A 72,089-nucleotide genomic window follows, 5' to 3' on the forward strand; every position below is an offset into this window, starting at 1 on the left:
CGATTTGCCCAACTCGTCTGGACTCTACTTAAGTAAGCTTAAAATGCTCACTCTATCTATACATAGATGAAAACCCATTCATAATAAGTACTAGTTCTGTGAGGTGTAGACCTCGCATTTAGCTTAATAGATAATGTAAAAATGAAAAATATTTAGTTCGTTTAAAAGTCGTTATCACAGTGAATTCATCTCTGTCACACTTACGTACGAATTTACAAGTGCGACAGAGAGGCAATTTAACCCGTCGAACGTGGTTCGCTGCAGGCTCTCAGTTGATCGACCAAATACCGCAATGTGACGAAAATCGCATGCAATTTCTTGATCCGTCTAAAGTCTAAATGGGGCTTACGATTTAGACTTTACAACAATACGGTTAAATTACCAACATTTTTATTAGAAATCTTCCCTATATATATAGTCCTCCTCATCGTTTTCGATTCGATTCGAGGTACAATTCATTCAGTCAATCGATCAAATACCGAAATAATCTAAAATCGCATAAGTTCTTGTTCCATCTAAATGGGGCTTAATATCTAACTGTAAGTAGTGCAGTAGTGTGTGAAGATATAGTTTGTCAAAGGACTGTCTCATTTCAAACATAGACAGAGAGAATCATACTATACACTAGTACTAGCACCCAAACGAAAAGGATGATTATAGTTTTCCTGGTTCTTACTGACTGACAAATTGGTTTGACCAACTATACATGGTTGGCTGGCCAGTCTAGATATGACATATGTGGTACTTGACACGGTAGGTACCGGCGCAGCAGTGGCGAAAGTATACATGCGCAAGGCAGACCGAGTCTAGAGATGGGACACATATCGATACTAAGAAAAATCTAACATAAATCTATTAAAAGCAACTGTAACACCCAAATTGTGTTAAAAATATAGCGTTGATATGGGAGAGGAAAATGTGGACTATGTTTGTATGAAGAAGTGGATGTCCCATTTCTTCTTAATAAAAAAAACGACTTTACAAAACAGTTTGAAATGCCATTTAAATGTTAAAAATAGGACTACAAGTAATAAATAAATAAGCTTGAAAATTAATTGTTTCAAACCAAATCACCAAATCTGTGTTGGATTAAAAAAAGCCCCAGTTTTTATACCATGATGGAGTCAAACAAGCGTGCTGACCGCCTAATGTTAAGCAGCCACTGCAGCCTATGGGCGCTTACAATTCTAGTGGAGTGTCTAGTCAAGTCTTATAATGAACTAGTTAAAAAAAATGCAATTAACATTTGATATGTGATCAACCCATCCCTAATTACGTGAAGTGCAACGAAAGGTGAAAGGAGATCAAGGTTACATTACAAGATACTGCGATTTCAAACTGCGTCTTACTTCTAGTGGCGCCAGAAATAATACATTTTATTTTAGGTATATAAATCTTTGTCTTTGTTTATGTTATTGTACCTACATTTACTGTAAACTACGTGTATGTGAGGTGTGCAATATAGAGTATTGTATTGTATTGTATAAAATATTCGGGATTTAGCAGAGTAAATATGCACTAGGTATATTAAAGTTTGTATTACGGGGGATTAGTTAAACACATATTGTCAATGATAGAGAATATAGTGATGATTAGTTTAGAGCGACGATCAGTTTTAGATGCCACGGATAAAGTGACAAAAAGCTCGTGTTTTAAATGTTCTTAACGTTCTGTGACATCACCGATTAGGTGAAAATCTTAATGTTCACGTATCTGTATAAATTATAGTTTTTGATAACTTTAATTCAACCATTATTAAAAATTCCCAGCACTATCGAGTCGATAATTCTATCGACACAGACGTCCCTAGCAGCCTGTCTCTCGTAGTAGCGAATACTGCGGCCCGTGGACCGGACTTGCCCCAGTGGTACTTTTTTTTAATTCTTTTTTTTTAACGATCCGCGCGAGTTCAATACCTTGTACATGGACGCTAAACAACCTGTTTTATATTTAAATAACACAGTGAAAGGTTATGTGAAGTTGAAATGTTTTAATTATAAATCTGGTGAGTTAAGATTTTTAAGAAATTAAGTACGAGTAGGTATATACTAAGGTCATTAATTGAAAATCTTTTCAAATTGGAAAACGAATGAAAATATTAGAGGCTATGTCAAAACACGTGTCACTTTTTCCTTTAACTTTTTTGTTTAATTTAGATCGTCTAAACTCGAAAAGTAGCATTAGACGATTATTTAGGGTTTAGTTTTTGGATATTATGCGGAGGGCCAGACCGCATGCTATTTTGCCACCGTCGTGTGTTAACAAGTAATTGCAGTAAGGAGAAATATGACAACGTTAGGCGTATTTTTTTTTTAAATACGGGCTTCAGTAACACAAATAGCGAGTATGCTAATACTACTGAATTTTAATGATGAGAAAATATTCCCATGTTTTGTTTACCGTTAATTTTTAAAACCAGTTAAAAATCCTCAATACCTATTCATAACATATGTATTTAAACTGACTATTTGGTACCAAGACATCATAATATGTTGTTCTTAAGGCGAATAATATCACTGTGTCGGTTATATATATACCACCACACGTTTTCGTAAGTCAGAGGAAGATTTTTAGGATACCGTGAAATTACTCTTAAAAGGTACAGAATAGGGAACTTTGTATCCACCAAATTATATTGAAATCTGATGAAATAAAGGCTCATTTAACGATTTTTATGGGAACGAAGTCGAGGGCAGGGGCTAGTTATTAATAATGATCTGGGAGAAAACGTATAAAAACTCAAAAGTAAGCGTTTTCCCAGAGATAAGACCTAGCTAGATCGATTTTTCGCCTCGAAAACCCCTTCATAGCAAATACCATCGAAATCGTTAGAGCCGTTTCCGAGATCCCCAAAATATATGTATATAAATAAATAAACAAGAATTGCTCGTTTAAAGGTATACCTAAGATTCCTTGTTGTTGATCAACGAAAACTATCTTAGATAATCGAGGAAATTGTGTCAAGAACAAATGATTGCATTTAGTGTTTGTCTTATTAACCGTGAGAATCTAGGTAGTCTATGCTTAACAGTAATATACACAGTATGAAATTGTAGACAGTGCAAAATGCACATATTTTAATGTCATGGTTTAGTTAGTTCAATAATCAGATTGGCATAAATATAGAGATTTTTTCCGGGTTGTAAAGGGAGCTGTAAAAGTGCATATGAGCCCCCCTTAAATGCGTTATTATTTTGAATTTGGGTATTATATAAGCGTAAAATTTTTGTACCTAATAAATATCTACTCTGCTATATCAAATTCCGTAGTAACCAATCAAATGCTGACATTTCTAGACGCCATTGAAATTGTGCCAACTTTTATTCCCATTCACCAACCACATCCACTCAAAACCACCAATTCAACATGACCTCTGTACCCGTATCGATTTTGCGTAGCCAAGGATCAGTTTAAACTGGTTCTGTGTGGCATGTTCTAGAGGAAATGACAGCAAAATATGCGCAGACGCTTGCTGGCCGTACAGTTCCGGCGCGTACGCAGATTCGGGAAACAATAGTTTTATAAATAAAACAATAATATCGAGTCCTGTAGATGACAAAGTGTGAGTAATCATTATAGTGATGTCATCTCGCTCTCATGTAAATATTTACCCTGTATACTGCTCCACCGTCATTTGTTTTGTCTCCAGTATGTATTTTGAAATAATTGCGCGAAAATACGCTAAATAATTCGACGCAGCGCACACCTTCACAGGTAGTTATTGCTAATGCTGACTGTATAAAAATAAATACCTACATTCATATTTTTTTATGTATACGCATACTTACGTACAGTCAGCAGCAGAAGTTGCTAAGCGGGCTAGGTGTTCAAAATGATCTTGACGAGACTTTATTGTTAATAGAATAAGAGCGTGTCAAGGTAATTTTGAACATCTCGCCCGTTTTGCAACTTCTGCTGCTGACTGTACGTAAGTATGCGTATACATAAAAAAATATGAATGTAGGTATATATTTTTTATTTCGCTACGTGACCGAGGCCCACCTTTGTTTGTCATAAGTCAAAGCTCTAGTGGATATCTTTTTTATATCGCCAAAAAAGGGCTTTGTCGTTTTATTACTTGGCAGCAATTTTTTCAACATTAGGTAAGGTAAACGTACTGGTGCTCGACGCGGTACCAGTACATGTCATCTTGGAACTTAAGTCATTGTCAATAGAGGTGACAGCAGGGTGTCATCTATTGGGCATTAGCATGTCGCGCACTAGTACGTTTACCTTACTTAATATTGAAAAGACATAAAAATATGCGGTGTGTTTTTATACTTAGCCTAGGTAATGAATAGGTATATAGACCACGTAGGTCTGAGCAAGTTTAAAGGGGCCCACTGATTAACAATCCGCCGGATGGTATCGGCCTGTCAGTTAGAACAAAAAGTTGACAGCTTCGAACAACTGACAGGCCGATATCGTCCGGCGGACCGGTAATCAGTGGGCCCCTTTAATATAGGACCAACTTCGAAATTGACCAACAAAAAAATTTGGCTCTATTTGGCTCTCTGAGTCGCCAATAGAAAACATCGACAACTGATCAACCAAAATGTATAAAACAGCAATTTTATTTGTTGGAGTTGATCCCAATGACCCACGAGTACAGTCACCTGCAATAATATGTTTGTCTCCGAAGGCCGCAAAAACATGTGACACGCAAGAGAAGAGTACAAATGGGCGTTTTTTTTTGTTGTCCCCTACACTTTTTTTCAAATTTGGGATTTTTTATGTTATTTCTACTCAGAATCACGAGCTCTTTCTATCCTAATAGGAGAAAAAAAGTGTCCCAAAATTTCCATACATTTTTCGATCTTTCCATTCCGCGACCGCCATACAAAGTCTATGAAAAATGGTGACGTAATGGAAATAAAAACCTTAGGACACTTTTTTTCTCCTATTAGGATAGAAAGAGCTCGTGATTCTGAGTAGAAATAACATAAAAAATCCCCAATTTGAAAAAAAAGTGTAGGGGACAACAAAAAAAAACGCCCAAATAAGATCGTGTCAGATATTTTTGCGGCCTTCGTTGTGTAACATATTATAGCAGGTGACTGTACATATTCACCTCGCAAAAAAATAAAAATCCTAAAATAACCTTTCTTCGCCATCCATCACCAACTTCGCTTACAGTTAACTTCGCTTAAGAGCCAACAGGAGTGGTCATTTCTCCATACAAACGTACTCGACTGTTTCCTCCGTGGGTTTTGAAGCTAGAGCAATGATTTTTTCAACACAGATTAATATTGTCAATATCTGTGTCGGACCGTTTTGCTTTTTTTGATATTTTTGTTTTTTTAGCGCTAGAGCCCTTCAAAAATGGCCAAAATGGCCTAATTGACTATGCCGCAATGAGAGGCGTGCTATTCAAAACTGACATCAATTAGTCAAAAAAGCAAAACGGTCCGACACAGATAATGTCATAATCATTTAGATTTCCAAATTTGGTTACGATTGGTTAAGTTTTGGAGGAGGAAACAGTCGAGTACGAAACCTCGATTTTTGATATTTTTACGCAGGATTTTTCGCCTTGTCCTTATCGCACTAGTTTTAGGAGCCGCTTCCGTTAGCGAGACGGGTATATTTACCTAAAATATTTTAATCTTAGCTCCTGTTGGCTCTTAAGTTAGTTAAGTTATGATTTGATTCTTGTTAAGGCGAACTTATGTACCTACTAAAGATAAATTAGGGTTGGGCAAGTATTTTTGCCAGCCGTTTATTTACAATGAACTACAACATTAATAGCGGGGTTTGCTTATGTAGCAAGAATAATACTCCAATGATCTTTACAATATAACCTAGTTTAATGGACGTAGCTAATTGTTTCCTGACAATTTTACTCTTTTTTTTATAGTTCGGATAGTTTGATATTTATCTAATATAATAATTAGGTATTGACGTTATTAATAATTGAATTTATAATATACTCAGTCTATATCGTAGTCAGCAGTGTAGGTAAATTTCATTATATTTCATTTGTCCTTCCAAAAGTAGTTTAGTTTCCGTGTGTATTGTTTCATGGCACTTGCTCTAGATTAAATTGTGTAAAAATTCAATAAAATAACTACAAAATATATGTAATTTTGTATTCGAATGGAACTATACACAATCAAAAAACAAACAGCCTGGAATTCCTCAGGGCATTGTTTCTCGTATCGTAACCGTAGTTATTGTTACATCATGTCACTTTCGTCGGTGAAAATATGGCCGCCGGCCAAACAGTAAACTTGACCAATGACCTTACGGCGGTCGCTCGGTTATCACACCGATGCTCTGTGTGAGACCGAGACAGCGCTGTATAATATTTGGGGGAGGACATTAAAAAATATATTTAGGGGAAAACCTTACACAGATTGACCCTAGTATAAATATACTCAATTTTACTCTAGTAACTAGAGCATAGCCCGACAAGAAATTGTAAAAATTTAAAAGTGACAACACCATAGTGTCGTCCCTTTCAAATCAATCTAAGAAAACGGGATACAATTTCTAGTTGGACTGTAGATTGAGTTAATAATTCTAAAAATAGGACAGTCATGGTTGGTCATGGGCACTGTCACTAGAGCCTCAAGCAGGCAAACAAATCAATTAGTCCTTCAAAAATCAACAACAACGTCCCTGCCTGCTATACGGCCACATCTCAAAATTTATGATCATTGGAGATTCAATCTTAATTAAAAATAATAAGGTTAAGTTTCCAATAATTATAAGTTTTGAGATGTGGCCGTATAGTTAAGTTTGAATGATGGAACCATTAGTACACTCTGCTAGGAAGATCGTCACAAGTTTCATATACCTACTTTCTAGATGGTTGTATTAATTTAGATGTAATGTAATTCAATTGAAAGTAATGGTCATCAAGATATCCAATTGAAATAATTCTATACTTCATCTTGTAGTCGAGGCGATCTGTGCCTCACTCATACAATAGTTTTTATATTAGTGGTTATTTATTTTATTTTATTTTTACTGTATTTATTTTTATCTTTTAAATCTACTGTATTTTGTATTTTAAAAGTATGTAATGGGTCTATTGCCTGAATAAAGAAACATTCATTATTTCATTCACTACTATATAGTTAATATAATAGTTATGTAATCTCGACACGAGTTAGGTATCGTGTGTCAACTGTTTACAAATATGACCTTTATTAAATTGATATACTTTAAGATGTGTAGGTACGCAAGTCTTTGTTAAATAACAGAATTATATCTAAGCATTGATATGAGTAATATCTGTTTACGTTCACACTTCCTATCTGTATGTCACATGACGATTGCTGTTCACAAAGCCAGTGTGCACGTCGCCTTAAATGGACCAGTGTAAGCGTGACCTCGAGGTGCATTCGAATTTTTTAAATATGATATTAATACGTTTCAGTAATTTCTTTTATATATAAATTTGTGCGAGTGAGTGAGATGCGCTGGGACTACTATCGAATCAGGGTCGTATTTTAAAACTTCGAATTATGTTGAATGATTTTCCATTTTTTTTTATTAAGTCCTACCTAGTTACACGATGCGTATTTATTAAACAAACACTTTATAAAAAATACTCACTAATGTTATAAGTAAAACATTGCCATATAAGTCTCGAATTATTGAAAAATCTTGCAGAACTCAAATTGTTCTGAGAATATTATTATTAAAAAAAACACTTTAAAAACACGCTTAAACCTAATAGGTACTATAAATAAAAATTACCGTGGGACTTAATCAATCTGTGTAAGAATGTCCTATAATATAATATTGATTTATTTATTTGAATTCCCAAGGTCTCAGATTATTAAAAAATACTGTAGAACTAAAAATATTCTGGACAACTGCTCATGATCAATACGAAATATAATCATAACATGCGGCCTTATTCCTCCCTTATCGTGTATTCACTCTATTTAGTATACACTTGTTCAATAAAACCTGAACAAAACAAAGTAGAATGACCTTAATTAATTACATAACTATATTATATACTGCCGGTATAGATACAAGTCTAGTAAAGTGTTTATCATCACATAAATACGCCAATCAAAATTTTAATATTGTCTGGAAATGATCACGTCACATAACACGATATAAAGATGATTTTTAAAAGTACAAGAAGTGACTAAATATGTGAGCAAATACCGGGAAACCTTTAAAGAAAATATACAAGAACAGTACCCCTTTTTAACAAGCTTTTATTAGGTCGACCTGTATGTAACTATGTAATGGAATCTTGCAAGTTAAATTTGATCCACTTTCCGGTTTTTGATTGAGCTGAAACTTTGCATACACATGTAAGTCGGGTGACAATGCAATATTATGGTACCATCGAGCTGATCTGATGATAGAGACAGGAGGTGGCCATAGGAACTCTGTGATGAAACAACGCAACCTAATTGTGTTAGGGGTTTTTAGAATTGTCTCGATCAGTGTTAGTTGTCTGTCGTAAGAAAAGTACAGTCAGCGATAAAAGCTTGTACCAAAAATGAAATTTTTGCCAAAAACTTATTTCATGGTTGTTTAGATGCATTGGGATAAGTATGAAAGTGGGATAATTTTGAAAATCCCTAATATCTACTAAATCAAGCAGCACTTCATTATTATTTATTTGTCATGTCCCACTGCTGGGCAAAGGCGTCCTCCCAATTTCTCCACAAATCTCTGTCTAGTGCTATGTCGGCCACTCCTTTTAAAAAGGAGTCCAGTAGTTCATTCCGCCATCGCCGGCAGGGTCTGCCAGAGCCCCGGTTTGAGTTTTCGGGCTCCCACTCTGACCTGATTTTGCCCCACAACTCACTCGGTATTCATACTTTGGCAAAACCCACGTTACTGCAAAGCAGGGATGTTGCGAATATCCGCATCCGCAACCGAGGAACTTCCGCATTATTTTCAACATCCGCATCCGCATAAAATCGATGCAGAGTTTAATGCGGATGTGGAACAGGTCGGTACAGGAACGTCTTAGCATCGGCGTAAGTGACGACTGCTAGGTAATTTAGTCATTAGCCAAAAAAATCTATTAGAAATGAGCAGTCAAGCGTGAGTGGAACTTAATGTACGGAACCCTAGGAACGCGAGTCCGATTCGCACTTGGCTGGTTTTTTTAAATAAAAATTACTAAAATGTAATATTTGACGTTTTTTATGTAAGTATCTATCTTGACATCCGCATCCGCATCCGCGGATGTGAGCCTTTAAAAATCCGCATCCGCATCCGCGGATGTCAAAAAATCGGCATCCGCCACATCCCTGCTGCAAAGCTTACCCGTAGCTTGCTTTCTGTTGCTACAGTTGAAATTGCGTTGAAACTTTCAAAAATATCCCGCATTCGAGCTTACCCCAATGCACCTCACATAAAAGTAACTATGTTAGCTTGAAATCTTTAAAAATATGTCATCACATTGTACCTACGTAAGATAAGTTAGAGACAAGGCAATTCGAACATGCACTGGTAATACATCAGAATGATATTTGAATATTTTGAATCATATTATTGGAACGAAGTCCCTTAATTAGTTATCGTGCATTTCGCTCGTACGTGTCCGTAGTCCGTACATTTATTGGCGCGAGCGAGACGCAGGACAGTTAAATAACATGATTCAAATATAATTCTGATGTCTACGTTCGAATAGGCCTGTAAGTGTTCATAAGGCGGAAATAACAACCCCGTTTTTATTGTATATTTGATAATATGTCATACTCCTTTGAAATAAGATTGTTAATTTGAAATAGTTAAAGTTTTGGTTGCAGATCAGCTCACATTCACATACAATTTACAACAGAATTGTTCTGAAACAGTCGTTTAATTCTGAGCTTTATATATTTCGTAACAAAGTCTTTTTTGCATTGATTTGTTTTTATTTGCAAAGAACAATAAGTATAAAGTTCTGATTGAATATACGTTTTTTTTACCCGGAATTGTGGTACGTTTTTTGTTAAATGTATTTTTAATCAATAATTCGTTACATCATTTAATTCGATTTATTTGATTGTTATATAAACAACCGGTTATGATTGTTATTGGTTTATTACTTATATAGTTAGTTGATTTGACGTAATTAGTCAAACATTTTTAGTGTTCCGTACAAAATGTTGTCCACGGAGCACTTTTGGGATCACTTCGGTTTTGCTGCTAAAATTTATGCATTACTTACATATTTATATTCACTGCCATTTATAGAAAACAACGGGTTGCACTCCGGGAGTGCCGACAGAAGTGAAAACTCAATGACTAGTCCAAAATGTCTGCAGCACTATGTATAATTGACCCATCCTCCTTTCTATAGAAAAACTTTAGTTCCGAAATTGCTGGCCAGTGAGCTTAAATTTGTACCGTTAATTGTTTAAAATTCGAATAGAAATTGTAAAGTTACCTTGCAGACCTCGCATCTAAATATATTTGGTCATGAATGTCATGATATTTTGAGTTTTATTCACCAGTAGTGATTTCATCACGATGTAGCTTTTTTGAATTATATTGGAGTGATATAAAGTTAGAATGTAACTGTGAGATCCTCGCATTTCAGCCCGTACAAGATTAGAACATTGAGCTTTATTGCTTATTAATATAAAAGTCCAGTTTTAAATAATTCACCTGATTACAGATACGTTATGACTAAAGTTCTTTGGTGAATAAAAACGAAACAGCAGGCTCAGGCATACATTTTCGCCGCGCGGTAGAAAGAGAGGGTTACGCCTTTCGCCTTACGCTGTCTCGAGTTTAACATTTTTTCCCCACCTCAAAAAGTGCACAGCGCCGCTAGAAGTTTTCACTTCAATAATTTGTCCTTTATTTATTGCTTAATATTAATAAGTTTAACCCCTTTTATATGTATGAAAAAAAAAGGTTTCCCTATTTTAGTCACTATTTTGATTTTTTTACGGTAACTATGTTTTCTGCACAACCGAGATTTGAATATATTATGTTTGACATACCTACCGTATGCTCCTTAGAATAGAAACACAGGAAACCGGTTACAAGTATCTTAGATCTTAGGTATTGTATATATGAATGTTTGTTTTAGACCCAGTTATGTTATAGTAATAGGTATGGTCGATATCCCACAGTTTACTAAGTCGATTCACACTTAACTAGTTTTTTTGTTTTTTGTAAATCACGCATTGATAATAAATAAAATGAATATTCAGAAATACGCTGAAATACTAAGAATTAAATTAAAATAATGACTGCCGGAGTGTTCTACAAAAACAAAATAAAAATACTTTAAATGCTGAACTCAAGGACACATATTCATACTAAGTATTCTAGATTTGTAAGTCACGTGAGTATAAATAGGGTATTCGACTACTAGGCAAATCAGATTCTTTTTTCGAACTGTCAAAACGATTTTTATGGAATTTATATGAAACACTAGCATGTGACGTCACAATCAAATTACTTAGGTACTCTTTATAGTTTTATACGGGTTTTAAAATAGAATTTGTGTCTAAAAATAACTGCTTTCTAGGTTTCTCTAGTAATCTTCTGGTGCTTTATTTCATGCATGGTGTAAATGTAAAATAATTAATTTTAAACACAGTCAAATACACTATTAAGAAAAAAAATAGTTTAATGTTAAAGAAGAAAGAGTGAATACTGCATGATCGAGGTGGAAAAAGCGTATGGAACAAATGACGTTAAGTATTTTCTTTAATATTATATTTATAAGCGGTAGTGGCCGAGTGGATATGACGTCCGACTTTCAATCTGGAGGTCGCGGGTTCAAATCCTGGCTCGTACCAATGAGTTTTTCGGAACTTATGTACGAAATATCATTTGATATTTACCACTAGCTTTTCGGTGAAGGAAAACATCTTGAGGAAACCTGCATACATCTGCGAAGAAATTCAAAGGTGTATGTGAAGTCCCCAATCCGCATTGGGCTAGCGTGGGGACTGTAGCCCAAGCCCTTTCGCGCATGAGAGGAGGCCTGTTCCCAGCAGTGGGACGCATATAGGCTCACATTATATATTAGGTTTTATTAAGTTGTCATGCAGCAAAATAATTAGCTCGGCGCCCCTGCATACATTTGTATAAGCAGGGGGTTATTATTAGGGTCGGCAACGCGCATGTGACACCACTGGAGTTGCAGAAGTACAAATGCCGTGACTGCTGTTACAGGTTATTATGCTTGTTTGCCACCGATGTTGTATAAAAGATCTGCTAGGCGAATAGTTCAGCTGACTGTACGTTTAATTGAAACTACTCAAGATACAGTAAAAACTAAAAAAAGTTTCGTTACAAAATAAATGCAATCAGTCCCAGACACGTATCTTACAGTATTATTACCTATCGCATAGGTATATTTATAACTAGTTTGAGACAAAGAAAACCAAGTGTTTTGTTTACTTTTTAGCTGTGCCAGTGTGCGTGACTTGGTCACATTAAATTTATTTTTTAGGAAGGTATTTTTAAATATATCAACTTTGATACCTTTAAAGTAAGAGTTTATGTAATAATAATGACATTATAACACAGTAGGGTTCTACTGTATCATCATAATATTCATAATATGCATTACCTATGTTAATCGTCATTATAATATTTACAATAGGGTTCTACTGTATTTATAATGTCAAGCAGTGTGCTTAATACGATTTTATTATACTGGTCCCTGCAACATGCTTTCATACATTTTCCGTTATACATTACTGGCACTTAAGACCTTTATGCAAATTTCTACCAGTTTGAACATTTTCCAAAAAACTAAACGACAGAAAAATTATATCTACCTAATTACCTGCTCACAGAATTTCACGAGACTCGGTTGAGAATTGCGACGTGCCGAGGAGAACATCCGGACATACCTACGAAAGCATTTTTGCCTCAGCTGAAATGGAGACCTTCGCTAAGGCTCGGTCAAAAAGTCCCAAACAGGTGACTCATTCTCATTATTCCTTGCTTGTAACTTGTAATAGAAGCGGATGTCACTTTTTGACAGCTTTTGTTAGAAAGCGACTTCCACTTGTATTATAAGTTACAAGCTTTTGAGAAAAGGGCCCCTGATTGTAATTGAATGGTCAGACAGCTAGTTTAAACTAGTAGGTTCTATACAAATAATTTAATTTCAATATGTATTTATTTTTTATAGATAAAATGAGAAACGAAGGCGTCTATTTAGATTAAGTACAAATGTTTAAATTAGCACTAAATTTTATTTACACAGACTGTCATTTTTAATTACACAATGATTACACTTAACCACACCAGACGTACGCATCTCGCTATATTATTGCTATCAATGATCTATAGATCATGCAGTCTCCGCTCGATCGCCGCCGCTCGCGCCCGCGCAACTGACACAGACAAGTGTTGATCGAATAGTTGACAGTGTTTGTGTAAAAGAATATTAAAAAGGTTAGCTTATTATTTTTATCTGTGGCTTATTATGTTAATGAAGAAAAGCGACAGGAGGTGGTCAACAGGCTTCAACAGAATTTGATGATTTTAATTATTATACTTTTTTTAAAGCTTTGTTACGTTTTTGAATATGACACATACATTTTAAATTTTTTAAATGAAAGGTAAGTTAAGTGTAAAACGTTTTAGCAAATGGTACACAATGCTTTTTAAATATTATTTTCAACGTTACATTAAGAATAATAAAGACAAATAAAAAAAATCTAATGAAAAATCATTTATTTACAGACAAGATATACAGTGGTATTACTAAAAGAAATTAAAAACTAGCTTAAATCTAAAATTTTAATAGGCCCTTGAGGCATTGTACCAAGGATGCTGGCGACATTTCCTCGCTGTATCGCAATGCTGATACGTTGTGCGAGGTAGCTGCCAGCCAGGGCCGGATCTAGAGTAGAGCGAGTGGAGCGGCCGCTCTAGGCGCCGGATGGCAAGGGGGGCACCAAAATGGCAAATGAGAACTTAAACGAAGGGCGCTAAAACCCGATTTCGCTCTACCCTGATCAAGGGCTTGGGCCGGCACTGCCGCCAGCTCTTCAGATATTAATACCTATCCCTACTAGGTAGTAACTTTAGTAACTTTTCCCAGTGCAATTTAAACCAAAAGCGTAGCAGTATCGGAATCCGCAACATGCCTACAACTACATAGCCCAATTAAAATAGCAAATCCAGACTAATTGCCACTTTTATAAGCGTGACGCGTTGGCGACATAGTTGGTCAAACCAAATTGGCAGTAAATAAGAACAAAAAAAACTATACTCATTTTTATCACTTTTGGGTGCTAGTACTAGTGTAAGACAAAGCTAGTATGATTCTCTCTGTCTATGTTTGAAATGAGACAGTCCTTTGACAAACTATAGCGTATTTTTTAGGTTTTTTTTATAAAAATTGAACCATGTTTTGTAATAATTTATAGGTATACTTGGTCAACCAGATCTTGTCAAAAGGCGGCAAATTTGAAAAATGTAGGCGCGAAGGGATATCGCCCATAGAAAATTTGAATTTTGCGCCTTTTTTTCATGACAAGATTTGGTTGACCAGCTATAAGGTTATATATTTTGTGACAGTTTAACCAAAATAATTATATCCTAATTAAAACTCCGACTCCCTTTTCAAAAATGCACAAACATTCTTTATTTCATACCAAAAGTTAAATTATAATTCCTGTGCTATCCTGTGCCATATATTTTTATTGTGTATTTTGTACAATAAAGAGTTTATACAATATACATACATACATAATTAAAAGTCTTAAAGGCTTCAGCAGGATCTTTAAAAAAAATAATGATCGATTCCCTTTACACATCTTCACCCTCTTTTTACACCCTTACGGGATGATTTTGGTAATAAAAACTATTCTACATCCTTCCCCAGAACTCAATCTGATCTCTATACCATCTTTCATCTACATCGGTTCAGCGGTTATTGATACCACATACAAATTACCACCCCTCTTTTCACCCCCTTAAATAAATAAATAAATAAATCGTTTATTATGGGTTGAGTTCTGGGATAAAAAGTAGCCTATGTCCCTCCCGGACTCAAAACTATCTGTAGACCGGTATACTAAATTTCAACTAAATCGGTTCAGCGGCTTAAGCGTGAAGAGGTAACAGACAAACAGACAGACAGTGAGAGACACTTTCGCATTTATAATATTAGTATGGATTGATCTCTGATCATGATCACCGATCATATCATAGCTGAGTAAGGTCGTCCAATTCATTATCTTTAATGTCAAAAATACATGTCAAAATATACAAGACAAAATAAACTTAAAATTAAAAGTCATGAAACAATAGAATAAAAACCGGACAAGTGCGAGTCGGACTCGCTCACCGAGGGCTCCGTACTTTTTAATTTTGTTGACAGAAATACATCATCTGTGAAAATTTCAACTGTCTAGCTAAATATCACGGTTCTTGAGATACAGCCTGGTGACAGACAGACAGACGGACAGTGGAGTCTAGGGTCCCGTTTTTACCCTTTGGGTACGGAACATCTATTTCGTAACTTAGGACATACTTACGGGTTAATTGCGCTTATATCAAGTACAGAAAAGGAAACTCAATTCGACCACAATAACTTTAGTAAACAACAAACTAGAGTAACTAGTTTAAATCGCACTTATTATTTATAAATTATAACATAAATTTTTGAACTATCATTTTTACGGATATGAATTTTTCAATATTTGACCCAAATATGCTCATAAGCTCATAACCTTTAGCCTAACCTCTAGCCTTTAGCTTTTAACGATATCTGACGAAAAACAATCGACAACAAAATAAAAATAAGTGTTCCGTGAACAAAGTTTTGTACGGAACACTAACAACACAACAACAGATCCCATCTAAAATAAAAAAAGTTATCTTAAAGTCGTATTTCTTTATCACGTGAATGCACTTTGACATGTGATTGATCATGTTATACCGAGTAAGAGGGAGAATTACTTTCACCTCTCACTTTCACGATTATTACAACATTCAATAATAATAATGGATTACTAATAATACTGTAACAACAAACATTATGGTAGATTGTTTAGTCGAAATGTCATAAGTATTAAGATTAAACATAGACACGTGTTGTATTGATACTCGTATAGGGATTTTTAAAACAATCGAATTTGATTAAACAAAGCACATTAGGGTAACATTCCATTTCTGATCGCAGCTGCACTACTGGTACTGAACGCGTCGCTGTTACTGTCAATTTCCATAGTAAAATGAACAGTAGTGCAGCTGCGGTTGGAAAAGGACTGTCACTTTTACTCAAATCACATCAATTTCGGTCCAGTGGTTTTCAGTAAGGTTCAATCGTTCAATTCAAAACTATCTAATACCAATTCTTACGTTACTCCGACTATTAGGTACCTATAGTATATGTCTATTTTTTATTTAAATAAATAAATAAAAACCAACCAAGTGCGAGCTAAGAAACCAAGGCTTCCGTACCATTACGCAAAAACGGCAAAAAAAAAATCACGTATGTTGTATGGGAGCCCGACTTAAATATTTATTTTATTCTGTTTTTAGTATGTGTTGTTATAGCGGCAACAGAAATACATCATCTGTGAAAATTTCAACTGTCTAGCTATCACGGTTCATGATATACAGCCTGGTGACAGACAGACGAACAGTGCAGTCTTAGTAATAGGGTTCCGTTTTTACCCTTTGGGTACGGAACCCTAAAAAAGATAGAAAATATTTGTGTATAATATTTATTTCATTTTTAGACAAACGTGGATTGTGGTATAATTGTTTAGAATTGTGAACTTGTCAATTATGTATTTACAAGTTAATTGTTTTAACCGGACTCCAGTTTAAGAAGTGATGTAATATGCGTGTATTATCATTCCGGTGACGTCATTACGATAATATCAATATTTTGCTTAAAACAATTTGATTCGGACTGTATCAAGTGTCAATACATTATTTCTGGCAATATTTTTGTTTCACCACGAATAACTATCCATATTGCGAATTACCTATTCGCACATGTATCGTACAACGTTTTACAGTACATATGGTCCTTTAAATTTTCGACATAGTTGCGTAATGTGCTAATTATCGCACTAGTGCGGTAAAGTAGCCCCATTTGTACTGTAAAACCATAAATATAATATAACATTTCAGTTCCTAGCAAAGATTTAAGTAAGTAACTCGATCTGAATCGCTACCGTTCCGTGGGCGTTAGGTGATAAAATTATTCACTGTTCTTTATTTTTTATTATAAGTACAATAGGTAGCTTGTAGTAACGAAACGGCCAAGCCACATATTTTGACTAAGGTGTAGAGTTTGTATAGTTAGGGTTGTGTTGTAGGTAGAGTTAGGGCGTTTAGAGTTAGAAGCTTGGCTCTACATGAGATCTGATAACTTTTTGATAGTGCGAGCCATTAAGGTGACAGTCCATTTCCAACCGCAGCTGCACTACTGTCAATTTTACTATGGAAATTGACAGTAACAGCGGCGCGTTCAGTACCAGTAGTGCAGCTGCGGTCAGAAATGGAATGTTACCCTTATGGTCTCGCCTTGGCAACCTTTTATTTAAATAACCCATATGCTTGTTTTCTTAAGGATGCCTTAAGTTAGACCGCGCCGTGTCCGGGCCGGAGCTTCCGGCGCTTCTTTTTCTATGGAAAGCATCACGTGATCTGTCATAGAAAAGTAAGCGCCGGAAGCTCCGGCCCGGGCACGGCCCGGTCGGCCCGGTCTAACGTGAGTCCTTTAGTCAACAATCCATTAAAAATATTAAAATTGATTCATGACGGAATAAAACCTAGACAAAATGACGACGTCATAACACGTCAACATCATAATATGCACAAAGCTGCTCATAAACATTCATTGTTATAAAATGTGTAACAATACACAAAAGGGCACATTCTCGTGTAAAAACTGTGATCTTATAACCTTTATAATATAAGGAAATGAATAAGGGCCAAGAGCAGTAAGAAATAGCAAACAGGAGAACAATAGGTGCGTGCATATAATAACGCTAACGTTTAGGTTAACGTCAATTAATACGTTGACGGAAACTTCCAGAACATTACGTTTTCTAATTATCTTGTAGCCAAATTTTACTGAGAAGCTTGAATTAAATACATATATGTTATAGCTCATTAAAAAGCCTATTATAAGTAAAAAAATTGGAGGTGTTCTCTGTTTCACAAGTTAGAAAAAAAAATTGAAAAATGTTGACACATTAATTTTTATTTTTTTATATGGAGTGTTATCCGGTTTATAGGGATAAATTGCGGGTATTAAATTAACTAAGTGTACTATATGTGCAAATCACGAAGTAATTAGTTGCATTTAAACGGAACTATTCATGAAAATTATTTTTTCTTATTTATTTATTTTGTTCAAAAATAGGACGAGGCGAATGCTGAAATTTAGTATAACACTTACTAATGTCGTGACCCATCATCAGAAAAAAAATCAGGCCGAAAAGCTGTTAAGGCACAAGATGGTCCCTTATCCTGCCACGGCCTTTTAATAATTTGACATGGAAATGATGAAGTGATTTAGCTGTCAAGTAAAGCAATGACCCACATAGACAATGAATTCATTTAAAGGAGATAAGATATGCCAGACAATCTCTGTTTAAGTTGATTGCAAATGATTATGAACCTACCTACATTTTATACAAACAAATAGTTAACTGTTAGCAATGTTAGCATTTAAGTCTGTATTTTTTCAGTACTTAAGATAGTATTTTATTTACGTTAAGCTTATTATATGTCAAAAGATTATTCTGTAAAATATACACAATGAAAAACGGCTTCAATTAATTTACTGTTTTCGGGCGGATTTTTGAAATTTGGGTAATAATAATAAATATGTTGGCACCCTAGGTTAGGTTTTTTTTATAATGTGTTTATAATATTTTTATATTGTTTTTTGTAAGTGTTTTTAGGGTTCCGTAGCCAAATGGCAAAAAACGGAACCCTTATAGATTCGTCATGTCTGTCTGTCTGTCTGTCCGTCTGTCTGTCCGTCCGTATGTCACAGCCACTTTTCTCCGAAACTATTAGAACTATACTGTTGAGACTTGGTAAGTAGATGTATTCTGTGAACCGCATTAAGATTTTCACACAAAAATAGAAAAAAAAAAACAATAAATTTTTGGGGTTCCCCATACTTCGAACTGAAACTCAAAAATTTTTTTTTTCATCAAACCCATACGTGTGGGGTATCTATGGATAGGTCTTCAAAAATGATATTGAGGTTTCTAATATCATTTTTTTCTAAACTGAATAGTTTGCGCGAGAGACACTTCCAAAGTGGTAAACGGTGTGTCCCCCCCCCCTGTAACTTCTAAAATAAGAGAATGATAAAACTAAAAAAAATATATGATGTACATTACCATGTAAACTTCCACCGAAAATTGGTTTGAACGAGATCTAGTAAGTAGTTTTTTTTTATACGTCATAAATCGCCTAAATACGGAACCCTTCATGGGCGAGTCCGACTCGCACTTGGCCGCTTTTTTATATTTTAGTTTTATATCCATATTGTAATAAAACCTAACTTAAGAAGAAAAATAAATAAAGAGAATAAATATGACAACAATTTAACAAACACCTTTATAGTAAAATTGGCCTGATATATAAGGCACTGGTTTGGAGTCAATATACAGCTAAGTGCTAAGACACAGGCACCGGTATCTCTCTTCTAATATCCATTATCACTTGCCCCATCGCACTCAGCCTATTTAATCGCAACTTGATTATAATTAACCATTATAATTATTATTTTTTGCTATATTAGTCATTTTCCTGGATAATAATACCAGGAAGATGACGCCAGGAAGATGACGACTTTTACGATTTCTGTTATGTATACAGATTTTATGAATTTTAATTTTTAACAAGCAGAAACGTCTGCGACCGATGCTATTAAGTTTAGAATAAATTTAAAAGTGGAAAAAATAACTGTCTTGGGTGAGACTTGAACTCACGGTCTCTGGATGACTTATCTATATACGAAAATAAGAACAATGGGAGCTATTAAACGGTAATTCTAATAAAAAAAGGTCGTTATTAATAATAATATTGTATAACACCTAACTTTTAAATCACAAATCTAACTATTAGTTCTAGGTAGTACCTAACTAATTAGTTTAAGACATAAATTGCATATATGTAAATATAGGTATTAAGTAGATGTAAGTAAACATTGCATGCCCATGTGGGTAACTGTTGGGACAATGTTCTTATACAGGGTGTCCCAAGAAGTAGTGATATACTGAAGCTGGGAGGTAGAGGACCTAGAGGGCTATCTGAATCACCCCCATGTATGTTCCGCGATTTTTCGTATTTTCGGAGTTATGATTTTTTTTAATTTTTCACCTATCGCCGAGTACGATGAGATTTTTATTTATGGTGACGTGAATTATTGCGGTAGATGCTTGATTTTTTTTGTGTGCTAAGCTGATAGATAGGCCAATTCAGTATGGTAACATTTACTATCGTTAGATCTTTGAATGGAATTTAAAAAAAAAATTAATGCCAAGAAAGATAAAATTACCCAGTATGTTCACAACTTCAAGGGCGCTTAGAAAAATAAAACATACCATACTGAATTGGCCTATAATCAAAAATCAAGCATCTACCGCAATAATTCACGTCACCATAAATAAAAATCTCATCGTACTCGGCGATAGGTGAAAAATTAAAAAAAATCATAACTCCGAAAATACGAAAAATCGCGGAACATACATGGGGGTGATTCAGATAGCCCTCTAGGTCCTCTACCTCCCAGCTTCAGTATATCACTACTTCTTGGGACACCTTGTATATATCATCATAGTGTCATCTCCTGTACACAGTTTGTCAATAAAGTGTTTCTATTCTATTCTATTCTATTCGTTGTACAAGCCTAAAAACCAATCCAGAAAATGACGTTTTATGAATACGAAAATATATCACGTGAATGGCAATGGCGATCTCTGTGTTGTTAAAAATATATCACGTGAATGGCAATGGCGATCTCTGTGTTGTTAAAAATATATCACGTGAATGGCAATGGCGATCTCTGTGTTGTTAAAAATTGTGTTTGCATGCATTTATCTGTGTTTTTTTTTGCAAATAAATGATTGAATATGAATATGAATGCCACATCTCATAAGCAGCTTAAAACTTTATAGATGCACTTCCACTTATCTTTTTGCATAATCTGCATTAACACAACAAAAATAGTTAATCATAACGTCGCATAAATGACTTTAGTATGTTCGGCGATTTAAATAAAAATAAATAAATATTAATGGACATTTTTACACAAATTGACTAAGCCCCACGGTAAGCTCAAGAAGGCTTGTGTTGTGGATACTCAGGCAACGATAGATTTAATATACAAATACTTAAATACATAGAAAACAACCATGACTCAGAAACAAATATCTGTTGCTCATCACACAAATAAATGCCCCTACTGGGATTCGAACCCAGGACCGCGGCTTCACAGGCAGGGTGACTACCCACTAGGCCTACTGTTAAATACGGTACGGTACGTACGGTATATTGTTAAATATACTTAAACAGGTATTTGAGAAAAGTTATTCAGACTAATCGTGTGACAAACAGGCAATGACCGCCCAGTGTTTAAATAAAGTATAATTTGCAATAAATATTGCATAATTCAATGCGAAATTTAATTATATATCTAATGCAGTGTTTTTCAAACTTTATGGTGTCACGGCCCTTTATGACCACTAAAATTTTTTCGCGACCCCCAAACCAGTTTCTACGTTTTTCTATCTTGTACCTATAACAAATTTGAAACCACAGACCAGTGTTTGGAACGCACCTTTCTATCATTCACTCAGTTACATATGCGTTTTGGAACGCACCTTTCTATCATTCATTCACTACATATACGTTTTGGCTGAATATCCCCATCTAGCAAAAGAAGCCCTTTGATCCCATTTGCTACTTCATATTTATGCGAGCTGACGTTTTCATCAATGGTCGATATCAAAACCAAAAAAAGGAATAGATTGAATTTGGAAAATGATTTAATCGTCTGCGTGTCGCGGCAGGAACCGCGGTTTGACAAATTAGTCAAAATGAATAAGCTCATTCTTCACTGAATACAGTTAAACCTTTATTTTTAAAATACAGTTTACCTAATATCTAATAATGATTTGTTTTATTAATATGTACATTAACGACCTTTAAATTTAAATTTTAAAGGATTGGATTATTTTTAAGTTTAAAAAATGAAATTGTGAAATTGCTTCTCATAAGTTTCTCTCAAAGCTGAACTTCGGGACCCCCTTGGACAAGTGCCGCGACCCCCCTGTGGGTCGCGACCCACACTTTGAAAAACACTGCTCTAATGATATATAGTACTTTAATGGTAGTACTGTGGGTCGCGACCCACACTTTGAAAAACACTGCTCTAATGATATATAGTACTTTAATGGTAGTACTACCCCGCCGTGTTCTTCTTGGTGCAGTAGCGAATGCAAAACGTAGCGTTGGGAGGCCATTGCTTCGCTGTAAAGATTGCGCAAATAGGGACATGATTGCCTTCCATATCGGTCGGACCGAGACTAGGAGAGGCTTGCAGAACAGCGGACGGTTTGGCGCAAACGTGTTGTGGAGGGTCGCAAGTTTTGTGATGAGACCTGTGTTCAGATTCAAATGAACTTCAACATGCGACGTCAAAAGTGACATGTCGAATAAGGCCCCTGGTTCGCCGCACTCGCTGACAAGAGGCAAGAACGACGACATGGCGTCTCAGTGCCGTTTTCCGGAAATCTCTTTTGTCAGTCCTGTGGTAGACCATGTCGGTCTCGCATCGGTCTATTCAGCCACCAAAAAAGGTGTTTCTCCGGCGTTACACCATAAATCGTCTGGAATAGACGCAAAGGCCAATGATGATGAGTAACTGTAGATGCTAAATGTTTTGGAGTGACAGCGAGTGTGACACTGCGCGCAGCCTGAATGCGCGCAATAACGGTACCTTTGCATAATATATATTTTCTGGCGTCTGGCATATCACAGTATTAATTTTACTATGCCTCGCTATATTTTTTACCGTTTTAGTAATAGCACGGCTGTAACAACTACTTAAAAATCGCACTTTGAAAATCCAGCCCATTTAAAAAACGAAATACTTATTTGATTTTTCATGAAATTTATGAAAGTGCAATAACTTGTTTTCTGTATTGCGTGATTGAAAATAGATGTTTTAACGAAACAATTAATGTTTACAATCCAACAAAGGTGACGATTTTTTACAATAAACAAAACCTGTGAACTCATATCATTATGATAAGTTAATTATCTAAAGTACTTACATAGGTAAATCATAGGCTTTAGATAATTTACGATACTGCATTTACTAGTAGGTAAATTAAATTGCAAGGTTTATCTTGTTTTAGATAAGAAAACAATTTGGTCTGATTAATTAACGAACTTCTGAACTATGAATAGATATATGAGTTATTTTAAGACCAACAGTACATAAAATATTAACATAATTTGCAAGATGAACTTATTGTTAACTACTCAGAATAAGTTACTAGAATAAGTTTCATTCATAAAATGATCTTCTCTTTTACAGAATAAGCGATGGCGCCAAAGAGGGAAGACATCACAGAAGATCAAGAAACAACAAAAGAAGACACAACAGACAAAGAAGTAGACACAACAGACAAAGAAGCAGACACAACAGACAAAGAAGCAGACACAACAGACGAAGAAGCAGACACAGAAGACAAAGAAGCAGAGAATCCCGATAAAGATAAAGTTATTAAAGAAGATAATCCTGACAAACAAAAAGAAACACCTGAAACTAATAAAGTACCCGACGCAGATATGGTTGGAAAACTGTCAAATTATTACCAGAATTTAAAGCATGATTCTGCCACAGGACTAGCGCTAGATAGTAATAAAACTGTAACCTTAAAAGAAGAAACTCTCCTGGAGGACTCCAGGACGGTCGTGCGGTTTTCACCAGTATGGAAACAGGTAAATAATCCTTTATATATCACGAATTTAGAAAATTTACTGAATGGGCGAAGATATTGTAACAGCTTTTGGACAAAATGCATGACCAACACATCTCTTCCTCCTCCTGCCGTTAACCTGAATGGCAGACCTTTTTTTCACTACTAGAAACAGTATATAAATTTAAAATCCGGGACAAAAGTGCAAGTGTTATTTAAACGTCATAATTTCATAGAAGTTTAACAGCAAGATTTGGGCTATCAAAATCGCTGCCAACTCTTTTATTTAAATAGCTTGGTCTAACTCTCCTCGCGTTATTACTTTGTTTATTAACGGGAAATCGAAAGTTTGGGTACGTAATAAATATACGAAATATTAACGAATTTTACTTGACACTGATAGTTATTTTTCTTCTCTTTTCTCCTACGCACTACGCGTAGAGGAGATAGTCGACTTAGGCCCGCTTGCACCATTTGACCAATCGCTTAACCCCGGGTTTGTGGGATGTTGCAAGTGGGCCTTAGTAAAAAGGTCTAAAAAAATGGAATAATTTTTTTTGCTGAATATAATTTACACACGATATATGTACATAGTTTTTTGTATTTATCTCCCAATACTGGCCTCCATGTTAAATTTTTTTACCTCAATCGGTCCAGTACTTTCAGAATAAATTAGCTGTAACAGACTGACGTACATACGAGTTACACACGAGTGATCCTACAAGGGTTCAGATTTTTCTTTTAAGGAACAAACCCCTAGAAAAACTAAAACAATCTAAACACTTTTTGTTCTATTCCAGACGATAGCAGCATCAGCCTCGATCCTCATCACGTTCATCTCCGGTCTGACGTCAGGGTATTCCGCCATCTTGTTGCCCCAGCTCAAAGCAGAGAATGGCGCCATCCCTTGGGATCCAACCACACAGTCTTGGATAGGTCAGTATAAAGCAAAGATTCACTGATTGTATTAGGTGTTAGTTTCTTGCCGGTCTCATATTGGGAATATTGGGATACCCTCCTCCAGTTCAGGAGGGATTTAAATCTTCTCGGGCAGCGGTGAAGGGTTATAACCGGTGTAGTTATTATTTGACGCTCATAAGCGCATTGTAAAACATATATGGCTACTTGGAAAATAAATAAATTTTATCTTTATCTTAGGTGTGTAAAGTCTTAGGAAAATTCGTGTTTCGAATTTGACGGATGGCGCTGTACCGCTTATTTAGAGAATTGTCAAGATTTTTATAAACGACATCGGCTTTCATAACTATCATGTGCCTTTTACCAGGAAGTCATTCTTCATTTGTTTACCGCAAAGATAACTGACATGATCTTATCATTTGTATGGACGAAGTGTGTGTCCTACGTAGTAATAATTTAGTTTTAGTACCTAATAATTGAATGAGATCGAATGAAGTGATGTTCTCAAATATATTTGAGATACCTTTATCGTTCGTTATATCGTTGAGATACCTTTACCTGTCGTGCTGCTGTATACCATTTGCGTACAACGCAGGACGCAAACCCTTACAAATTAATACAAGACCTAGACGTCCTTTTTTAGTGCATCAGCCTTTTCAAGTCTTCAGTTAGCGTCATTGACATTGAAATGCCAAGGCCGTTGCTATTAAGTATGTCTGGAAAATCCACTTTGATGTATAGTTCTTCTTTTTAGTCTAGAAACTTATTTTAACACTTAGTCAAGCTTTTATGGAAACATATATCTGTGTAAGCATGTCCTATAATATTTATTTTTATTTTATTTTATATATCTACAATTTAATGTTAACGATTTCTTTGACACCTTTGGCCTTCAACTAGATAAAGTTCAATTATACTACTTTTAAATAGCTATTGAATATTTTGCATTTTAGCTGCGTTTGCTGACATACATAAATTTTACATACTCGCAGTTAATGTAGAATCTACTATTCGCCGCAAGTGTAACAAATATAAAAACCTTTTTTCCATGGTGTCTTACTGTATTAAAATCAAATGTTTCGAAGTTGCTTTAAAACTGCAAATTCAGAGAATTAAAGATAGAGATAGAGATCTTTATTTTGCATCCAATTAGTAATGCAAGCCTGATTAGAATCGTAATGCCTTTCACTTTAAAGTATGTTTTAGTGCGGTTTAGTGGGTGCATGTTAAGTAGTATGTTTCAAAGATTTTTTTCCTCTTCCAGCTGCAATGGCTGCGCTCCCAATGGCGCCTGGCTGTCTGATCTCCGGTTGGATGATGGAGAAATTCGGTCGCCGCACCTCTCAGTACATCATCTGCGCCCCTCTCCTCCTCGGCTGGATTCTCATCGCCTCGGCCACCAACCTCCCTCTTCTCCTAGCCGGGAGATTCCTCACTGGCATCTGCGTCGGACTCTGCGGCCCACTCAGCCCAGTTTACATTGGGGAAACCACAGAACCTAAATACAGAGGCTTCTTTTTAGCTGGTGTCTCACTAGCTATAGCTGTAGGACTCATAGCGGCACATGTCTTAGGAACTTTTCTGACTTGGCAATGGACAGCTAACATCTGTTGCCTCTTCCCTATCCTGGCAGTTCTACTTCTAACTTTAATCCCTGAGAGTCCTACGTGGCTGATCTCAAAGGGGAGAATAGAAGAAGGTGTGAAGGCCTATGGTTGGCTGAGAGGTCATAGTGAAGAAGCCAATGCTGAGCTTAGAGGTATTTTAGATAAGCAAAAAGCGGCTGATTCAGAGCCTGCTCTGGATTGGAAAGAGAAGCTAATAGCGCTTAAAAGTCCGGAGCTGTTAAAACCGTTGTTTATAATGGTATTCTTTTTCATAGTCTGTCAATTGTCAGGGGTCAACGCTGTTGCGTTCTATTCTATAGATATAATGGAGAAGGCAGTTGGTACTGGCATGGATCACTACGTGGCCATGCTGGTGATAGACATAGTTAGAGTAATCATGTCTGTGTTCGCCTGCGTGGCTTGCCGCCGCTTCGGCAGACGACCCTTATGCTTCATCAGCGGTATACTCACCGCTTTGTCAATGATTGGGCTCTCTATGTACTTATTTGCGACTGAAGGTACACAGATCAAAATGTCTTGGATACCTTTGTCCTGTCTCATGATATATATCTGTGCGATATCTATTGGTCTGGTGCCTTTACCATGGATTATGTGTGGGGAGGTATTCCCTACTAAGGTCCGAGGTTTGGGCTCTGGTATTAGCTCTGCGACAACTTTCGCCGCTTTCTTCGCGGTGGTAAAGACCGCTCCAGGTATGATGCAGCATTTAGGAGAAGTTATTACCTTCCTTAGCTATGGTGGTGTAGCATTAGTTGGCACTGGAGTCCTCTATTTTATTCTCCCAGAAACGAAAGGGAAGAGCTTGCAAGAAATTGAAGAAGAGTTCAAATATGGCAAGAAGAGTGTTCACAAAATATGAACCAAGTAATTGTAATAAAAGATAAAGACTCTTTATAATACTTTTACGCTAAAAGCGACAGTGTTTATCTGTGATACTTAAGTAGTCAATATTAAAATTATATTTTTAATTGTGTTTTTGTTTTTTTTCCCTACTCAGACACTGGATGAAAATAATTAATTAAGGTCTGTAACCATGTTTTTCATTATTTATTTATTTTTAATTATTACTCTTTCTGCAAGGAAAACCTAGTTTTTAATACATTTTAAATAAAACCACTGGGCAGAAGGCTCCAACAATTAGGGCGCCTCCCCTAGAACTAAGCTTAGGTGAGTATTTTCTTTAAAATATAGATTTTTAATCCTTCTTTACTTTTGTGTAGGTACTTGTATAATGTCCCTTATGCCTTATATTTTGCGGTAACTAGACTGTCAGGAGCAATTTTTGAGAGATTTCATAATTATTCTACAACACTTCTACAAACAATGTCTTTGAGTTCACGCATAGGTACAGTTTACTAAGTAGTTCTGCTCTTAAGAGTGATCTTATGTAAAGGGGAATAAATACAATGCAATTTTGTTATAAAATTTATTAACAAAATAATATGGCTAATAAGTAACGTCAATGGCACATTAGTGAGTATTAAATCTACAGTTTAAACATAAATGCAGTTCGGTATGACCTGTCCAAAGCTCAACCGAATGAAGCTGGTAAAATAAAATATTACTTAATTAAAACAGTGAATATAGGCCTCGCATTATTACAATCGTATTAAAAAAAGGATGAGTATTTACAAAAGGCGCTGACATTTTCATGTCTATACGAGACATCTTGTTGTGTGCTTTTTCTTACTTTATGATACCTATACGAGTTAATGCGAGGCACAACCGATATTACGATCAACGGAATTAAACACGAGTCTGGCATAAAGTTACTGGATGTATACAAAAAGGTGCCTGCGACTTTTTAATAGCAAATACACCAGTCTTCTTGATAGTGTTTTGTTATTTTTGAGTTCGACAATAGCGGAGTTTAATTAGTTGTATGTGTGTAGTGTTTTGTATTGTATTTACAATTAGTGCAGTTACGTTTTAGTTGTTACTTTTACGTGTGTGCTGTCCCAGCCCAGATCTTCATAAGCTGCAATAATAAATGCTTTTAGTAAATAAAATACTAATTAATGAAACAGATGATGATGATAATGACAGGACGCGTGATGGTTCCCAAACGCAGCATATAGTTGCGTAAGTTATGTAAATGTTCAGTAACTTGAGATAATTGATAAATTTTTTGGTTATTCAGAATGATGTCATGATGAAAAATGTCCCGATGAATATGATGAAGTCTTAATGAATGTCCCAGTTGATGATCCCGATGACAGATGTCCCGATGAAGAGTATTGATGAAAAACAGGGCAATACCTCACCGACTGAAGCATTTAAACTGGCCTGGTCCAAAGTTGCAAAGATTCGAAAAATCTTGAATGTGGGTATATCCGAAAATCCGAGATCTAATTGCATAATAAGATAATTGAACATCTGCCTCTCTATTATTGCACGCTCAAGTGATGGAGAGGCAAATATACGAACAAACGAATGAAGCCCGATCTGAAGCCAAAGATGAACAGATTCGAAAACTTTGAACATGTCTTCCAAAACCTCATCCATCCATCCATTTTGCTTTCGTCGGTATGTTTTGCACCTGTTGGTTTTCTGGTTACTTATTGGACCTGGGTTTGACGAGGCGGGAGGCTGGGGGGTTGAACTTGGTGAAGCCGGCCTGGTCGAAGACCGGGAGGAGGTCGCGGACGCGAGCTGAGACCGTTCCCCCTGTTACCCTGAAATTATATAACTGAGCGTCAAATGGGAAATACAAACATAGAATTATAACATTTATATAAAATTGAATGTTTTGGTGCGCAATATCAGCTAACCGGCTTTACTCAGGTCATACTCAAATACATCACGAATAAAAAGATATAAGGAAAAGGGTTGGAAGCCTAGCGGTAAGGGCGTGCGTCGCGGGTTTAAATTCAAATGGCGCGTTTTAAACCTAATATATTCGTGTGTTTTTTTTTCTGTCGAGCGAAAGTTGTTTAATCAGGTTTCGAATCGATGAAGTTACTGGAGAAAGGCCTCAAGAATGCCTTTCATATTATTTTGGCAGCCGTATTTTTTAAAGCCAAATTTTTCAGAAACTCAGCTGGCTGAACGCACTGTCCCTTATGTTGTATCTTTCCCTGAGGTGTGTACCTATTTTGAATAAATATAGTAAATAAGTCACCTGCTAGGTTTGATCAGCTTAGCGGCCTGCGCAGGAGTGGCCAGCTCTGTGGGGAAGTAGGTGGCGCCGTAGAAGTCGAGGCCGTTCTGCAGCAGGATGTTGGCTTCTTCGATATTGGCCAGCGTCACGCGGAGCACGCTTGTTGCCTCCTGGAATTAAACATTTAAAATAAAAATATAATTTAATTACACGGATTTTACAAATATTTTCATAAAATCTTTTAATTGTTTTTTTTTTGGTCCCGATTAGAAAGTACACCGGTGGACAAATTAACCTAAAGTTTAAAGTTTAGAGAAAATATATTAGTGACTTTTTGCGTTAGGTTTCAGACCTCGTAAACTTGCTATGAATAGGAAACGTCATAATATGTATATTCCCCATAAAATAATATAGTAAGTGGTAAAGCATTTGGAACGTCCAAACCCAATAATCTTTCCTAGCCTCCTAACCATATAAAGTTCGATGAAATTTAAATCATTTTCAATAGAAACACAGTTGCATTTCTTTTCTTCCGTTAAATTTTCAAACAAATCAAAATCAACCCCGTTTGACACTAGATCAGTTTTCACTGACAAATTTTGGATTTTTTCCTTGTGGCTGGGTCTTGTATAGGTATCTCTGGAATCTAAATATGTTTTGAAGTGAATCTCTATAACTGCCAAATGTCTGACAGACGTACCTTGGGCACCATGCTGCTGACCAGCTCCCCGTCGATGGTGGTAAGCGCCCGTGACGTTTTGTCATGCGGCTTGGGAGTAGACGTGCCTGTGGGAAATTAATAGCAGTTTTATTTTTACGCCCACTTGCACCATCCCACTAACCCGTGTCAAATTGTACTGGTAACCATAGTAACTCCAGGTTTAACCGGTTAACCCCGGGTTAGTGGAATGGTACAAGTGGCGCAGACAATGTGTTATTGTTATGCGCATTTCGTCAGCATAATTTTGAAAAATTTACTGTATCATTGCCACTTCTCTCAATTATTGCCGATTCAGATACACTCTGAACTCTGTGAACTCTGACCTGACTTTTTGCGGAATCTCGCTGTTCCACTGCAAAACACAATCGTTTTTATATCTACTAATACATATAGACACTACGTTTGATTTGACGATGTCTTCGTGAGATTATTTGGCCCTTGGCGCTGGGCCAAGTTGTCATCAAACTCATCTATTTGTCAAAATATGCCTACTCAGATTTTGATGACGATGGCGAAACATTGCGGGAGTGATTTAAATTCTTCGCGAAATATTCGTGGTGTATCACGATATTCACGATAGATGGAATTTGGTAATACAATATATAATAGGTACCCCTATCCCCTTCTGTGGAAGAAGCAACAAAGAAGATGATAGAGAGAGCCTACTCCGGTAAGTGAACGTCTGCTGGCAATGGCAGGGTATCTGAGGGTAGACCGTTTAGTGAACTACCTTCTCGTGGAGACCCGAAGAAGTGCAGCCGCAGCACTTCCACGACGGACGTGAACTTGTACAGCGCGTGGCGGACGCCTACTCCGGTTTATAAACGTCTGCAGGCAGGGTATCTGAGGGTAGACCGTTTAGTGAACTACCTTCTCGTGGGGACCCGGAGAAGTGCAGCCGCAGCACTTCCACGACGGACGTGAACTTGTACAGCGCGTGGCGGACGCCTACTCCGGTTTGTGAACGTCTGCTGGCAGGGTATCTGAGGGTAGACCATTTAGTGAACTACCTTCTCGTGGGGACCCGGAGAAGTGCAGCCGCAGCACTTCCACGACGGACGTGAACTTGTACAGCGCGTGGCGGACGTCCTCCTCCGGAATCTCGTCCGGGATGTCGTACACGTAGATCGTGAACGTCTTCTGAGGGCGGCAGGGGATTGCGATCTGAGGATAGCCAGCAGTTTAGTAAAAAAAAAACAGTGGGGACCATCTTACACAGATCGACGTAAAATAAGCAAATCTTGAACAATACTAAATTATAATAATATTTTTATTACGATAGGAAGAGAACATAATATAAGGAACATTTTAATAGAGTCTGTTCGGAAAGAGAAGAGTCGTGGAATGTATTGGGCCCCATGCATTCCACGACTCTTCTCTTTCCGCACGGACTCTAGAAGGGCGAAGAGATTCTTGTCAAAACTTAGGCACGTATTTTCAAACACCAATAGTAAATATTTAGGAAATTAATTTACTGACGAAATTTTACAGGATGGGCCCGAATAACATGAGCTAACTCGGCATGGCATTTGCAATAGCAAAGTGTGGTAATGTCATCATTAATACTGATTTAAACTTTCACGATTTTTACACATTATTAAATTATACAACGGGACTTAATCGCGTATCTAAGTTTTAAGAAAGCAAAGTGTGGTAATGTCATCATTAATACTGATTTAAACTTTCACGATTTTTACACATTATTAAATTATACAACGGGACTTAATCGCGTATCTAAGTTTTAAGATTTACCTCCGACGTTTCGAGGACGGCGTTGTCCCCGTGGTCTCGGAAAAGACTGGCTTAAGTTGACATCAGCATCGTCTAACCGCGCGAGTTTTTCGAACTACCCGCACTTAATCTTAAAACTTAGATACGCGATTAAGTCCCGTTGTATAATTTAATAATGTCATCATTAATGTCAAATTTCTATGAAAATATGACGTTTATAATCACTTGGGTCATCTTAATTACAATCAATCGTTTGCACCAAGTCGGTGCAAAGCTTAGACAGAGATCAATTGACAACGAGTGGCGTGATATGACGTTTATAATGACACTCCCTCAATTTGTTCTATTCAAATCGGTGCCAAGTTAGCTTAGGGACGATACAGAATGTCTGCAACCCGACTGCAATTTGTATGGGAATTGCACGCCAACTGCAACGTCGGCGTGCAGTTCCCATATAATTTGCAGTGGGGTTGCAATCCGTCTGTATCCGGCCCTTAGACGGACACTCAATTTGTCAAGAGCCAATCGAATTTACCTTCCTATAGAACCTGGACCCCGTGACCTTATGGAATCCCTTCTTGAACACCATCTGGTAATCATCCACGTGAGAGAACTTGAACAGTATCCCCGTCGCAGTCTTCGTGAGCGAGAAGCAGCCTTTGAACTCCATCTTCTCACAGATGGTGGACGCCTTCTCCATGCTGAGCCCGTGGGAGGGAGTGAGAAGGAACGCTCCTTTGGTGAGGAAGTTTTCAGAGTCCGATATGTCGGACTCGCTCTCTCCGCCCTTCATTAAAGTGTGGATTTGCTCCTTCCACATGAACGAGTCTGACATCTGGGGAAAGAAGGAGTTTTATTGGTTATGGGCATGGATTTGTACCTAAAGAGGAGACTAGTAAAAACGGTAGGTAAGTAAGAGAGCATCAAGCCATAAGCCTGTGTCTCACTAACACTAGCAACCTTTTATCATGTTTAAGTTTAAGTATGTAGAGTTTACAGTACATATGGTGCTACTTTCTCGCACTAGTGCGGGAAAGAGCACTTTTCAGCAGAGCAGTTTAAAGGGCCATATGTACTGTAAAACGTTGTACGATACACGTGCGAATAGGTAATTCGCAACTCGTGTCGATTTAAAACACTCCGTCCGGTCGTGTTTTAATTTATCGTCACTCGTTTCGAATTTCCTCTTTTCCGCACTTGTATCGTAAATAACTAGATCAATATTCTTATGTTTAACAGTAATAAGAATCTACTTATAAGCATAAATAACAACGTAAATCTCCAGCGTTCATTCAAAGGATCGATAAACAAATCAATGAGCAATGATCTGAAAGTGGAATACAATGGCGGGCGCAGCGCCGCGCGTGGCTGCGTGTGCGCACGTCACAGTGTATATAGTAAACAGTAGGGTGACTTCATTCAAATGTCTTTTGTCACATCTCATGTATTTGTGGGATCTTATCTTATCTTATTTCAATCGTTTTTAGTGCCCTAACGGTATCAAGAGCTTGATATCCTGAAAACCTTTCATCAAAAAAAAAAAGATATGTGATACAAACAGCGCCCTGATTCTAACTTTTGAATGAAATATAAACTGAAATAGATGTCATATACTAAATAACAAAACCAAAAGTGCCTAGTTATCAACTGAAATAGAATTCAGTTGATAATTTGTATGTAAATTAAGAAACAAATAAAAAAAATTTTTTTAATAAATTAATCTAGATAATCTAGATATGCTAAGACTTTGCAGAAAAAACATAGGTTACATAGTTACATTTTTGTGTAAGTGGTAACAATAGTTATTTGTACAACAAGAGATCAAAGTTTGATATTTCTTCGAGTGCTTATTTTGAGTCCCGTGCAAGCGAAAGATTCTATAATCGCTACGCTCGTGAATCTAATTTAGAATCTTGAGCGTAGTAAGGGACTCAAAAGCGCACGAGATGTAAATAACTTTGATCTCGTGTAGTACACAACATTTTTCACCTCAGCAGTAAGAACATATTAGAGAACCCGAAAAATGTATTCCTTCTTCATCACTTACCTCTATTCACTCATGTTTTCTTAAGATATACCAACAATTAAATTTTCACCTTAGCAGCTCGAACAAGGGTACTTTGCTACTTAAAAACAGTGAGCAAAATCGTATTTTGCTCACTGAGTGAGCAAAATCGCATTTTGCTCATTTTGTCTCACTCAGTGAGCAAAATGCGATTTTGCTCACTGTTTTTAAGTAGCAAAGTACCCTTGTTCGAGCTGCTGAGGTGAAAAATATTTTGTTAGGTACTGTTATCATAGAGAAAAAAATACATTGATTGTTCACTCCATACATCAGTTTTAGTACCAAAAAGACTTACAGCATCTAGCATCGAGTAGCGGAACTATCAGTACTGCTACTTGACAATAGATGTAGCACCGACCGGAAAGTCTTATGCTGTTGAGATAGATGTAGACACTGAAATTAATAGTCTAACTGATGTATGGAGTGAGCACTCTAGTCTTACTATATTTCTCTATGCTGTTATGCAAACACTTGTTTCAGTAAAGCTTAGCCTGACTCACTTATACTGTTACAAATAATTGTATCGTGGCTTATACTGTTGAAAATATTGTTAACCACGCATCTCGACTCGGTTGATCGCTTCCGGATATTTCATGCGTAAATATGTCAATATTAGAATAGAATAGAATATAATTTATTCGTAAGCACAAACAATACATAATATAAAAGAAAACACAAAATAAAAATAAAGTGGCCACGAAATGGCCTCATCTCAGCATGTTGCTGGCGGCTTCCAGCGCTGGTCTTCCGATGAGACCATCAAGTAAGAAGAATCACGGAGGGTAACAGACAAGAAGAAAAAGACATCAAATAACATACATATTGATACACAGACGGACGGACATATCGACATTACAAAACTAAGGGTTCCGTTTTTATTTTAGATAAAAGAATTATTCGTGACGATCACAAAACATGATCATTTTGGATACGGATGGCCTAAAAAACAAGTTGTAAAACATTAATTGCCGATGTTGTCGCGCACAGCGCGATTTGCCATATTATTATGTCGACATAAACGTGCATCATAAGGTGGAAAGATGAGGAGACGGTTATAGCATATCGTTCTTTCCGTTAGTAGTAGTCCAATCTTGCAGTGCACTGCACACTTGGTAGTCAAGGAAATTGGACATGTATTTGAGGTGTGTCCGGGAACACACGGGCACGGTCGACTGAGTTGGAGCAACCGTGGCGAGACTATGGGGAAGGTGGAGGTCTCCGGGGGGGCATAGCCCCCCCGTCCGGCTAAGTGACAAATGTGCAAATCTGATAAGAGTCACCAGGGATATGGCCCTGTATAGACCGGAGCAAGTCGACCGATGCCCAACTGGAGGTGCATAGCCATTAAGTAGTATGTGGGTTAGCAACCACACTGAGCTTAAACGAGATGGAAGGGCACCAAGTAAAACTGAATCATTCATGTGAGTGATACAACCACATGAGAGAGGCAAGTCCTCATTTTATCTGTATACACATAATTAAGTAGAGTGGAATAAAGTTGGTCGACTCATCTTTCCATTCTAATGATATAAATGTGTAATTTATATATATTCATGCCGTCCATATGTATATGTGAACCCAGCAATTAGTATTTCATACATATATTGTACAGGAGGGACGACATTTTGGTGGAGCGTGCTGGGATAACTATATAAATGAGCCGGATAAGCGAGGCTTATTTTTATCAAAATTATTTATTTTATCATGATTTGCTGTTGCAATCATGTTATATAGTGTTTAATAATAAAGAAATTAATCTGAGTACCATTTATTTTAGTAGTAAGGAAAATATGTATATTTGTATTTTGAAATTATACTAGTTCATAAGTCCTTTTATACTGAGTGATTGTCAGTCTCTAAAAGGGGAGAACTGAAAGGCACACAGTTCAAGAGTAAAAGGATAATTGCGTGGTTTGGAAGTGCGTAGAAAGTTTGAAAAAATTTCAGCCGCAAATAATTAAAAAAATATAGCACAAGTGTATGTAAAGCTTAAACTAGGATTAATTTTAGTAGAATATCGTGTAAAGTGCACTTAAATGAAATTATTTTAACTTAAATCCATTCATTCGTTTCATCCGAATGTCTATGGTGCTAGTGCGTACCCAAGTAATCGATTCTAACCGATTCGTTTGAAGTGAGCGATACTTGAAACTAATATAATGTTTTAGGTGATATTAATACAAAGGTGAATATTAAACAAGTTTTAATCTTGTTTTAGTTTGCAAAAATATGTAAACGATAAATATTTGTTCAGTAAACTCTTGGGTTTTACGAATTGAACGAATAGTCAAAATCGGTATTATGTAATCTCAGTGTGACAACACTACTATGGAATTTTCTTCTCGCATTTGCCGCCTTTTCGTTTGTTGTCAAATGCCAAACTTCTCATGAAAATTTTGCTGTCTGGTGGTCGAGTATTTTTAAATGGAAAATAACTTTTAATTAGAATTATCCATTCTAATTGGATTAGTGTTTGCGAGTATATTTCGGTGTGACAGTGAATAGTTGTTGATAGGATACAACGTTTAATGGGAAATATATCACGGATCAAGGTAAATATGCCTCATGTTCTACGTTCATAGTACCGACGCGTTGCAATATTTCGGCGGTGCCAAGAAGTAAAATCCTTTGTTATTTGTTAATTTCAGTTCGTAGAGGATAAAACACGGAGTCAGGGGTTTCGTGTGAAGCATACGTAAGGGAAGGATAGTGATAAATTGTACCTATTCACAATGGAAGATATCCTGGCTAACATGGTCCAAATGCGACAAAATAAACTGAAAACATACATCGAAAACATTCAGTCTAACGATGCCGGTGATCTCATAATTGGAAGTGGGTCCGGTACGATAAGACAGTTACAGAATCTAATTAGCAAACTACAAAATGAAATACGGCACTATACGACTACCTCGTTGAACCCGGAAGCTACTGTAGTTAACCAGGCTATGGAGATTCAACTACAGGCGGAGGATTTAATCGTGAATATAGAGACATCCATGGCAGTTGTAGCTGATCAGCATAATACAACAACGGAACAACAAATGAATATTAAACTTCCAAAACTGCAACTACCTAAGTTTGATGGTGATCAGCTACGATGGTCAGAATTTTGGGATCGGTTTGTGTCCAATGTAGACAACCAGCCCATGGCCGAGGCTGATAAACTTAATTATTTGTTAAGTAGTCTGGAGGGCAAGGCAATGGAAGCTGTAGCGGGCATCAGTATAACAAATCACAATTATGCCATTGCCGTGGAGGCTCTCAAGTCGAGGTATGGGTCGAACGATGCTCTGATAGATGTCCACTACACTGCGCTTACCAACTTGGGTCGAGCAGAATATTCGGCTTCCAGTTGTAGGCATACTTTAGACCAGATTGAGCGGCATCTGCGGGTCCTGGAAAAGTTAGGTGAAGACACAGCAGGGAACCACCTACGGGCAAACATACTTGCCAAATTTCCAGAAGAAGTTTTACACCAATATCACCTTATGCCTCAACATTCAACGGATAATTCAACCTCGACAGTCAGACGGGTTTTACTGGACATTGTTATGGCTATGGAGAAAGCCCAGACCCAACCAATACCAAAAGGACTGGACACGAAACAAGTCATCACTACTGAAGTTCTCCAAACTCGATCTGATCCAGTACAAAATGACTCAAAATACAGACCAAGAAGAAACTTAAAAAGGAAAGCAGAAAATCCCGTTAAAGATAACATTCCTCCAAAAAAGAAGACCCGGTTACCTTGCATTTTCTGCAAGCTCCAAAATCATAATAGTGTGGATTGCAGGAGGTACAGTGACAATGAATCTAGAAAAAAGCAACTGTCTGGTAGATGTCACAAGTGTCTGAAACGGAACCATAATACAGATCAATGCCATAGAAAAATAAAATGCTACCGATGTGGTGATGGACACCTCCAGCTTTTGTGTCCAAAGCCAAAAGGTAAGGAAGATTTGCCTGTCAGTTGGCAAACAATGGTAAAGTGCTATATAGCAAATATAAATAAATACAATTTTTTACAGACAGCAGTGGCACAAATCAGCAACCCCAACAACAACAAAACAAGCAAACATAAGTGCAGACTTGTATTGGACTGTGGCTCACAGAGGAGTTACATAACTGTACGGGCTGCTTCCAAACTACAGCTATTACCGGATAATGAAGACCGACTCTTAGTGTTCACGTTTGGAGAAACTATTCCAAAGGAAATGCCGAGCCCTTCAGTGGAAGTTGTGTTAGAAACCAAGCGTGGAACCAAAAAACAAGTAAGAGTAAATATCGTTCCACATATTACTGAGAAGTTACCGATAGCTAAATTTGATCACTCAAGGGTTGATCTAGCGGCCGATGACGATTCTATTGGTGAAAATGTGAACCTCTTAATAGGGAACGATTATTATGAAGGTTTCAGACGTCAGGAGAAGATACAACTTAAAGATAACCTGTATTTGATCGATACTGACTTTGGTTGGCTGTATTCTGGAGATGAAAACCGTAAACGCACTACCCCAGAAAATATTCTAACTGTGACTACTTACTGCCACTGTCATAGTTCAAGCTGCCCTTATTTTACCGAACCGGACTTACCGCTCAGGAACATTGATATTAAATTTCTATGGTCTCTTGAGTGTATTGGCATAAATGACTCTCCAAAAGCCACTAGACAAGAGGAAGCTGTAAAACATTTCAATGACACCATACAATACAACAATGGACGTTATGAAGTAACGTGGCCATGGATTGAATATCCACCTCAGCTTCCTGTAAATTTCGGCATGGCGTTAGGAAGACTGAAGAGCTTGGTCAATAGATTGGATTCAGCAACGCTGCAAGAATATGATGATATTCTGAAGGAGCAACTAAACGGAAATGTCATTGAAATAGTTGAACCACATAGGAATGACACCGAACACCCTGTGCACTACCTTGCTCATCACATTGTAAAAAATGAAGGAAAACGCGGGAGGATTGTGTACGATGCTTCAATGAGAAGCATGGACAAGAAAAGCCTGAACGAATGTCTGTATAGTGGGCCCTCCATGCTTGAGGATCTCACAGCCCTTCTTCTGAAGTTTAGGACAAAGAAAATAGCAATCGTCGCCGATGTAGAAAAGGCATTCTTGCAGGTAGGACTTCAAGAGAAGGACCGTGATGTGACAAGATTTCTGTGGGCTAAAGACATCACAAAGGACCTAACGGGAGACAATCTGTTATATCTACGATTTTGCCGAGTCCCGTTTGGCATAATTTCAAGTCCGTTTCTCCTGACAGCGACTATTAGATATCACATGTCACAGACAGATGGAAACTTACTGAAGGATATAGCTAACAATTGTTATGTAGACAATCTAGTAACTGGAGCGAACTCTGTGAAAGAAGCGCAAGAAATTTATGAAAAGACGAGAGAAACCTTTGGGCAAATATCTATGAATATAAGAGATTGGTTATCAAATAATAAGGAATTTCTTGATCTTGTGCCTTCAGAGCAGCAAGCAAAACATGAAAATACAGTAAAAATTCTTGGATTGTCGTGGAACGTGAAAAGGGACACCGTGAAATTAAGAATTACTGATCAACACTTTGACAAAGATGCACCAGTCAACACTAAGAGGAAGGTACTTCGTACTTTAGCCCGGATCTACGATCCATGTGGTTTCATTTGCCCATTAACCTTACCATTGAAGGTGTTGTTTCGGAGCATCTGTGATCAAAAACATAAATGGGACACCAACCTACCGGATGACTTGGTGCAGTCCATGCAGGAAATATTGAACGTAATAAAAACAGCAGTAAATCTGGAATTGCCGAGATGTGTAACAAATGTCAATCCAGAGCTAGAGACAACATACCAGTTACATGGGTTTTCTGATGCCTCAAAGGCTGGATATGCTGCTGTTATTTATCTAACAACAAGAAGCAACCAAGGCACATCAATCTCATTCTTAATGGGAAAGTCTAGGATAGCCAAAGGTGAAGACACAAGTGAACTTCATATCCCGAAATTAGAGCTACTGGGTTTGCTCATAGCAAGTAGACTCTTGAAATATGTGAGAGAGAACCTATCTCTTCCAATAAGCAAGGAAATGTTGTGGACCGATAGTTTGGTCGTACATGGATGGATGCGGTCAGATAAATTGTTACCGCCCTTTGTATCAAACAGAGTAGAAGAGATCAGAAAAAACCAAATGGGAGCAGAGTTGTACTATATCAACACTAAAATGAACCCAGCTGATGTTGCCACAAGGCCTGACAGATGGAGTCAATCCAAGGAACTTTGGTTTAATGGTCCCACATTCTTAAAAGAGGATGAGACAATGTGGCCTATAGATAGATACTATATGAACCATATGACAGTCCTTTCTGTTGCGGAGGGCCTGGACCAGAGTGGACACAGTAGCATACCGGAAACTGATGATGGTCCAGGAAATGAGCCAAGAACTGTTGAAGCAAATGATAACCAACAGATGGAAATTGAAGACCAAATCGACCAGTTGACAAACAATAATTTAAGTGACGACATTCCAGAGATTTACTCAGTACAGGACACACCACCTTCACTGAACTCGGCAGCTAGTACTATAGCAGAAATAAAGAAACTGCAAAAACTTCATTTCGCTAACGAGATTGCAGGAAAGGTAACACATCTGACTAGAAATCTTGGACTGTTTCTAGATGTGGATGGTGTACTGAGATGTCAGGGACGAATGGTCAACACCACATGGAATTATGATATGAAACATCCTATATTGCTTCCCAGAGACTGTGAATTCACAAAAAGGATAATCAAGGAAACTCATGAAAGCAATTATCATGTTGGCACTACGCATACTCTTAGTCTCATTAGAGAGAAGTACTGGATTCCACAAGGTAAACGTCAGGTGGAACGAGTGATCTCGAGATGTCAGCGGTGTGTCAAACACGGCGGTGGCCCTTATCGTCTGCCAACTGCGCCTGATCTACCTACTGAAAGAGTGAACTATAGCACACCATTCACGTACTGTGGAGTAGATTATTTTGGACCTCTTTATGTGATCACACCAACTGGCAAACAGAAAAGGTGGGTTGCCCTATTCACTTGTTTAGCTGTTCGAGCCATTCATCTTGAGATTGTTAACAACTTGACTGCAGAAGAATGTCTCCTGGCACTCAGAAGATTTGCTGCTACTAGAAACACACCACAAAGACTGTATTCAGACAATGCCACATGTTTCAAACTAACATCTGAAGTTGTTAGTAAGCCATATTGCATTGAAAAGGGAATTGAATGGAGGTTTATACCTCAGCTGGCTCCGTGGCATGGTGGATTCTATGAACGACTGATAGGTGTAGTGAAGCATTCTCTAAAGCGCACTCTCGAAAAGCACCTTCTCGGAGACAGCAAGCTGTTAACTGTGTTAAAAGAGGTAGAAGCTGTAGTCAACTCAAGACCACTTACTAAAATTGGAACCGAAGTGATCCACATATTAAGACCAGCCGATTTCCTAAGCCTGGGGAAATGCTTAACTTTGACTCCAGCAATGAACAGTGTTTGTACGGTAGACAGTTCCAAACTTCAAGTTAACCTAATAGAAAGCTGGAAGAAGGGTCTGATAATCCTAGAGGAATTTAAGAAAATATTCATGGCACAGTACCTGACGAGTCTGAGGGAGAGATACCAAAACTCTCCTAAACAACCAAGAACTGTCTCTGATTGCGAACCTAAACTAGGGGACATCGTTCAAATAAAATCAGATCTAAAAAACCGCGAGTTATGGAAAGTCGGGAAGATAGCAGAGCTCATAAGGAGTGCAGATGGTAAACATAGGGTCGCTAAAGTTAAAGTTGGAGACTCCATAATGACTCGGTCTGTAGGTCATCTCTACCCGCTAGAGACTGAAACAGATGACTCTCCACAAACTGGAGCGACTGAGGAGGAACAAACTGCACCACCTCTAGACACGCCAATTGAGTATTTGGATCTGGATGCTGCCCCGAGCGCAAGCGATAGCATACAGCCACCACAAACCAATCCAGTACCTGAGAATCATGACGAGGTAGTCGCTGCTGAGGAAGTAATGAATGTGCAAGAATCTATGATGGATACTGAGACATCAAGATCTGAGGAAGTTACTTCCAACCCTGACAGTATCCTGCCGGGAACTAGAACTAAGAGGGACGCTGCTATACGAGCCAGAGAGAAAATCCTGGAGTGGACGCGTCACCTGCTCACACTACTGCAATAAGACTCCTTTTTGCCTGTGGAGTGTCGCGCACAGCGCGATTTGCCATATTATTATGTCGACATAAACGTGCATCATAAGGTGGAAAGATGAGGAGACGGTTATAGCATATCGTTCTTTCCGTTAGTAGTAGTCCAATCTTGCAGTGCACTGCACACTTGGTAGTCAAGGAAATTGGACATGTATTTGAGGTGTGTCCGGGAACACACGGGCACGGTCGACTGAGTTGGAGCAACCGTGGCGAGACTATGGGGAAGGTGGAGGTCTCCGGGGGGGCATAGCCCCCCCGTCCGGCTAAGTGACAAATGTGCAAATCTGATAAGAGTCACCAGGGATATGGCCCTGTATAGACCGGAGCAAGTCGACCGATGCCCAACTGGAGGTGCATAGCCATTAAGTAGTATGTGGGTTAGCAACCACACTGAGCTTAAACGAGATGGAAGGGCACCAAGTAAAACTGAATCATTCATGTGAGTGATACAACCACATGAGAGAGGCAAGTCCTCATTTTATCTGTATACACATAATTAAGTAGAGTGGAATAAAGTTGGTCGACTCATCTTTCCATTCTAATGATATAAATGTGTAATTTATATATATTCATGCCGTCCATATGTATATGTGAACCCAGCAATTAGTATTTCATACATATATTGTACAGGAGGGACGACAGATGTTACCAATAAGAACGGTAACGTCAATCAATGAACTGCTTAATCCTCCCACAATTTACGAGTACTATCCAATCAGTTATCCAATCCAATAATTGGTCGTAGGTGGACAAGTTAATGGCTATCGTAATTGCTATCAATTGCAATCTGGCGGACTTATTAGCCGTATAAAGCTATTTTACACTAGCAATTATTAGCGCGCGTTTGGTGACGTATAGATTAACTCACATTTATGGACGGGGACGGGTCTATCGCTAAATTTAATATATTACCTTTATTTATCCACGTTTCGACACAGGTTTCACTGGTCGTGGTCGCGGCTAACTGATGTCCCAGCAAAATATCAAAACAGAGATTTGTGCAGCTACCCGACGAAAACCCGACAGACCCGAAATCACATATATATATAGACCCGTCTATAAATGTGAGTTAATATGTCTTCAATCGCGAAAGTTTTATATGATCAAACGAGCTTCGCAAGCGAAGTTCGATCAATATTATATGACACGCTTCATTGGATAAATATCGTATGGGCTAAGATTTTAAAATTTCTATTCCAGTGTCAAATTGTACTGGTAACCATGGTTACTCCAGGTTTAACCGGTTAACTCCGGGTTAGTTAATGGTGCAAGTGGTCCTAGCTATTATGAAGACTAGTCAAAACAACCTTAGTATACGTCCTTAATCCTTAACTACGTCGCGACTCAATTCTGTCTTTTCGTAGTGTAATTTCCCACAGAACCATAAATGGTTGCGTATAAATTGATTAAATTGGATAATAAGTTACTGTAGCAAGGACACGATAGTTTTTGGTAAAAAGTTTATTTGTCTCGGCCTTTTTGGTGTTGTGGTCGATTGCTAATTGTTTGTGTGGGTGGGACTGGAACTGAATAATAATCAATTTGCGGTTAGTAAGTAGTAGGCACTACCTATCTATTGCTAACAATTAGAGCGTTTTCACATTTCCCGATCCAATATCGGAGGAAAGTAAAATGTATGATGAAAACAAAGAGAGATCCAGAAGCAGAACTCCAACCCACAGAACCCGAAATAGAATTCTTTGGTGCAAATGTACGGGAAGACCCGACCCCAGATAAACTGGGATAAGGGTAGAATAAAAAAGATTTTTTTTTTCATGTAATATTACTAAAAATCGATAGGTCACGCAAAAAAGGCGGACTTGATGCCATATGGCACTCTCCTTCAGCTGTTTTTCTCATAAGCGCCTTCCGACATCCGATATCGGAAAGGCGATTCTGATAAATTCAGCCATGTCGGAGCCCCCCGCCGTTAGGGCCCGGCCACATGTCAGCGGTGCGGCGCCGCCGCCGCCGCGCGGCGCGGCACCGCAGAAATCTGCGGCGACGCCCGCCGCAACGCAAAATTTTGCGGTGCCGCGCTGCGGCGCCGCAAAGCGGTGCGCGGCGCCGCGCGCGGTGCCGCAAAGCGGTGCGTTTCGCCGCGCGCGGTGCCGCAAAGCGGTGAGTTTCGCCGCGCGCGGTGCCGCCAAGCGGCGTGCGGCGCCGCGTGCGATGCCACGCTGCATAGTAAAGAATAAAATTCGACTACCAGTTGTTTAATCAGACATGGATTCCTTCACACGTGTTCTGCTCTTGCTGTTGTTATAGCGATAGCGGTTCGCCAAAAAACGCTGCAAATGGTGTTAAAGGTATGAAAATCGGTACGATTGATCTTTAGGACATTTGAAACAATTTGACCCGAAGCACCAACAAATAAAATAAAGCGGCCAAGTGCGAGTCGGACTCGCCCATGAAGGGTTCCGTATTTAGGCGATTTATGACGTATAAAAAAAAAACTACTTACTAGATCTCGTTCAAACCAATTTTCGGTGGAAGTTTACATGGTAATGTACATCATATATTTTTTTTAGTTTTATCATTCTCTTATTTTAGAAGTTACAGGGGGGGGGACACACATTTTACCACTTTGGAAGTGTCTCTCGCGCAAACTATTCAGTTTAGAAAAAAATGATATTAGAAACCTCAATATCATTTTTGAAGACCTATCCATAGATACCCCACACGTATGGGTTTGATGAAAAAAAAAATTTTGAGTTTCAGTTCGAAGTATGGGGAACCCCAAAAATTTATTGTTTTTTTTCTATTTTTGTGTGAAAATCTTAATGCGGTTCACAGAATACATCTACTTACCAAGTTTCAACAGTATAGTTCTTATAGTTTCGGAGAAAAGTGGCTGTGACATACGGACGGACAGACGGACAGACGGACAGACAGACAGACATGACGAATCTATAAGGGTTCCGTTTTTTGCCATTTGGCTACGGAACCCTAAAAACGAGAGGAGTTATGACGTCATCTTTTTTTTGTATGAAAGTTTTGAAAAATTTGTTTAGAAACCTATCGTGTGTAGTATTAAACGAAAGGGCTTTCTGAGCCGATTCTAAAAATATATGACATCATTACATTTGAGTCATTTTTTTTAAATTATAATAAAAATATTTTTCAAAACATACCAAGTTTGGGTTTCTCCAGATACAATACCGTTAAAAATTTTATCTACACACATGTCATTAGTGCTCTATAATGCGTTCAGAAACCGTAGGAAATGACCAGCTTTATTACAACCAATTTTACTATGAGAACTTTCTTATCTGTGGTAGTAGGAAAATTTGTACTGTAATGTTATAAGTAGTTATAACGTTACAAATTTTTAGTATCGTTATGAGTTTAAATTTGGAACAGCAGTCAAAACTCAAGTGGGTCTCTATTCTAGTATCCATAGATATTAAAACAGTTATCAGTATACTACGTCAGTTTAGTATGTTTTTTAATATTAACCGCACGATATTTGATCTCGAGTGACATGAGAATAGGAACTCTATTCTTTTGTCTAGGAATTTAAAAAAATTATGGATGCGTGACATGCGTGAAAAAAGTTTTTATTCACCGTCATTTGGCGTACAGTTTAATCTTTTAATTAGTTTTAAGTATGTGTTTAGATAAAGTAGTGTATGTAACTGTACATAATTAGGCATTAAAACTCGTGTGATCCTATTAAGAAACTCACTAACGTTCGTTTCTTATACCCACACTCGTATTTTGATGCCTCTCATTATGTAGCAGTCACATAAACTACTATTTTTGTTAAATATACCTCAAATTATACCTAATATCCTCATATCTAATTCTAATAAAGCAATTTTGAAAATATTTACATTTAGTATATTTGTTTTAATGATTTCTACTCCCGTACTTTTATTTGTCATTTAAAAGGTCGTACACACACCTTTAAACTTTAAACCCCTATGTTATAGTTGTCAAGACAAGTCTTTAGTCTATTCCCCAAAAAAGTATTTGTGCATACACGCAGTATCTTTTTGGTACTTTTACGATACTTCGTGTAATCACCACTTAAAAAATATTGTATGAAATACATTGTTGCCAACCTAATTTTAATTGTCATCTCTGACAGATGAGTACTAAGTACATTGCTGCCAATTTACAAAATTGAAAATTAAAAAAAACATATTTCATGTAATTATTTTCAAAATTGCTTTCTTAGGGTTAGATATGAGGATATTAGGTATAATTTGAGGTATATTTTACAAAAAAATATTGAACGGTATTGTATCTGGAGAAGCCCAAACTTGGTATGTTTTGAAAATTATTCTTATTATAATTAAAAAAATTAAAAGCGGCCAAGTGCGAGTCGGACTCGCCCATGAAGGGTTCCGTATTTAGGCGATTTATGACGTATAAAAAAAACTACTTACTAGATCTCGTTCAAACCAATTTTCGGTGGAAGTTTACATGGTAATGTACATCATATATTTTTTTTAGTTTTATCATTCTCTTATTTTAAAAGTTACAGGGGGGGGGGGACACATTTTACCACTTTGGAAGTGTCTCTCGCGCAAACTATTCAGTTTAGAAAAAAATGATATTAGAAACGTCTGTCTGTCTGTCTGCCTGTCTGTCTGTCTGTCTGTCCGTCCGTATGTCACAGCCACTTTTCTCCGAAACTATAAGGACTATACTGTTGAAACTTGGTAAGTAGATGTATTCTGTGAACCGCATTAAGATTTTCATATTCATATATTCATATTTCTTTATTCAGTATTGATTATACATTGTCAAACAGATAACTTAACAGTAATATGTACAGATAGTGAAATTAATAAATTTTTATCAATATAGGTATTTAGACATTGAAAAATCTAATATTATAATTTAAACTATGATAAAAAATCTGCATTATGGGACACAACATACAATTATACATAGGTATCTAAAGAAGTTATTTTAACTTACTTCAGATAGAAATTCAGAGACGGAATAGTAGGCCTTCTGTAACAGCAGTGATTTTAGTTTTAGGGCAAAACCCACGCGTGTCTTAGTGCTTTTAATGGTAGCAGGGATTTTATTAAATATCTGCGGACCCAAAACATGCAAACTATTGGCCGCTTTTGCAAGCCGATGCCTCGGCACATCCAGGTCATGTTGTCTGCTGTCGTGATATCGACCGCTTTTCCATTTTTTTTTAGTGAATGATTCCAGATTCTGCCGGACATACTTACCAATCTCCAGAATGAAAATAGATGGTAATGTCAGGATTTTGAGCTGTATGAATAGTTGCTGTGCCGGGGTGTCCGGAGCAACACGTGCTATTTTTCTAATGATTTTCTTTTGAATAATAAATGGACGATCCCTGTCAGCAGCCAAGCCCCACAGGTCAATGCCATATGTTAGTACGGAGTGGCAATACGCATTATAAGCTATCAAAAGGTTTTCGTTTGATAGGATAGGCATGAGACGGGTTATTATAAAATAGGCAGAATTGAGTTTCGTACACATCCTGTCGATATGCTGTCGCCATTTTAGACCACAGTCGAAAGTGAAACCCAAAAATTGGACATGGTCAACGATCGGGATTGTAATATTCTTTACCAGTACCGAATTAGTCTCAGCATGTTCCTGACTTTGCCTTAGGTTAAACTCAAGTAGGCTGGTTTTTTCGAGATTTAGGAGCATTCCATTTACTGCGAACCATTCAGAGAGCTTATCAATAACGTAGTGAATATTTGAAAGCAGTTGGTTTCTGCTGTCGGCATTAATAATGGCGCAGATATCATCCGCATACATTATAAAATCTACTATTGCCGAGTCGAACGGAAGGTCATTCATTAGAATTAGGAAAATGTTATTGCCAATATTCGACCCCTGCGGTACGGACCTACTTCCTATGGGGACAAGACTCGACTTCTTATTATTGACGTCGGTCGATTGCTCTCTGTCGCATAGGAAGGAATTGAGCAACTTGAGTACAATGCCACGGACGCCATAGTGTTCGAGTTTGTTTGCGATGAGATTGTGATCGACCAAATCAAAGGCACGTGACAAATCAAAGAAGACAGCAGCTACGCGTTTCCTGCTCTCGAGGTGTTCCAATACAGTTCGCTTCAAAAGGCGAGCCGCGCCGGTTGTGGACCTGCCAACTTGGTAGGCGTGCTGCTGCTTACAGAGTGCACCGTTAGATGTTAGGAACTTGATTAGTCGGTCACACAATCCCATCTCAAACATTTTCGATATTGCCGGGACTATTGATATGGGCCTATAAGATTTTAGTTCTTTTTTAGAGCCTTTGCCCTTATACACCGGAGTTACCTTTATCGTCTTGAGCGAAATGGGATATTCCCCCCTGCATGCAGATTTATTAAACAGATGGCACAATGCTTGCAAAAGGTTGCAAGGAAGCTGACGCAAAATATATGTAGGTAACCCATAAATATCCCTAGTGCCTTTAGGTTTGATTTTTTTAACGATATTCAGTAGTTCTGCAACAGTGAAAGGTGCGAAAAACATTGTTTTTGTCACATGAGGTACGTTCCTCCGTAAATTGAGCATGGCCATTGTTATATTCGGCTTCTGTGGGGTGTCGCGTACAATAGAAAGATAGTAGGTATTGAGCGAGCCAGCTAGCTGAGCGTCGGAGCCGGTCGGGCCGCACACCGCATGCCGCAGCACGGCGAGCGCATCTCCGCCCCGCGACCCTTTATTGGTTTGGGTTTTGATCATACGCCACAGGGCCTTAGAGGTGTTAGCACCATCACTTACAGTCCGGTTGAGGTACACTTTTTTTACTCTTTTAAGAAGGCCCTCATGTTTGCACCTGTAGGACAGATATAGATCCCGTAAGTTGTTATTTTCAGGATAAAAATGTAATAACATTGCCAGGAGTTGTAAAAAGCCTTTGCTTTCGCTAGTTTCAGTGCTGCACCAAGATTTTTCTTTACTTCCTACTTGTACATTTCTCAGTGGGAAAAATGTGTGAAATTTATTTATAAAAATATTCAGTAAGTTGTCAAAACCTGCGTTATTATTATTTATGAGTGTTAGCCACTCAATTTGATTCATATAGTTTATGAAATAAGTCAATTTTGACTGAGATATAGGTCGTTTTACACAATGGCGCGTAGTGCAGTCCCCATTGGAGGCAGGTATGTTGATATCAACACATACTGCGAAGTGATCACTTACTGCCTGTACCATAGGATGAGCTTTGAATTGACCGGTTAGTAAGTCAGTGTAACCGTGGTCCAAACACGACCTGGATGTCCCCTGGATTCTGGTTGGAAAATTAACAAACGATTTTAGATTAAATAATTCCAGAAGGCCTAGTAATTCGCGTTTCTGTTTTGATCTTTGTAGTAAGTCAACGTTCATATCACCCATTATTAGAACGTGTGAATCTTCATTAATTGTTATGCTTAGTAAATGCTCTAATTGCCTACTAAAAACAGTAAAATCACCTTCAGTATTCGAACGATAGACACATATGACAATTAGATTTATTTCAATTATCTGAACGGCTGCTATTTCTATGTGCATTTCTACCGAGAACTTACATAAGTCGTCCCTGTTTAATATTGTTAAAGTATTATGTGCGTAGATACATACTCCACCATGTTTACGCGACTGGCGACAAAAGTGAGATATAAGACTATAGTTTTCAAAGTTAAGTACTTCGATTTCACACAAAAATAGAAAAAAAAACAATAAATTTTGGGGGTTCCCCATACTTAGATACAGTGTTGGCCGAAAGTTAATGCAAATTGAAAATGCTGGCCATTAACCATTATAAATTGAATCGTAAACTATAATCGTCCGATACGGTTTAAGGTTCAATTTATAATGGTTAATGGCCAACATTTTCAATTCGCATTAACTTTCGGCCAACACTGCGTTAGATAGAACTGAAACTCAAAATTTTTTTTTTCATCAAACCTATACGTGTGGGGTATCTATGGATAGGTCTTCAAAAATGATATTGAGGTTTCTAATATCATTTTTTTCTAAACTAAATAGTTTGCGCGAGAGACACTTCCAAAGTGGTAAAATGTGTCCCCCCCCCCTGTAACTTCTAAAATAAGAGAATGATAAAACTAAAAAAAATATTTGATGTACATTACCATGTAAACTTCCACCGAAAATTGGTTTGAACGAGATCTAGTAAGTAGTTTTTTTAATACGTAAAAAAAGCGGCCAAGTGCGAGTCGGACTCGCCCATGAAGGGTTCCGTATTTAGGTGATTTATGGCCTAAATACGGAACCCTTCATGGGCGAGTCCGACTCGCACTTGGCCGCTTTTTTTTATTTAATGGTGCTTCGGGTCAAATTGTTTCAAATGTCCTAAAGATCAATCGTACCGATTTTCATACCTTTAACATCATTTGCAGCATTTTACTGAATTTCTCGGTGTACTGCCAGCGCTATTAAGAAGGCGCAGAAATAAAAAAACAATTGAAAAGAAAATTTTGGGTGAACCCATATCTTCGTATAATGAATGAAGATGCAAATCATTTCAAAAGAAAATACCGGCGCGGCACCGCAGAAATCTGCGGCGCCGCACGCCGCTCGGCGGCACCGCGCGCGGCGAAACTCACCGCTTTGCGGCACCGCGCGCGGCGCCGCGCACCGCTTTGCGACGCCGCAGCGCGGCACCGCAAAATTTTGCGTTGCGGCGGGCGTCGCCGCAGAGCGGTTTGCGGCGCCGCAGATTTCTGCGGTGCCGCGCCGCGCGGCGGCGGCGGCGCCGCACCGCTGACATGTGGCCGGGCCCTTAGCTGTCGGACCGATAATATTTATTTGTGTGCGTATGTGTAGGCAATGTTTATTGTAATCGCGGCCTGACTACGGGGATGTAGGATCCTACATCCCATATCGGATCGGACAATGTGAAAACGCTTTTAAAATGTTCAATATTGTACCCACAGAACAAGTAGAATAGCGATGCGAGCAGGGTACGTGTCGCCGCCGGTTATGAGCAAACGCTCGCATGCTAGTACTCGCCCGCGCTGACCGAAAAACGTAAACATGCCTTTTGCGCCACAATAACGTTCAGATTAAGAAGCCAGACATCAAATCTGCGTTGCGCGAGAAATGTGGAAATGTGGAGAGGAACGAGCGGCGACACCGGTTCCGATACTAACTGCGCGCGATAGCCGTTCTAACCTCTTTAATATGTTCTGTGATTGTACCTATTAACTTTGTACGCTGAAAGGAATATTAAAAATAAAATAAATAAAAAGCCTTTATTATTCCATAGTCTTACATAACATGCATTACTACTATTTTTACTTTCATTACATTATAATTATTTCTTGCTAACTAGCATGCATTTAAAAATAGTTTTAAATTGATAGTGTTCTAGAATATTATTATTATATTTTTTTAATAACTTATTATTTTTATTTATGTTTGCGTAGTTATATTATTATTCCATTGTTTAGAAATTGTCCATTTAATTGAGAAAATATTGATTTTACAGTAATAATAGAATGTCATTAAATTTGAACACATTGTTTAGGTGTGGACCCCTCGGCGGGTAAAGGCCTCCTCCAGGCATTTCCAACTGTCTCTATCGCATGCTATTTCTGTCCAATCTTCCCCGGCAATCTCTACGATCTCGTCTTTCCATCTCCCTTTTGGTCTTCCAGGTCTGCGGTGAAGAGTGAAAGGAATATTAATATAGCAATATTTATCGCCGGGTACTGTAATTAATAGGTTTTACTTCAATTTGTTACTAAGTAATTTTGAGGTCACTTTTATAGGAGCATAGCACCGTTGTGGGTCACTTCTGGATGAGATTAGCTCAGGACCGGGACAAGTGGCGTACTCGAAGAGAGGCCTAAGCTCATCAGGAGTGGGCGATGAAGGGATGATGTAACACACCAGCACCAGAGGGTAAAACATCTCAGGCATGAATTCTACTTTTACCAGCATAGACAAAATCTCGAAATTGTTTAAGATTGTAATGTTTTATATTTTTGGTACAATATTAATTAGTTAATTTTTATTAAGCAGAAACATCTGCGAACGATGCTATTAAGCTTCGAAATAAATTAAAGGTAGATGTCGCTATGGGCCTCCCTATAGGGCTCATATATGGTAGAAATATTCGCTGAATTGGGTACGGTCTTGATAGCTCAGATGGCAGAGCACTGTACTAGTGATCCAGTGGTCGTGGGTTCAAGTCCCACCCAAGACAGTGAATTTTTCCACTTTTAATTTAATATTAATATAATTAATAGTTTTTATTTTAATAAATCAAATTTTAGGATTTTTTTTATTAGGTAAGAATATATTTTATTGCGATCTCAAGATAACTCAAAGAGATATTTAGCGAACAAAAAGCATTGTGCATTTTATGACGATTTTTATCGCAGGTCTAATATTGATGCTAGTACGGAACATACGATACAAAGTAGATATAAAAGCATAACCTTTCCTTTTAGCTTTGCCGTAATGGGTTAAAAGGTATTTTTCTATCTTTCCATTTTATTTTAATAATGTGCATTAAAAGCCATTTCTTTCGCAACTTCCTCCCTACACCTTTTACCCATCCCATTACCCATTTATACCAGTTGTCTTGTGCTTATCTTATTTTCCAAAAACTTATCAAATCCTTCAAAACTTATCATAAACCCCAAACCCAAAACCTCAGAACACCAATAAAAACCAAAAAATAATTAGTCCAACCAGCCAACGATATATCCTTAACTTATCAAAAACCCCAAATCACTTATAAAAAACCCCATAAACTTAAGAGTCGCCATCAAGCTGGGCTGAATTTCACCTTCCCATACAAACGGAGTTTCGTTCTCATTTTAAAACTACGTATTGAATTGTAATGCAACTTTGCACATCAATGACACGAGGTATATCTAGTTCTGTAATTAGTTCGAGCGATTAGTTGGTTCGATTAGGTAGAGCGTAAGTACGTTATATGGAGAATCGTTAAGAAAAAAACCCAAAAACTTATCAAAAACCCCATAAACTTATCAAAAACCGTACCTGCCCCCGTCTAACCTCCTTTTTCTTCCCGTTCTTGTCTTCCTGCTTCTCGGGCCTGTGGTCGGTGTCTGACACGCCTTCCGCTAAGGACATGGTCTTGCGACTGCGGGCACGATGTGAAGCGCCGGCTTTTGGTTTGGGACTGATGCTTGCTCAGCCGTGGCAGCCGCTCCTTGGGTACGGACAAGGGGTGGTGTGGAGACGACTTTGTATTAGTTTTTTTGGTACTTACCAATTGGCTGTTCAGGGGGCCTAGCCAAAAAGAAAAAATGTATCGGGATGACAGACGCTACGAAAAGTCACCTGACTATTTCTCCACTACCATTATTAGTCCTGTGTTAAGAGTCCAATAATGAATGTTTTGAGCCGGCGCCGAAACACGGTAGTTAGGGAGGTAGTACCTACTTAAACATCAATTAAGTAAGCTTAATTGCGATGTACGAGTGCGATGAGTGAACTAATTAAATAAAGCCACGGCGAAGTGAGAAAAATGCTTACAAATTTTGCATTCTGGGTTCAAGTCCAAGGCAAAATTTGTGTAATGAAGCAGGTGGCCGATTTTTTAATTTCGTGTATTGTATTTGTTCAATAATATCACCACTACTAGGCATTTAAATTCCACTAATATAATTGTAAACGAGTGGTCAATACCACTAGATTCCCAATTTCTATCCCTCATATTTCAAAAGTTAGCATTTCGCTGTTTTCCACCTTTAGTTGAAAATATTGTAGGCAAACGAGTTCCGTACATTTTTGAGCTGAGGAAGTGGGAAGTGAATCGAGCAATGTTAGGGTGAGGAGGCATCTCAGACAAAACCTATAACTTCCCTATTAGGTACCTATGTTTACACTACCTTAATGTAAAAGATAAAGCTGGCCGTACACACTAGGATATGCATGCATGCGCACTTTTACCTGTATAGTAAATCGCTGCAGAGTTATCTTGGTCTGACTCTATTCGACTATCGTTATTCACCCACTTACCATAAATCCAGTCTTGAAAAATTACAAAATTACACAACTTAAATGAAAAACTGCACTTTTTCACTAACCTCACCGTCGGCATTTTTATTCCGGGGTATCTCCTCAATATCACGCCTTGGTATTATCACGGTCACCGACATCTTACACTACCCTACACTAAAAACACTAGTCACAAATCACACTAAAATTAGTCCAAACATAGACGCAAAATACACTTAATCACACTAAATCTAAAGTGAAATAGTTTGAACTGTAAGTGTGATTTACAAAACACTCAAATAAAGCTCCAAAACGCTAACAAAAAGTGCAACTACGAGAACTAATGTGACAGACAGACTAGGTCACTACCTAGGACACGTGATGCACACACTACACACTTGTAGTGTGTGCATCACGTGTCGTGTAGTGCTTGTTTTTAGATCCCAGACCCTAAAATGACAATTCAATTCCCCGAAAAGTCTGTGTTTTTGTACAAAATTGGTACAAAACCAAGATGATTGGGTAAATTGGGAAATCGGATTATCATTTTAGTATTTAGGATTTAAAAACAGAGCTAGAACTAGAACTTTTATGTGACATACACCCTACCCCGTCCCAGCCCACAAACTGATTATTTTGCCTTGCTCCGCTGAAAATAACGGAATTCACAATATAATTCTGAATCTTGGCAATGAAAAAGAAAGGAGTTGACAGATTAAAGATGGTTGTAAACTAATATTACGACCCTCGTTCTAGCAAGAAAAGTTATGTAATGTTACGAACATGTTTGACAACACGACTCCACGGTTTTTTAGTTTTTATTGCAGGAACTTTGAGACGGCCTTTTAATCAACGATCGTAGGTATAAAAATTGTAGATCAAACTAAGGATTTGTTTACACTTATTGCGTTTTGAGTAAGATATAATATTTACAATTACTCTGAGCTGAGAGTTACATTTAATACAAAACTATTTCTACTCTCGCAAGGTAGGTATTATAACAAATCTGTAGACTTGTTAATGACATATCGTAGACAAAAATAATTCCTATTTAATTTTTTTCAAGTGAAAACTTATTTAGCGGCGCTGTGAACTTTTTGAGGTGGGGAAAAAATGTTAAACTCGCGACAGGTCACGTAAGCTGATCGAAAAACTGTTGTCCCAGAAATGTTATTGAGTTTTTCTTTATTGATTTAAATGCCATCTAGCGAGTTTCCGTCTAACTGGCAGTAATATAACTCGAGTACTAACAGTGATATGCTTAGGGGTTTCAAGTAATGCGACGAAATAACGCTAGATGGTGTTAACCTCATTTATACATAGTGCTGCAGATATTTTGCACTAGTCATTGAGTTTTCACTTCTGCCGGCACTCCCGGAGTGCAACCGGTTTTTTTAAGAAAACAATTATTTAATTACATTAGGCGCCCAGTAATACTATTTTGATACCAGATGTGATCTAAATTAAATTACCTTAATTAAAATGGTAATGTATCATTCAAACACAGACCGATCATTCTCAGACAATATCATCGGCGGCCATTTCTAATTGCCATCACCTTTTCTAAGAACATTAAATGGAGCAGTGGCCATTAAAATATAAGAAATTCTACAGTAGACGTACCTATTATGGATGGCTTAATCCACGTGATAAAATAACTGTCGCTTTTTATCACCGTGCCAAGGGATAGACACTGTCATTATTCCGCTGTCACGTTGACAAACACGAACACCATACCAACTATCATGGTCGCATTTGTATCACCTGTCATGCCGTGCGTCACTTTCGCACTTAAATATTTGTTAGAACGTGACAGCCATGGTGACAAATGATAAAGAGCCGGCCATCTTAGCCCTACATACCTATCCATGCAGAATACAAGCGACGTACTTACAATTTACATATTTGACAAAGAACGATGGTCCAGTGGAAGATTTTGAAACCATAACTAGTGTAGATAGATATTGCCTTCTTCTACTTCTTCTTATTTAAGAGCTGTGCTCTTGTCGGTGGAGCTATCTCCAACTCATCCGGTCTTCTGCCAACTCCTTAACCTTCTGGTATGACACGACCTAAACCTTTTCTTTTATTTGCTTGAAATAATTTTTCCTCGGTCTTCCTCTCTTTTCTTTTATTTTTCCTTCTATGATGTTCTTAAGGAACAGGTCGTGTCTTACCTGATGTCAAATTAGTACCTACTCCTCTTCTATTTTCTATTGTTTCTATTATATTTATTTTCTCTTTAATCCTATCGAGAACCCTATTTGATATTTTTTCTGTCTAGTATGGCTATTGCCTACTTGAAAAAATTTAGACGTAAGTAGTAATCGCGACGATAAACAAAATTTGTCAAAAACTGACGAATGTTTCATCCCCAATGATAAACGATAATATAATTGCAACAATCAATGCAGAATTAGATAAGACAGATATATAGTTTTTCAAAGGACTGTCACATTTCAAACATAGACGTCATAGACAGAAAGAATCATACTATCTTTGTCTTACACTAGTACTAGCACCCAAAAGAAAAGGATGAGTATAGTTTTTTTTGTTCTTATTTACTGACAATTTGGTTTGACCAACTTTAAAACTCGAGACGATGTCACACTCAACAGTCAATAAAAATATTGGCCAGGTGCCGAAAACTACGATAATTAGACAAATGACAGATTTAGTCAACCGACGACTATAACGCACGCATAAAATGCTGATTTATAAAGTAAAGTATGACATTTTTTCGGCGGGGTCGTGGCATATTCATATTTTATTGCATATTTAAAACGTTAAAATAGTTTTTTATTTAAACTTTGGACGCTTATTTGTAGAAAAATATGGCTGTTTTCGTCGCACATGCATGTAAACGTTTGGGGTTTTCGTTAGTTGACGTGATAAATTTTAAATCCCTATTAAATAAGTAGGTACAAAGTTCGCTGTCCGTCTGTCCGGTGGAAAATTTGTAAGTCTGTTCGTCACAGGACTGTATCTCAAGAGCCGTAATAGATAAACAGGTGAAATTTACACATTATGTCTATTTCTCAGTGCAATATTAAGTAACTGTTATTTTTAAATAATGGATGACTGACGCAGGAAATGGTCCGTCTGGGCCGAGGCATCCGAGAATTTGTTTTCCATGATTGGATTTGTGTCCACGTGTGCTTACTGATGCTTTGTAGAAAACGAAGAGTCTGACGCCCGTACCCGGACTGGTCTAGCGTGTGTCATCCTTTAAACTTTACTAATTTATAACTAACAAGTGAAAAAAACGTTTCTCTTCACACAAGCTGTCACACATATACATTGATCATGAAAATCGCCCAAAAATTGTTTAACGCGCCTGTGTGAAGAGACCTTTACTCCTAAACTTGGACGTTTGGGAGCAACAGGCCGTGACTTGTTACCGTCGCGCCCCGAGAAGGCCAAACCTATCTAGATACTAACCATATTAGGTATTCAGGGGAAAACGATGATAGTACAATTTTCTGAAGTGTTTAAGAGCCTTAAGAGGATACACTTCGGCCACCTCCATACAAGCGTAGTCCCCATTTTACTCTCTGGATATATTGTCATTAAGGAAAATGTTGTAAAATTATGTTTTGTAACGGATTAGTTACCTAATATTAAGTATCAACAATTAGTCATATTCTTTTACAGGGTGCTTCCTGTAACAGGAGCAATAAATTAAACTGTAGGCTGTAACTCCTCAAACTGACCAAGATTTGTTCAGCAACTTTTGAAAATAACTCATGTTTTGATTTTTATTACACTTTAAAGTTTGTTCTAAGACACAATGTAGGTATTGCAAATTTTGTTATGTTTAAAGCGTGACAAACGACGTCAAAGTCGTGAAACACACTGATGTCAGCGTACATTGAAGGCAATATTTATTTTGTATGAAAAAGAGGAAGTCTAAAGGATTCATAATTTTCAAAAGTTGCTGAACAAATGTTGGTCAGTTTGAGGAGTACAGCCTTTAGTTTAATTTATTGCTCCTGTTACAGGAAACACCCTGTATAAAATTAATAATTTATAACACTGATCTGATTAAGCTGACGTGTATAAAACATTGTATTACGGTCATACAATGTAAGCGCATGATTATGCAAATAAACTTGCTATAACACGATTTGACCAAATCCAGTATAATCCTTATTAAAGTTTAAACGTTCTAAATTATGGTTTGAATAAAATTAACCTTGAATAAACAATATTCTTGGTTAGGATAGGTTAGGTTTGTTTTTGTGTAATGTGTAATTCCCCGAAGACGAAACAGCTGGAGCCTCAATAGATTGAAATATTTTAGGTAAATATAATATACCCGTCTCGCTAACGGACGGCATAGTCAATTAGGCCATTTTTGAACGGCTCTAGCGCCTTAAAAAACAAAAATATCAAAAAAAGCAAAACGGTCCGACACAGATATTGACAATATTAATCTGTGTTGAAAAAACATTGCTCTAGCTTCAAAACCCACGGAGGAAACAGTCGAGTACGTTTGTATGGAGAAATGACTACTCCTGTTGGCTCTTAAGATTGCAATGGTCTCGGGTTCCACTGCTGGGTAACGGCCTCCCCCTCGATTTTCATTCGTCTCAGTATTGAGCAATCTCCGGCCAGTAGTTGAGATACCTACTATGCATCAGATAGTCCCATCTCCGTCTGCACAGTGTGGTGTGGCTATAACGTAATGGACCCTATAATGGACGTAGAACCAGTAATGGGACATAAAACCACAAATCCTCTAAAATAAGTATGTAAAAGTCGTTTATAAACACTGGCAATTTTTTACTATAAATAAGAGTCATAGAGCTGTTTAAGTTTGACTTTTTATTAATTTCGGTTACTTTTTAAGAAATTGGCGCCAACCCAAAAGTTGTCGTGTCACTGGAAAAAATAACCAGTAAGAATTCTTAACAACTTCGCTAAGAGAGGTGAGTTCATATATTAAATTGTAATTAATTGTTACTTGGTGTAAACTAGAATGTGTTTTGTTAATTGCATTTACCATGAGATAAGGTATACACTATACAACACACTATGTTGTGACTCTAGAGATATATAAAAAATAGTGGTATTTTGCCCAATCCCATTATAGGAGCTGTAAAACTGCATACCTCCCATGATGGGACAATTTACATAATCATGCTTGCCATGGCGTAATTTCATGTTTAAACAATACAGCAGTGTAATGTAGTTACGAACTATGTCAGGAGGTCTCCTCGGACTTCGGATAATTTAATATCGTTTTTAGGTACAAAAATTTATTAACTTGCCCTGTTAGTTTGCGGCTCAAATCTTGGAAATGGCATTTGAGCCACTTTCGGATTTTCGATTGAGTTAAAATTTTGGATACGTATGCAATGACAATGCAATATTATGATAACATGGACTTGATCTCATGATGGAGACGGGGTGGCCATAGGAACTCTGTGATAAACGCAACCTAATTGTGTTTTGGTTTGTTATAATTGTCTCGATGAGTATTAGTTGGCTGTAGAAAGAAAAATACATTCTTACATAAAAGCTTATACCAAAAATGACTAATAACTAGTTTTTTCCAAAAACTTATTTCCTATTCCAATATCTTATACTGATAGGGTATGTCCATTATAGGGGGCCCATTACTGGATCCACGTCCATTACCGGGGTTCCATTACTGGAGCTTTGGTGTCCATGACTGGAGAAAAAAAACATACTTTTAATTTATTAATTATGTGGAAACTAATTGCAGTATCTTTGATACAACACGCCTTACACACCTGAAACATGAAAGAAGGATAGGATATTCATCTTTTAACAAGCTAAGCGGTAGAACTTTTACATGTATCAGGGAAATATCACATATACTCCAAATTTCCTCTTAAATGTCCCATGACTGGTGCCTTTACCATAGGTACTTACTTAGGTTCTACTACTTAGGTATACTTTAGGTACTCAAATTAATCTATTACGCTCCTTTTTCAGATAATACTGATAAGATATTTTCATGATCAAATGAAGTTAAAATTACGAGTGTATGATAGTCGGTGGATAGATAAGAATGCAGCATGGTTGAATAAATAAATAGTGCGAATTTTGTGTTAAAGGATTATTATTATAATCTACAGATCATGGGGGAAAAGAGTAGGTTTTCACCGTTCGTTAAACAAGTAAGTTCATTATTTTATCTACAAACATAACATAAACCTTTTATGAAGCGTTAAGACTAACATATTTAAAGATAAACTGTTTTGTTAGAACAAATTTCGTATCTGTGAAAATGTTATTATTGCTACGTTGTTATTGTTAACATCATTGTTTGTTTAGAAAGTAATTGTTTCAACATTTTTATGTAAAATAAGCGATCAATAATCGCTTGATCAAACCGGTCGTGACATGCGGTTCCTGAACACTTCATAGAGAGGATACTAACGATATACTTACTCATGCTGTTCCTATAAGTTATACAGTATAGGTATTAAGTACCTACATGAATTTGTAGAAATTAAATGAAATGGAACAACAAATGTTAAGGATGCACAAGTGGCAAAAGGAGATAGCTGTACGGATGTTTACATTTAAAAAAGTTCAGTGGCGCCCTCAATAAATTCTACAATTTTATGTACCACTATAGTGTAAATCTACAGACGCCTACAGATTACCAGTTCGCCGGACGATATCAGCCAGTCAGTTGTTCGGAACTGTCACCTTTTGCGTTTAACTGACAGGCTGATATCGTCCGGCGGACTGATAATCTGTGGGCCCCTTAATGAAGAAGGGCGATTTATATTTTCATTGACAGTGCTACGTGACGGGGGCGGTGTGCTTCAACATCATTGGCCACGGCTGCATGCTGGGGTTCCCAGGAGTGCTGCTGCCGCAGCTTCACCAGCCGGACTCACCCATCGTACTGAGCAAGGAGATGGAGTCTTGGATAGGTGAGGACCTGTCAACAAAATTCACCTAAATGCACTAAGGTGCTCGAGTTTCTGTTCAGTTCCGTGCGACCTCATAAAACACATCTCCAAAACCTGCACTTCTCTGGTTTGCTTCACAAATCCTCTGGTTTGCGGATGTCCATCGGCGATGGTGATTGCTTACCATCAGGAAATTCGTCTGCTCGTTTGCCGCCTATACCTATCATTAAAAAATGTCATGCGTTCAATTAATTTAGTACTGAAAAGTAACCGTCTGCTCACGAAATAGATGAAAGGAACGTGTTAAAAACCATAAGCTGTTCCAAAATATGGTCCTCAAAGAAGATTTTCAAAATTCACAGCCTCGTGCGAGCTTTTAACTCACATGAGTCTCACGACTTTCTAAAATACCTAAGCACGACCGCTTCTCCATACAAACGTAGTCCCCATTTTCCTCCCAGTGGTCACGTGACTTCATCTCCTTCTCATCTTAACCTTATTTTATTTCAGCATCAGTGTTGGCGATATCAATGTTCTTCGGCAACTTCTTGACACCTCCAATCATGGGCCGGCTGGGACGTAAAGCAGCACATTACGCCGTCACGCTGCCTGTCATGGTGGGATGGATCGTCCTGATACTCGCCACAAACCCCGAGGTATCCTATTAGACTCTAGAGTGTCTTACTACTGAACAAAGGCCCTTAATTTACGTATCATACTCAGCTCGTTAGAAGTTTAATGCAAACATAGTTAAAAATTTCTCCTCGCGCTATTTTCTATGTATTACAAGATCGTATCGAAAATTAATACACCAGACAGTTTTCATGTTATTTCAGCTAGTCGCTTCAAAATGGCGACGGTTGTTATTGTAACTCTTATCTTATTTACAATTTCCAGGCGCTACTCATCGGCCGAATACTCCACGGCATCTCAATGGGCATGATGATGCCTCTCCGCTCCGTGCTCATCGGCGAGTACACCAGCCCACACAACCGCGGCGGGTTCCTCACCACCATCGCCCTCGCCCAGTGCTTAGGCATCCTCTTGGTCCACTTCATCGGCTCCATCCTCAGTTTCCAGCTGACAGCTCTCATCTCTCTATTCTTCTCCTTCATCAGTCTCCTCATGACTATTTACTCTCCGGAATCACCAAGCTGGCTTGCGACTCGGGGACAATATGACAAGTGCAGAAAAGTCTTCATATGGCTGAGGGGAGAAGAGGAGATACCGGAGCTTGATAAGATGATTGCAACCAGCAAACAGTTGGAGGAACAACAAACAAAGCGGGGCCTGAAGGAGATTGTATCAATTGCGAAGAAGAAAGAATTCTACAAGCCTGTTTTACTCATGTTGGCCTTATACATCATAGTGAACTTCGCGGGAGGTACAATGTTTGCTGCGTATTCCACAAGAATTTTACATTTGCTCATGGGCCCTGATATTAATGCTCACTTCTGGATGGTTGCGTTGGATACGCAAAGATTATTCTTTAACATCGGCGCAGTTTACGTTATAAATAAAACTAGTAGGAGGTTCATGTTGTTTGCTACAGGAGCTCTCTGTGCTGGAAGCCATCTTGCTCAGGCTGCTTACGTCTTCGCAAAAACGAACCATTTGCTGCCTTTTGACTCTATATGGATACCTGGAATCCTAGTGAACCTGCAAGTTCTGTCCGTTGCAGTAGGAATGGTTCCGTTGCCAAGCGTGATAGCTGGCGAAGTCTTTCCCTTACAATACAGAAGCCTCGCTGGAAGCACAAGCTTAATAGGAATTTCTTTTTCAATATTTTTAGCTCTTAAAACTTTTCCTGGTCTGATATCCTCTGTAGGTTTACATGGGACGTATGTGCTGTATGCAGGGATAATTACAGCAGGTCTAGTGGTGGCGTGGTTCTTACTGCCGGAGACGAGAGGCAAGACGCTGCAGCAGATCGAGGAGCGTTTCAGAGGAGAACGTTGTGCGCCTGAACATGAAGAAGTAGAAATACTAAATGGATCTGAGAAGAAAGACATGTTTCCTTAAACATGCCTAGTTCTGAAGAGGAGTTAATAAAAAACTGAAAACTGTAAAGAAATAGACAGACTTTAAAGAGTCGTGTTTTTAACAAGAGGATGCTTGAACGGTCAAAAATTACAGTGCAAAGAGCACAATATTTTGTTATGGCGCCAACGCTCGAAAAGATTGCATACATTTGGTCTACTCTCGGGTAGATAGCGTTAATTTCAATATTTGAAAACTTAACACATATCAGTGAAAGAATAAGGGTCAAAGTCAAATGGCGTTCTAACAGTTTTAATCTTTTGTCAAAAGATGGCAGTGAACTTACTGTGGCTACATAATACTATGACAATCCGCCTCTATTTCAAATTCTCTTTGCTATACCTAATAATAAGTTACCATAAGTAATGATTATGACCTGATAACTCTTTGCTATACCTAATTGATGTGATTAGGTTAGCCTCAGTCGATATTTATTTCCGATCCGTCGTGTGTGGCGACCGGAGATTACAATTATGTCATTACTTGACCAATTTCTACAATAACCGTTAGTCATGTCATTAGGATCAGTCGAATATGGTTAGAGTAAAAGAGCGGCTGGAATTATCACGAAATTTTGGTAATCTGAAAAAAATTCCTTTCTGAGTGACCAAAAAAGGTGTTGTGTTTAAGTTTTAAAATGAAGAAAATAACACCATTTTTGAGACAAGTAAGTTTTAGAAATCCTATAAAGTTTATCGTTTCAACCTTTATCTTTACATATAAGTACCTACATAATTTAGTTTTCTTCCTTTCAATTTATAATCCTTTTATCTTTAATATCTTAGCGTTTTTTTAGGATCGGAAAGAGGTTCTTAGTCTTTTAGTATCTACACTTAAGAACTGAAACCACAAATACTCGCCCTATCAAGATTTTGAAAATCTAATCTTCGTTAATGTACTTATCTAAATGTGTAGAGTCCGGTTAGGCTAACCTTTACATCGACTTGAACAGAACAAAGTGAGGGAGTGTCATTATAAACGTCATATTTTCATAGAAATTTTACATTGCCATACTTCGTCACTGCAAATGCCATACAAAGTTAGCTTGGTCCAACTCTAATTGTATATATGGGGCATTATCTATGAAAAGGGACCTTATTGTCGATGGCGCTTACGCCGCGCAGTGTCGCGCGGCATTGTATTTATATCGGCGCATCGTTAATAATGGCGTAAGCGCCATTGACAATAAGGTCCCTTTTCATAGATAACGTCACATATATTTTATCTGATATATAAATCCGATTTTGACATAAGTACCTAACCTAAAACTTTGAACTTTAAACTTTATTAATTTTATTTTAATGTCTGTACTTGGTATCAAATCTTTTAATTAAATCATAATAGATAATTAATCAATTGTTGATCGATTTATTTATTATTATAGCAAGAATATTAAAATAACATTATCTTCTTACAACACCTCATTACTATAAGTAGATATAAATGCCCCAACACGCATAAATGCCTTAACAGCCATTGGAGAACGCATTCAAATATTCAACGTATTACCAAGGAATAAAGTCCAAATTCAAAGGTTCTCCAATGTCTGTTAAGCGTGGTGAAACAGAGTGAATAAAATGTCATTTTGGTACCTAATTATCTTGTTGTATCTATTAACAAGAATATTTACATACATGTACTGTTTGTTTGTAAAATCTTAACTATTAGACAAATTACTGGCTAGACCTTAATTGTGTTTGACACATACATAAGTACCTATACAAAAAACGGATGGTTTAAGATTTAGATTTATTTCATAATAAATAAGCATGTTTCAATATCCATAACATTTCATGGTCTATACTATACATATCTTATATAGAATTTAGGTTATCAAAACTAGTTCATAATTTAAACAGTGATAAATAGTTAAGGTAAGGTAAGTGGGGTTATTCCATTAAAGTGTAAATAAATAAATAAAAACTCTTAATATGTCCAAGTGTGTTTATTTACAATCATAAAAATAAAACTAAAATATACATATTTAAATAAATAAACTACAACTAAGCAAAATAAAATATTTCATTCAAAAGCTGCACGAGCTGCACCGGGTACAAAGGTGCCCATCATTTTAATTGAACTATAGTGATGTTAATATCAAAATAATTTTGCTATCAATCGCTCGTGCGTCTCGCTCGCGCCAATATATGTACGATCAAGTACGAGCGAAATGCACGCGCGAATGATATCATTTAGATATCAAAATGTTCGTTTCAATTGACCTCCTAGGTTTGTTCGCTGCCAACTTTCGTTTAACGTGTTTATCTTATACCTTTAAACGAGTAATTCTTGTTTATTTATATATATATTTCGGGGATCTCGGAAACGGCTCTAACGATTTCGATGAAATTTGGTGTATGGGGGTTTTCGGGAGCGAAAAAACAATCTAGGTCTTATCTCTGGAAAAACGCTAATTTTTGAGTTTTTAAATGTTTTCCGAGCAAAGCGCGGTCTCCCAGATCCGATCCGATCCGATTTATACTTAATTTGTCAGCTCCCACGGCTCATATATGAGCCAGAACGCTTATGGTGACGTCATATCGTGGGATTCGACAGGTTAAGTAATAATCACACAAAAATTAAAACTGTCAAATATCAAACTCCCACCTCGCCAATAACCTTTTGTAATAACCTAATAACCCCTACATACCTTACATTGCATCAATTTGCTGACTAGTTTAACAACAATGACTATTGTATATGATACTTTAAACTCTAGCGGTTTATAAATGTAAATAATTGATCAAACTATTTAAGATCACTTGTATAATGTGCAGTGTATTTTTAATCTTCTGACTTAAACAATAAGATCGTTTTTTGATAGGATTTAAACCATAACAAGGTGTCGGTCTCGATAACTAATTAAATATAAATTAAATGCTATCACGATAAATACTAGTAAAGTGACATAACAGAAGAATTAGTGCGTTTGAGTAGTTTACCCGTGCGGGAGCTATTAAATTAATAAAAATATTTAAAAAATGACAGAAAAAACGAAGACGTTTAGTCCGTTTTTGAGACAAGTAAGTTTATTGTGTAACATTATTTATTTAGTAATATCCTCTAGCAGCCCAGAGCCCTATAAAAAGGTCTCTTGTTCCATTCTAATTTGAACTTTGTGATGACAAAATAAAATTTCATTTTGCTTGGCAAGGTTTGACGTATGGGCGACTAGAGGATATAGAGTGGGACCAAGCTGACCTTGCATTGTACTTGCAATGACAATGTGAGGCGATGTCATCATTAATGGTAAATTTCTATGAAAATATGACGTTTGTAATGACACTCCTTCACTTTGTTCTATTCAAGTCAGTGCAAAGATAGCTTAGACGGACTCTAACTATCACTTTATTTATATATTCCACGTACTAAAGACACTAAAGTAAACTATCACTATTGCCACAGAATAAATAATAGTACTAAGTACAGAAGACTCACTCTAACAAAACGCGTCTGTTACGATCAGCACAGATATGGCTGCTAGGTGGCGACAGCGCCACGCGCGGCTTATGGCTTTCCCCAAAAGTGGGGCCGAACGGATGTACTTTTAGCTACCTGTAGCAAAGCGACGAAATCGCGGAGTGAGACACGCCTGCTATTGCCCCAAGTTTTCCAAGTATGAAAAATTTGTAACACTTTTTTTTTTCTTATTAAAATCGAATATGTTCAGACTCACGAACTTAGAACTCAGAACTTAGTAGAAGTAACATAAAAATTCTCAAATCGAAACAAAAGTGTAGAGTAGGTACATTTTTAATAAATAAAATGACCCATATTAATACCTGAAGTACTCGTACTTACCGACAAGGTAAGCCTTTTTAAAAACATACTTGTACCTATGCTTAAACCACTTTTTTCACTGTAGTGTCTGGTGACGGCCGCGGTGAGCAGCAGCGTCATCGGCTGCGGCTGCGCGTTCGGCTTCCCAGGGATCCTGTTACCACAGTTGGAACACCCTGACTCAGCTCTTCAGGTTTCCGAAGACCAGGCATCCTGGCTAGGTTAGTTTTCAACAAGGTCTGGCTTCCCAGGGATCCTGTTACCACAGTTGGAACACCCTGACTCAGCTCTTCAGGTTTCCGAAGACCAGGCTTCCTGGCTAGGTTAGTTTTCAACAAGGTCTGGCTTCCCAGGGATCCTGTTACCACAGTTGGAACACCCTGACTCAGCTCTTCAAGTCTCTGAAGACCAGGCTTCCTGGCTAGGTTAGTTTTCACCAAGGTCTCGCTTCCCAGGGATCCTGTTACCACAGTTGAAACATCCTGACTCAGCTCTTCAGGTTTTCGAAGACCAGGCTTCCTGGCTAGGTTAGTTTTCACCAAGGTCCGGCTTTTTTATTTTTTATTCAGCATCCCCTTATAGCTGGTTGCACCAAACTGCATTTTTTCTCTTATTATAAGTAGGTAATCTAGGAGGATAAAGGATGACTCACGTTAGACCGGGCTGTGTCCGGGCCGGAGCTTCCGGCGCGACAGATGACCGGTGCTCACGTGACGCTTTCCATAGAAAACGAAGTTCCGGGAGGCGGCCGGACACGGCCTGGTCTAACGTGAGTCATCCTAAATCCTAGGTCATAATCAAAGTATCAAAACAGCACCTGAGCAAGACCAGACGAAAAAAAATCGTAAAGCCTTGGAAACCAGAAAAAACAGCACTTTTCATAGAAGTTTGAGTGGTTGGACAAGCTGGCGCCACTTTAATGCATTCAATATTCAATCAATCTCAATCCATAAGTTTGGATAAAAAAATTGTAAAGATATTTAGGCTAATGACTCCGTGTGCACGAATTCGGGCATTTAGGCTAATTGATTTAAACTATAGCCATATAAATACTTTAGTTACACGTTTATCACGTATCCGGCGACCTTGAGTTTGACAGTCTTTATTTTGCACTTCATCATCATTGTTAAAAAGCCTATCGATATTTCTTACACCGTTTTGTGCTATAAAAAGTATGTCTTGCACTCCAAAAATCTCTCATAAAGCTAAATCAAAATGTTTTAAATATTATTTCAGCCTCCGTTTCTTCAATCCCGATGATCTGCGGTAACTTCATGGTGCCAGCATTGATGACGCGCGGAGGAAGGAAGGTGGCGCTCTACGTAGTGACCCTCACCATGATGCTGGGCTGGTGCACCATCATTCTGGGTCACAGCTATGAGGTACGCGTACAGAGCCGCAATCCATACCAGTGGCCTTAGCTGTTATTGGCCTGGCACATTTACTTGAGAGCCTGGGGTCCGCTCCGGGATTACAATCTTATGGTTAAAAATTTAAAATAAAAAGATAGAACAAACACTATAGTATTCCAACTACTAGGTATTTATAGCCCTCAAGTGCTGAGGATATTGGAAAATTATTGGCAATTATTCGTAAATTTGCCAGAAATAACCACACTTGCAATTATCCGAGTATTGCAACATTCGCATCACCCAATTGCGAATGTAGACTACTTTTCTGACATGTTCTTAATTTTTTCAGTTGCTGGTGTTAGGCAGGATACTCCAAGGTCTGTCGTTTGGCATGTTTATGCCACTCCGCTCCATCTTCATCGGCGAGTGCACCAGCCCACGGTACCGTGGCGGATTCCTCTCCACTTCTACACTAGCCCAGACCTTCGGCCTCCTATTCGTCCATCTCATCGGGTCACTCATCAGCTACCAGATGACAGCTCTCTGTTCCATATCCTTCGCTATCATCAGTCTCTTCTTAGCCGTAATCTCGCCAGAATCTCCAAGCTGGCTGGCGACAAGAGGACAATACGACAGATGCAGAAAGAACTTCATATGGTATAGAGGAGAAGAAGAAATACCAGAGCTGGAGAAGATGATACAGAGCGTTAAGCTTTTAGAAACAAAACAGAGAACTGAGCAGTACAAACTTAAAGAGATGATGGCTGTAGCGACGAGAAGGGAATTCTACAAACCTATATTCCTCATGTTTGCCTTGTACATTCTGATGACGTATTCGGGAGGATTGATAATGGGAGCATACTCAGTTACGATTCTGCAGCTTCTGCTTGGACCTAGCATTAATGCCCATTTATGGATGGTGGCATTAGACTTCCAGAGACTAATCTTCAGTATAATTGCAGTTTATGTGATAAACAAAGTTAGAAGGAGAACAATGTTGTTCAGTGTTGGGGTGCTCTGTGCTGGTAGTCAGCTAGCTATGGGCGCTTACGTCTTCGCTAGAACTAAGGGGTATTTGTCGTTTGATTCTTTATGGGTTCCTGGTATACTTATAAACCTGCAGATGTTGAGTGTGTCAATGGGAATGCAGCCACTGCCGTTTGTTATAGCTGGGGAAGTATTTCCTTTGCAATACAGAGGTTTGGGTGGAAGTATCGGTTTAATAGCTCAGTGTGGGTCTGTCTTTATTGTTCTTAAGGCATTTCCTAGTTTAATAGGCCTAGCGGGTCTCCATGGAACATTTACTGTGTATGCTGGAGTGATAATTGCTTGTATGGCGGTGGCGTGGGTGCTATTACCGGAGACAAGCGGCAGGACTTTGCAGCAGATTGAAGAACACTTCAGGGGGGCTCCGCTCCCGGACCCTGAGGCTGATGTCAGGGAGTCAGCACCTTTGAATAGTGTAGATAAAAGAGGCAGTAAAACTAGTCAAACATTAATGCCAGGCTGCAATGGGATAGAGAGAGTAAGTTTAGAAGAAACTGAACCTGTTGGTACAGTTAAATAACTTCTCATAAGCAATGTAATTTAAAGGTATTCATTAGCAAATGCAAACTGATAAATAGACGAACGAATGATCGAAATGGAGCTTGTTTAAACTGATTCTTGCCATATTGCTCTTAGATTAAGTTATTGATAGGTAATATTTATAATTTTTTAAATAAAAGGAGAACAATAATTTTAATGTTGTTTGTTACTTGTTTCATTGGCATGATACTACCTATAATAATAGTTTGACAAGAAAGAGTATAAATTAAATCAAGGCAAATTAAAATAGTTTGTAGATAGATAAGGAAAGGCCAGGCAGGTCAACAGCACCCTAAACCGGCGAGCGTGTATGAGGAATGTTATGAAAGTAACGGAAGCGAAAGAGGTATGTCAGGATCGTAGCAAGTGGAAATCCGTGGTCTCTGCCTACCCCTCCGGGAAATAGGCGTGATTATAATGTATGTATATGTATGTATGTATTACGTAACTACGTCGAAAACTTAAACTTAAAGGGCTTAGGTATATTTACTGTAAAACGTTGTGATACACATGCGAACAGATAATTCGCAACTCGTGTCGTGTCGATTTAACGAATGTCACTCTTTGCGAATTTCATATTTTTGCACTTGTATCGTAATAACTATTCTTCCACCACTTTTTCCACCTATATCCCGCCCATTAAATTTTTGCTAAATACGATAAAATAAGATAAGAAATGAGAAAACTCAAAAGCATGTATTGCACGCAATGCGTGCCACGCATAGTAGGTACCATCGCCCACACTGTTAACTGTACGTCGGTACCTTATACCTTTTGTAATAAGGTCCACCGCTGTACAGTTAGGAGTGCTGCTGTTTGTACATAACATGGATGGACCCTACTAAAGTAAGGACACTAACCACAAACACGTACATCATTTACAAAATAATAACTGAATAAATAAATTAAACAAAAAACAGTCTTTATTTATTCTATACAAATACAAATGCTAATAATACGTGCTAACTTATTTTTATTCTAATAAAAACATGACCTATTTCGTTATCGAACAGGGGGCCGATTTTTGAATTTCGAACGTTCGAATTTAAAAGCGAGTGGTCGAAAATACTCGTATACGAAAATTTGTCATGATTTTTTTCGCATGATCCTAATAATACCTATTTTTGAAAGTCACCATTCGACCGTGTAGTGATTGACTTTCGATGGTAAGGACTTAAAAAATATTTATATTTCAATCAAAAACTAGCTAATCTAATAAACACATAAAATCTAATAAATTAATTCCTCTAAGATATTTTTTTATTGGCGGCATATAATACAAATATGTGACTAAAATTGTGGATTCCTACTTTCTACTGATAGAATTGAATACGAGTGGTGAATACCACTCGATTCTCAAATTCTATCAGTAGAATTTCAAAAATAGCATTTCATCGTTTTTCACTGATTTTCGAGTGACGAAATCGAATGGTCGAGATTCAAAAATCGGCCCCCAGGTCGAAAGTCGAACAGACTTAGGATTTTCTCACTGTGTGTGGACCGGTTCGACTAAGGATTTTCTCACTGTGTGTGGACCGGGCTGTACGGTTTTTCAAGTTTACTGTCCATTTTAGTTGGAACAGTCTTCATTATTTCCTATACAAGTTATTCTATACAGATCACAAACATTTCATTTTTGAATAGAGAAGTAAACGGGTTGCGCCGCATATGTCAATGGTTTCTCCTCGTCACTTTGAGGTTCCAAGAGTGGCGTCCCTCTGAAGTGCTCCTCGATCTGCTGCAGCGTCCGGCCGCTCGTCTCCGGCAGCAGCACCCACGCCACCGCCAGGCACGCCGCTATAACCCCAGCATACACCGCCAACGTTCCTTCCAGACCCACCACGGATATCAGACCAGGAAAAGTCTTAAGCACAACAAAAGCAGACACACTCAGTGCTGTCAAACCAATGCCCCCCGCAAGACTCCTATGTTGCAAAGGACATACCTCGCCTGCTATCACGGCAGGCAGCGGCTGCATTCCCATGGATATACTCAACATTTGGACGCTGATAAGTACACCGGGTATCCACAAAGAATCGAAAGGCAAGTAGTCATTGTTCTTCGCGAAGACGTAAGCTCCCATCAAGAGCTGGCTACCGGCACAGAGAGATCCAATGAAGAACAGCATTGGTCTTCTTCTAACTTTGTTAATTACAAAAACAGCTGCACTAGTAAAGAGTAGCCTCTGGCAGTCTAAAGCTA

General features: G+C 37.8%; 6 protein-coding genes across 7 annotated transcripts in view; 4 read left to right on the forward strand and 2 right to left on the reverse strand.

Annotated features, from left to right (window-relative positions):
- The first annotated feature begins 23,607 nt into the window (after positions 1-23,607).
- LOC134658297 (facilitated trehalose transporter Tret1-like) lies at positions 23,608-27,387 on the forward strand. The gene is made up of 3 exons (XM_063513920.1): positions 23,608-23,895; positions 24,674-24,809; positions 26,056-27,387. Exons 1-3 carry the CDS (start codon positions 23,743-23,745, stop codon positions 27,276-27,278), a joined length of 1,512 nt encoding a protein of 503 aa, XP_063369990.1. The 5' UTR covers positions 23,608-23,742; the 3' UTR covers positions 27,279-27,387.
- Positions 27,388-28,936: 1,549 nt separating this feature from the next.
- LOC134658307 (uncharacterized) lies at positions 28,937-53,426 on the reverse strand. The gene is made up of 6 exons (XM_063513938.1): positions 53,270-53,426; positions 32,507-32,806; positions 31,251-31,404; positions 30,220-30,305; positions 29,541-29,689; positions 28,937-29,094 (listed from the first exon to the last, which is right to left on the reverse strand). Exons 1-6 carry the CDS (start codon positions 53,360-53,362, stop codon positions 28,974-28,976), a joined length of 903 nt encoding a protein of 300 aa, XP_063370008.1. The 5' UTR covers positions 53,363-53,426; the 3' UTR covers positions 28,937-28,973.
- Positions 38,559-42,267, forward strand: LOC134658477 (uncharacterized). Its single transcript, XM_063514161.1, has one exon. The coding sequence runs from the start codon at positions 38,821-38,823 to the stop codon at positions 42,265-42,267; it is 3,447 nt and encodes a 1,148-aa protein (XP_063370231.1). The 5' UTR covers positions 38,559-38,820.
- Positions 53,427-61,010: 7,584 nt separating the features above from the next.
- Positions 61,011-63,174, forward strand: LOC134658529 (facilitated trehalose transporter Tret1-like; the record flags this gene model as incomplete). The annotated part of the gene is made up of 3 exons (XM_063514216.1): positions 61,011-61,149; positions 61,639-61,784; positions 62,026-63,174. Coding segments are annotated over 3 exons (1,410 nt in total), but the record flags the coding sequence as incomplete, so codon positions are not given.
- Positions 63,175-67,037: 3,863 nt separating this feature from the next.
- Positions 67,038-69,879, forward strand: LOC134658284 (facilitated trehalose transporter Tret1-like). 2 transcript variants are annotated; one of them, XM_063513882.1, is made up of 3 exons: positions 67,038-67,475; positions 68,185-68,330; positions 68,650-69,879. In XM_063513882.1, exons 2-3 carry the CDS (start codon positions 68,205-68,207, stop codon positions 69,865-69,867), a joined length of 1,344 nt encoding a protein of 447 aa, XP_063369952.1. In that variant the 5' UTR covers positions 67,038-67,475; positions 68,185-68,204; the 3' UTR covers positions 69,868-69,879. The 2 variants fall into 2 exon arrangements, with proteins under 2 accessions (XP_063369952.1, XP_063369953.1); XM_063513883.1 differs by having other exon boundaries at positions 67,038-67,373.
- Positions 69,880-71,507: 1,628 nt separating this feature from the next.
- LOC134658444 (facilitated trehalose transporter Tret1-like) overlaps positions 71,508-72,089 on the reverse strand; it is a 1,149-nt gene continuing 567 nt past the window's right edge. The window contains exon 1 of the mRNA XM_063514124.1: positions 71,508-72,089. This exon is cut by the window's right edge and continues 567 nt beyond it. Coding sequence (XP_063370194.1) covers positions 71,518-72,089 — 572 coding nt within the window. The 3' untranslated portion in view covers positions 71,508-71,517.

This window comes from Cydia amplana, chromosome 22 (genome assembly GCF_948474715.1).
Source record: "Cydia amplana chromosome 22, ilCydAmpl1.1, whole genome shotgun sequence".
Taxonomy (NCBI): Eukaryota; Metazoa; Arthropoda; class Insecta; order Lepidoptera; family Tortricidae; genus Cydia; species Cydia amplana.

Bases quoted from the DNA above. Each gene is read 5' to 3' on its own strand.
- LOC134658297 (XM_063513920.1), top strand. From the start codon at position 23,743: ATGGTTGGAAAACTGTCAAATTATTACCAGAATTTAAAGCATGATTCT. The intron at 23,896-24,673 runs GTAAATAATCCT...GTTCTATTCCAG, and splicing joins TTTCACCAGTATGGAAACAG to ACGATAGCAGCATCAGCCTC. The intron at 24,810-26,055 runs GTCAGTATAAAG...TTCCTCTTCCAG, and splicing joins AACCACACAGTCTTGGATAG to CTGCAATGGCTGCGCTCCCA.
- LOC134658477 (XM_063514161.1), top strand. From the start codon at position 38,821: ATGGCGTTAGGAAGACTGAAGAGCTTGGTCAATAGATTGGATTCAGCA.
- LOC134658307 (XM_063513938.1), bottom strand. From the start codon at position 53,362: ATGTCCTTAGCGGAAGGCGTGTCAGACACCGACCACAGGCCCGAGAAG. The intron at 30,306-31,250 runs GTAGTTCACTAA...AATTTCCCACAG, and splicing joins CTCCGGGTCCCCACGAGAAG to GCACGTCTACTCCCAAGCCG. The intron at 29,690-30,219 runs GTACGTCTGTCA...GTTTAATTCCAG, and splicing joins TCAGCAGCATGGTGCCCAAG to GAGGCAACAAGCGTGCTCCG.
- LOC134658284 (XM_063513882.1), top strand. From the start codon at position 68,205: ATGATCTGCGGTAACTTCATGGTGCCAGCATTGATGACGCGCGGAGGA. The intron at 68,331-68,649 runs GTACGCGTACAG...TAATTTTTTCAG, and splicing joins TTCTGGGTCACAGCTATGAG to TTGCTGGTGTTAGGCAGGAT.